Source organism: Tursiops truncatus, chromosome 3, assembly GCF_011762595.2.
Source record: "Tursiops truncatus isolate mTurTru1 chromosome 3, mTurTru1.mat.Y, whole genome shotgun sequence".
In the NCBI taxonomy this organism is placed as follows: domain Eukaryota; kingdom Metazoa; phylum Chordata; class Mammalia; order Artiodactyla; family Delphinidae; genus Tursiops; species Tursiops truncatus.
Genome location: NC_047036.1, coordinates 169,679,812 through 169,741,505, shown reverse-complemented (window position 1 = coordinate 169,741,505; position 61,694 = coordinate 169,679,812). Strand labels below are relative to the sequence as shown.

Here is a 61,694-nt window from a genome sequence, read left to right as displayed (position 1 = left end):
CACCTTGGTGGCTTGGCCGCCCCTTCTCTCCAGGGTCCAGCTCTTTGCATTGGAGGTTGGCACAGGGGTGTGGGGTCGGTGACAGGCCCCCTGAGGTCCTCATGCCCTTACGTGGTCCTTTCGAGTCACCCCTGGGTGCTGGTCAGGCTCGGAGCTGAGGTCACTAGGCCGAGGTGAAGTAGCTGGTGAGGGCCGCCGCTGGCCCCGAGCCTCACGTCCACCCTCCCTCCTGATCACCCCCACGTTGCCACCCTGGGGCCCCTCCTTCTGGGAGGAGGGAGTCACCTGGCGCCTCCAGACACCCCTGGACTGAGCCTTCTTAGAGCGCTGACTGCCGGTACTGGCACAGCCGTGTGCCTGGCTCCCCGGGGGTGCCGGACCCCTGGGCCGGCAGAGGCAGGTGCTGGTGGACGATCCTGCGCCAACAGGCTGGAGCGCCGCCTTCCTCCCCTCCCCCGCCCGCTGGGCCTCCTAGCAACTATCTGCAGGGCGGGTGGGTGGCGAGGCCGGGAGGGCCCACGCCTGTTTTTCAGCCGCTCCCTGTGACCTCTGCCTGCCCCTGTGCTGCCGGACTGGCTTCCGGGCCTCCCGTCTGCAGGAATCTGGCCTGGCCCCTTCTGCTGTTAGGCCCCTGGGTATCTCCCTGGGGCTCTCCCGGAGTTCCTTCTCTGCCAGATGGCCCTCCTGCTGGAGACCTGCTTCCCCTTGTCCCAAGGCCCGGAGAGAGGCAGTGACTTGACCCAGGTCCTCCAGCATCAGAGCTGGAGCCACTGCTGTTTGTACAGGGCCCCCACGCCCACCTGAAGCCCTGGCCACCTGGACCCCCAGGATTCGGGGAGCTAAATGAGAGCAAACTCTTAGAGAAACACGGTGGGGCCTCAGAGCCTCAGCCTTAAAGCCTCAGCCTCGTGCTTTGCCGGGGGCTGCCAGTCCTCACGCTGGATCCGCAGAAACTGGAGGAACCCCAGCTGCCTTCGTTCCCTTGTTAGGATCCCACGCACCCCGCCCCAGTCCCGGGGGCTGTCAGGTGACCTTGAGCAGGCCCCTTCCTGCTCAAGGGCTGTTTCCTTAGCTGGACACCGCGGCCTGTGAGGGGCTCCATCCTGGTGTGTCTGAGGGTACATGGGACAGTGCGGCTGTGGCCGGGCGAGGGAGCGGCCCGGTGCTCACGCGGGAGACCGCAGGTGCCTTTCCCGTGATACCCCGGAGCCGGGTCCCAGCGGTGCGGAGCTGGAAGCAGACGAGCGAGGGGGTCGGACCAGGAGAGAGGCGCAGATCTGGGGGACGGGGCGCATTGTGGGCACATCAGGAGCAGAGGTGTGGTGGCGGGAATCGTCTCGGGCCGGGAGGTGCAGTGGGGATGAGCGGACAGTGAGAGGCAAGGAGGGCAGTGGTGCCCCATTACACAGAGGGGAGACTGAGACCAGGAAGCCATGGGAAAGCAGGCAGGGCCGCCTGGCTGGGAGCCCCGCTCTGGGAAGCCGCTGACTCACTCCCTCCCACTGGCTGCCCTGCGCCTTTGATCCCTGCGCCGGGGCACGGCAGGGGCGCGGGCGGTCAGCCATGCTGTGGTGCTGGCCCCATCCTGCAGGTGAGCAAACCGAGGCTCAAAACGTGGCCTGGTGCCCCACGGCGACTCAGGCCTGGCCTGGGAGGCGGCACCCCCTCCCCTGCCTGCGTCTGGCCTCTTCCCATACCACACCCCCTCCCCAGAGGCCCCGAGGGCCCTGGGCTGGGGGTGAAAGGTCCATTTCCTTGTGGTCAGGCAGAGCCAGGCTTTCTGCTCCGCAGCGTGCGGACGTGGAGACTGGGGCACTCTGGGTGCAGCTGCCCCGCAGGGCTGGGGCCTGAGCTCTGTCCTCTCCTCTCCTGCAGGGGCAGAATCCTTTCGAACTGGCCTTCTCCCTAGACCAGGCCCACCACGGGGAGCCTGACTTCGTCCTGGAGTGCCCGGCCCGCCCTGGTGAGGGGCTGGAGGGGAGGGCGAGCCTCTGGCGGTGGCAGAGGGCTGGGCCACCTCCTGAGCCAGGCGGGCCTCACCTCTAGCTCCCCCTGCACAGATATGCCTGCAAGCCAGCCCATCGACATCCCCGATGCCAAGAAAAGGAGCAAGAAGAAGAAGAGGTGCCGGGCCACCGACAGCTTTTCAGGCAGGTTCGAAGGTGAGTGGGGCCGGCGGGGGCAGCGGCGTCGGGGAGATGGGCCGGCCCAGGGTGGCTCTCACCGGCCCCCTGCTCCGCAGACGTCTACCAGCTGCAGGAGGACGTGCTTGGGGAGGGTGCCCACGCCCGTGTGCAGACCTGCGTCAACCTCATCACCAGCCAGGAGTATGCCGTCAAGGTGAGACAGGCCCCAGCACCTGGGCGGCCCCCTCGCCCCTCACCAGCCGTGCCTGGGATCTGGCACCCTCCAGGGGTGGCAAAAGGAGGGGAGCTGGCATTTGAGCTGCCGGACTGGCAGGCGGGGAAAGCCAGTGTCTAAAAATGGCCTCAAGGCTGGTGACTCAGGCCACACCTGGGAATCCAGGTCAGCCTGGGCTGAGCCCCCAAGTCCGGGTGAGAAGTGACAAGGGGTGGCCCCGCTGCACAGGTGGCCAAGGACCTGGTGCCAGAGGGACCGCCGAGAACTGGGGGCTTCAGTCAGAGCTGATGCTCACCTGCTGGGTCACTCGGGCCAGGCCCCTGTCCCCAGGGATGACGAATGCTTCCCTGTACTGGTTACAAACATTGAAAGGCAATGCCTTATTCGGGGGCCTTGGGGGAGCTGGGCATCAGGGGAGACCAGGGAAGGCCTGCAAGAGCCTCCTGCAAGCCCTGGGCCGCCTCTGACCCAGTGTGCGCCTGCGCAGCCTGCGTTGCCTGGCCGGGCGTCAGACCCTGCGTTCCAAAAAGCCTTCCAGGCTTCCCTCGTGACCCTGCATCTGGGCTGGGTGGGGTAACGGGAGGCTGGCTGCCCAGGAAGGAGGGCCAGGTGCACAGTGGCAAGCGGGCTGGCCCGGAAGCCTCAGGCCCTGGTGGAAGCGTGGTGACCAGGGTGGCTGTGGTCCCCACCCCCTGGGAGCGACCGGGTTGGGTGTGTGATGGTGCCATAGGACTGCACACCTAGCAGGCATCAAGCACATTCTGCACGGTCAGTGTCCTCCTTCCTAAGGCCCCTGCTGGGCAGCCTGGCTTCTGTCACTCTGACGGACAGGGAAACCAAGGCTCAGAGGGTTGGGTTAGTTGTACCGTGTGTGACCCCTCAGAAGGCCGTCCCCTCTCAAGAGGGACCGCTGTCTCCTCCGTGGAGTGGGGGGCCCTAGCCACATTCCCAAGGGATGGAATGAGGTTCAGGTAACTCCAGGAGGGCACGGCTGTTGGCATTATCTCAAGGAGCCCTGGCATCTGGTGGTTCTGCCCCTCTGTGAGGCAGGTGTATTTGTCACTAGACAGGTCGGACAGTGCTTAGGGTGGTGGCCGAGCCCCAGTGACCAGTGGATGTGCGTGCCCGCCTGCTGCTGGAGCCTGGCCAGTGGAGCACACCACGTCCCCTCCCCCAGGCTGCTGGTGGGCCGGGAGCCCTGGGCACAGTGGTGACCCAGGCCGCCCACCCACCTGGTGAGAGGGGGCCCTAGGTCCAACCTGGGAAGAGGTTCCCAGGAGGTGTGTGCGGCCTGGCTTTGCTGGGAAAGAGCTGGCACGCACTTCTTTTTTTTTTTTGGCACGCGCTTTTTGACCTCCCCTCTCTGGGAGCGAAGCGGCTCACCCCAGGCGGTGGGCCCAGAACCCTCCTGTCCTTAGAGCTCCTGGGTGCCAGAGGGGGGTGGGCGCAGAGGCGTGGGCTGGTTTCCTGAGGCTCTGGGGTCCTGGGCGGCTGTGCCCACTGACCTGGCCTGAAACAGACTTGGGCTTACGGGGCTGGGGCATCTGTCCAGACTGGTTCCCAGGCAAATGGGATGTCTTGGCTGGCAGCCAGGCGCCCCTAGGCCCCTCCAGTCCCCTGGGTGGTGTGTGAGCCAGCACAGTGGCCCCCAGTCTCCTGGTCAGGGAGAGCAGGCCGCTAGGCTAAGGAACCTGCTGCCCTGAAGGAGTATCTTGCAGGGGCTCCAGGCCCCAAATACACCCCAAGGCTTGTGGCAGTCAGGGGCGGAGAGCTACCGGCTCCTGTCCCGCTCGCCCCTCCTGTGATGCCTCTGGGGAAACACATTGCCCCCAGTTTGTTCTGACACCACAGTATTGACTTTCAGTAAATTCTGGGCCCCCATAGGATAGCTCCGCTTTCCAGAACTTGAAAATCTAAGCTCTGACGAGCTTCACGCGTGACACAGGAGAAGTTTCTGACAGGGGAAGTTTCTGGCAGGGGAGGGGGGGCGGGTCTCAGGCTGTAGGGGGTCTGGCTGACCCAGTTGGTGTCTGTGTGTGTGTCCTCCCCCCGCTGACATTTCAGATCATTGAGAAGCAGCCGGGCCACATTCGGAGCAGGGTTTTCCGGGAGGTGGAGATGTTGTATCAGTGCCAGGGACACAGGTAATGTGGCCTCTACCCTCACAGCACTGGGCCCCGAGCCACCTACCCTCACAGCACTGGCCCCAGCCACCTACCCTCACAGCACTGGGCCCCGAGCCACCTACCCTCACAGCACTGGGCCCCGAGCCACCTACCCTCACAGCACTGGCCCCAGCCACCTACCCTCACAGCACTGGCCCCAGCCACCTACCCTCACAGCACTGGCCCCAGCCACCTACCCTCACAGCACTGGGCCCGAGCCACCTACCCTCACAGCACTGGGCCCCAGCCATCTTTCAGTGGCTGAATGGGCCCGAGTGCCTCATCACCCCCAGCAAGCACTTAGTGAGCACCCACAATGTGCCAGGCCCTGTGCTGGGCATTGTGGGTGGGCCCAGTGGCAGGCAGGCTGACAGTCCGAGGTGGGCAAGGCGGAAGCAGGCCCGTGGCCCCGGGCGCAGCCTTCCTGTGGGTAGGTGGGGTGGAGAAGGCGGGCCCCTGCTGGGCAGTTCTGTGGCTGCCCACAGGCCTGAGGAAGCCTCACTCCTCCCCCACCTCCCTGCCCCCACCCCAGGAACGTTCTAGAGCTGATTGAGTTCTTTGAGGAAGACGACCGTTTCTACCTGGTGTTTGAGAAGATGCGGGGCGGTACGTGGGGCCTGGCAGGCTTTTCCATCTGATCTTAATGGGCCGGGGGTTTAGGGCCACCAGGGAGAACCTTTCAGGGGGGCCTGCACATCAGAGGGGCCTTGTGGGGTCCACACGCCAGCTCAGGTTGGAGGACTCTGGACCCGAGGAGGCCGGAGTAGGGGCTTCCCTGCCAGGGTGGGGTGGGTGCTGGCCGTTGGGCAGTGGAGGTGACCCCTGTGTGTTCTGCTCCATGGCCTGGCCCAGGCTCCATCCTGAGCCACATACACAAGCGGCGGCACTTTAACGAACTGGAGGCCAGCGTGGTGGTGCAGGATGTGGCCAGCGCCCTGGACTTCCTGCACAACAAAGGTGAGTGGCCACTCTGCCTGCCCCAGGGGTCCCTGGGTATCTAGCCTTGCGCCCAGCCCACCTGCCCAGGACTCCTGGAAGATGTGTCCACCCACCCATGGACCCCTGACCTGCCCTCGTGGTTCTTGGTTCTTCCTGCAGGCATCGCCCACAGGGACCTAAAGCCGGAAAACATCCTCTGTGAGCACCCCAACCAGGTGAGGGGCACCGGGGGGTGGCCTTTCCTGCGGGCCAGGGCCCCCAGGGTCGGGACGCCACCCTCACAGCCCCTTCTGACCCTGCCCAGGTGTCCCCCGTGAAGATCTGTGACTTTGATCTGGGCAGTGGCATCAAACTCAACGGGGACTGCTCCCCCATCTCCACCCCGGAGCTGCTCACCCCGGTGAGGGCCTGCGGGGTCAGGGCGCCCCGAGTGGGGTGCGGGGGGCAGGGGTAGCTGGCAGGGGCGGAAAGGGCGGGAATGGCCCCCGAATCCGGTGCCAGGCTACAGTTGCATAACCTCGAGGTGCGGAGCCTGCTTGGCGGCTCGGGCCTCGGAACTCTGGCTTCCGCTTAGCAACAGCCGCTGATTGGCCGGGCAGAGCGGCTGGGCGGGGCCGTGGTCGGGCGCGGTGAGGCTGGGCGGGCTCCCGGCACCTGTTGATTGGGCGGGGGGGGGGGGGTTTGGGGGCGTGGCCGAATCCCTCAGCAGCCTGTGATTGGCCGGCAGGGCGAAGGCGGGGCTGGCTCCCTCAGCAACCTGTGATTGGTCGGTCAGGGCTGTCTGGCTTTGGGCTCCGTGAAGTCCCTGTCGGGGCGCCCCCCTATCCCCCCTCCGCGGGCCCTGACTCCCCCGCTCCCGCCCGCAGTGCGGCTCCGCCGAGTACATGGCCCCGGAGGTGGTGGAGGCCTTCAGCGAGGAGGCAAGCATCTATGACAAGCGCTGCGACCTCTGGAGCCTGGGCGTCATCCTTTACATCCTGCTCAGCGGCTACCCGCCCTTCGTGGGCCACTGCGGCAGCGACTGCGGCTGGGACCGCGGCGAGGCCTGCCCGGCCTGCCAGGTGCGAGTGGGGTCCTGCCGTGCACCCCTCCCCCGAGCACCGCGTCTGGCCTGCCTCGGCATACACACACACACACACACACACACACACACACGTGCACTCTCACCCCTGCCTGCCCAGTGCACCCCAAGGCTTGGTCCATGCACACACCTACCCCCCACCCTGGAGGAGCTGGCCTGTGAACCCCCCTGAGCACCCCTAAGGGCCTGGCCTCCAACCACTGACAACATCCACAGGCCACTGCCGACCTGACCTTTCTGGGTTTCTAGAGGCTTGTTGGGTTCCCCAGCCCAACAGGAGAAAGCAGTCAGGGGTCAGGAAGTTGAGGTGGGGCAAGGCCTATGGTTTGAGGTGGCCAGGTTCCAGCCTTCTACCCACCATGTGAGGCTCAGGCTTCATGGCCTGATCCCCCCAGAGCCTGGCCGTCCAGAGCCACCCTTCAGTAAATCGGGCCCCACTTGAGCAGAGCCCACCAAGTGCCTCCCCGAGTCCACTCTCTGGCCCAGCCTCCCAGCCACCGCCAGTTGGGTGGGTCCCTGCCCTCCTTGGCCTGCCAGATCCCCTGGCCTTGCCAGCTGAGCTCAGGGCACTTTCCCCGACCCTAAGCCTGGGCCCAGGTCACATGCAGCTGGTGGAGGCTGGGGACCCTGACAGAACTTGTCACTCATCGGTGCTCCTCTGGGTCCAGGCCTGCCAGGCGTCTGCGACGTGGCCTCAGCCCTTGCTGGCTGCAGCTCACCCCACCTTCCATGTTCCCTCCAGAACATGCTGTTTGAGAGCATCCAGGAGGGCAAGTACGAGTTTCCGGAGAAGGACTGGGCCCACATTTCCTTTGCTGCCAAAGACCTCATCTCCAAGCTCCTCGTCCGTGACGCCAAGCAGAGGCTGAGTGCTGCCCAAGTCCTGCAGCACCCCTGGGTGCAGGGGGTGAGTGGGAGCACCAGGGAGGCCTGGGGGGCGGCTGGCCTCCAGCCTCTGCCACTGGGCTGGGGTGACTCAGAGCACAAGGGTACGACAGCCCTAGGTGGCTCAGCATCGAGACCCCCCAGAGCTGGCAAGGGCGCAGCAGGGAGGCCCCCACTGCCTGCTGGCCAGGTTGAGTTGGGACTGCAGGAGCTGCTTCTCAGTGAGTCACCAGGCCCTGTGTCCTGGAGGCGCAGGGGCCTCTTCTCACCTGGAACAGAGTGTCAAGCTGAGGTCAGCCAGGTGGCAGGCGGGGGCCTGCCACCCCCCGTCCAAGGCTCTGTCCCCACCAAGCTGAGAAGAGCTTGCTGTTTCTTCTGCCCAGTTGCTGTCCTGGCGGTGCAGATGCCTAGGCCAACAGTGCAGGGGGCTTAACAAAAATACAAGTTGGCACTGTGGGGAGCAAAGACTGGGGCCCCACTGTCAAGGCAGATGGGCTGTTGGAGCGGGCTCCCAACCCCTGCTGGGAACTGGGGCAGCTTTGGTGAGAGGCAGGCCCCGCCCATCACGCGGTCTGGCAACGTCCACCACGCTCGCCCGGCTCGGGCCGCGCCCCTCCCCCCAGCCTGGCTCGGTTCCCGGGCAGGTGCACCGCCTTAACCCCCCGTACTGTCGCAGCCAGCTGGGCGCCCCGAGGCGGGCGGGCTCTACTCTCCAGCCTCACCTCTCCTGTCTCCTTGCAGTGCGCCCCGGAGAACACCCTGCCCACGCCCATGGTCCTGCAGAGGTGAGGCCCGTGTGGGATCTCAGGCTCCGAGCGGGGAGCCCCGGGTCCAGGAGGGGGCGCTAAATGTTAAGATGTTTAAAGAAGACTACACGATCCTCTTTCAGTCTTGGCGGGGGAAGCCGTCCAAGCGCTTGGGTGTCCTTGTACCGGGTGATGAGTTTGTGACCCCACCGCGAATTCCAGTCCGCCGGCCCCTCCCGCCCCCTGCGGAGTCTGGGGCTTCCTGGGGCGTGCAGCCCCTCCCCCAGGGCACTGCACAGACCCCGGGGGTCCCGAGGGAAGCAGGGGGGACGGGCCGGCGGCTACCTCCCCCTCCTTGCTGACCCCCCACCCTGTCCCCAGGAACAGCTGCGCCAAAGACCTCACGTCGTTCGCGGCCGAGGCCATTGCCATGAACCGGCAGCTGGCCCAGCGCGAGGAGGACGCGGCCGAGGAGGCGGGGCAGGAGCAGCCCGTGGTCATCCGAGCTACCTCACGCTGCTTGCAGCTGTCCCCGCCCTCCCAGTCCAAGTTGGCCCAGCGGCGGCAGCGAGCCAGCCTGTCCGCGGCCCCCGTGGTCCTGGTGGGAGACCACGCGTGATCCTCTCCTTCCCTTTGTACATAGGCCGCCCCTCACCCCGTCAAGTCTAAAGATTTTTTTAAGCTATTGCCCGCGGGTGACCAGCGGGCTGCCCTCCCCCGGCTGGATTCCGAGGCGCTAAGCTCAGCTCGGGGGTCTTTTTATATAAGGTTTTTGCTGTTGGGTTTTTTTTCCTGTTCCCCTCCTTTTGTTTTGTTTTTTTTCCCTTTCAATGGTGTTAAACGCAGAGCAGGCGCTCGGGGAGGAGAGCGGAGGGCCTGTGGCTGGGTGGGGCCCTCCCGCCGCCCCGGCCCGGGATGCGCCGGGTACTGTGAAGGCCGCTCCCCGCCGCCCGCGTGACTCAGGAGAGGAGGGCGTGGCGTCTCCCCGAGCCGGCGGGACCTCGCCGCCCCCCTCCCCGGCCCTCACAGTGTTTTCAGGGACGGGTCGACCCCCACCCACCTTCCCTCGACGAGACGGTAGCTCCTTCCCTCCCCTCAGTCACCCGGGCGGGCCGGGGGCTTCTCACGTCTCCCCTGTCAAAGGGCGGGGCCTGGGGGCAGGCGGGGTGGCGCCGCCCGCTGGAGCCCCCGCCGACTGACAATCGGGGCTCCCTCGAACCTTGACCTTAAGCTGCGGCTGCCCGGGGCCCCTCCCCTGGCCTCTCCACTGGGGAGTGCCCACCCGCGAATGGGGGCGCCAGAGGAAGCGCGAGGAGCCGGACAGGCCCCCGTCAGCCGAAGTGGGGGTCCCGCGGACCCCCGACCCGGGCACCCGAGTGCCCCTTCTCAGGGCTCAGTCTGACCACGGCCACGTCCTGCCCGGCCGCCCCTCGGGTCTGGCGTGGAAGCTCTCTCAGCCCCGTCCCCGGGGTCTCGCGGGACCCCCCCAGGGCGGCGTCTCTGTTCCGCCCACCTTCAGGAAAAGGCCGCAGCTGCCGCGCCCCTTCCGCCCGCGCCTGAGTCAGACGTCGCGTGACCCGCCGGGCTGGGGAGACTCTGACGCCCTTCGTCCTCGGGTGGGCGACTCTATGCAATTCACAGGCTTCCTTTTCCACGTGCACACGGGCTTCTGCCGGGGTTGGGGGCGCGGGCAGCCGCCCAGACCGCCCTCCGGCTCCTAGGTGTTCGTCCTGTCTCGTTAGTTTTCCAGAACATCAGCTGACTTCCCTTCCCTGTTCTTGACGAATACTTGAATGTGGGGGGGGGGGGGCGGGCCTCGAGGCGTGGGGGGCTCGAGTGCCGTCTCTGCGGTCCCCCGAGTCTCGGAGATTGTCGCCGTCCTTGGTGGCTGGTGGGGGGCCACCGCCCCGTCCCGCCCGCCCGCCGATCTGTGGACTGGCCTTTCCAAAGACTCCGGGGGTGGGGAGGCCACCCCCCATCATTTCTCGCCCATCAGTGATTCCACGTTTTGCAACCGAGGATTCTGCCTTTTTGTAAAAAAGAAACAAATGGACTCTCGCCCGCTGCAGGCGCCATGGCCATTTTACTCCGGAAAGCTGAGCTGTGAGCAGCTTTTTTTTTTTTTTCCTCAAAGGTGGGACAGCCACTTCCTCCCCCACCCCTGTCACAACGACAGTGCGGCCCGGAGGACTGGTCAGAACCGTTACTGTGAACGAGCCTGGCGCTGGGGGGAAGGGGGCACAGCAGTGTTTCAACGTTAAGATGTGTAAAAAAGACAAAAAAAACTCAAATTTTTTTTAAGTGGGGGAAAAACGTCCAAGCACTTTAACTCCACTGTACCAGGTGAACTGATACAGCTCAGAAGTTTTCCTTTACACCAACTGTCAACGCCGGTATTTTGTATTCTGTTTTGTAAGGATTTAATAAAAGTCATAAAAACTAGTTTGCGCGCCCGCACCCTGCTTTCTGTTGCCTTGCGACGAGCTGCTCAAACCTAGTGGCCCGAAGGCATTTTGATATTCCCGGTGATGCTGTGAGTCACCGATTCAGATGGGGCGCGGGTGGGCTTGGCTTCTCTCTGCTCCAGGACACCTGGGTCCTCGGCTGGGAAAGACTCATCTGCAGGTGTGGGCTGGGCTGGCACCAAGGCTGGCTCGGCTGGGAACGAGGGCCAGGTGCCCACACGTGGCCTCCTGCGTGGCTTGGGCTCCCTCGCAGCATGGCCGGTGGATCTGAGCGGCCTGTCCTCGGAAGCCTTCCTGCATCACCTCCCCACGTCTGAGCTTAGGTTGGGGTCAAGCGCACAGCTGTCCCAGATCCAGAGGGAGATGGGAAAACAGCTTTGTGTGGGGGAGGGGCGCCTTTGGACAGCGCAACCTAATTCGATAAAATCCGGTGTTCCAAACCTCCGCCTCATGGCTGGCCCGCTTCCCTCTCTAGACTCCATCCCCTCAGCCATGATTAAATTCTTGCTGTAGGCAGGGTTTTGCTGGACAGTCCAGGGCTGACTTCAGATCCTGGGGGGGCATGCGGGTGGAGAGGGAGGCGGTGGGTCAGGGAGGGCTCCCTGCAGGCAGGAGCCAAAAGGGGGTGGCAGTGGGGTCCAGTGGTTAAGGACTGCTGTGCTTGTCAGTTTCCTCAACTGACAATGGGGATCTGAGAGGAGCCAGGTGAGGAGGCCAGCAGGTAGTACAGCGAGAGGGACAAGAAAGAAGTAGATGTGGTCGTCTCTGCAGGGCCTGGGGTGGGGAGCAGGCAGTCCCAGGGAGGGCCAGTCCAGGTCAGCCCCCGGAGCCTTCTGTGTCTGGCTTCTCTCACTGAGCATCACGTCCTCGAGGTCCATCTGTGTTGCGGCGTGTGTCAGTGTCTCACTCCCTTACATGGCTGAGTGATTGGTCCATCATCTGGACCACACTGTGTTTATCCGTCACCCATCGATGGACACGGAGGTTCCCGCTCTTTTGAGTTGTGAGTCATGCTGTGAACATCAGTGTACGTTTGTCCGGTGGTTGTTTCATTGCCCCTGGGTGGACACCCGTAGGAAGAAAGTGAGCAGGGTACGGACCCCATCAGATGCCATTGTGGGAGGACTGTTCTTGCCACCAGGTGGAGTGTGGGCTTGGGGCCCAAAGGACCCCGAGAGCCATTGTCACCCTTGCAGCCAGTCCAGTGAGGGCTGACGGGCCTGGTGAGGGTGGAGGCCACAGAGCGCACAGATGCTGGGTGTCTGCCAGCGCCCCGGGACAGCCTGCATGTTGGCGGGGCGGCGAGAGGGGGGCTCTCCGGGCTGTCCAAAAGGCCTCCTGGCAAGGTGTATGCGCTAGGATCCCCTCTCCTGCCCAGGATCCCAGGCTCGCCAGGTGGCATCCTCCCCCACCTGGCCCTTCCAGAGGAACCTTCAGGCGCAGCTTGGAGCCTGGCCCTACCGCTGAGCGCCTGCTAGAGCCCTCCTCTCAAACCCCACAGTCCCCCTCCCAATTCCTCCAGGCCCCGCCCCGTCCCTTGCCTGGCCGGGTATATGTGGGGGGAATGGGGTGGGTGCCGCATGCCAAGCCACCGCCCTCCTAGGTGGCACCGAGCTCTGCCCACCCCCTCCAGGCCCCGCCGCTGACCTCTGCCTGCCCCGTGCCACCTGCCAAGTTGCAGCTGCCAGGCACAGCTTGTTCTCGGAGCTGCCGCTGTACATTTGATGTTTGCGGTTTCCTCTTGGCCGATCCCGCCCCTTCCACGTCCCCTGGAGGAGTGGCAGGAAAATCCCGGAGCCGGAGGAGCTGAAGCCTTTCCCAACTTGGCGACCGTGGCCACCTGTCTGCACCTCAGTAAACGGGGCTCACGGGCTCACGGCAGGTGCTTCAGCTGGTCCGGGGCATCCGCAAACTGGATCTGTCACCCAGAGATCACGGCGAATCACATGTGTGATTCGGGAGCTGCCCTCCACCCTGCCCCGCACACGCAAGAGGGCCACACATGCTGATGTACGGTGTTAAGAGTAGGGGAAACAGGGCGAGTATCTGGAAACTTTGTACTGTCTTCGCCGTTTTTCTGTGAACCTAATAGTGTCTTTTAAAAAAGAAATTTTATTTTAAAGAATAAAGTGAACTAAAAAAGACACAGACACAAAAGGCCACATAGTGTGTGATCCCACTTATGTGAAATGTCCGGAACAGGCAAATCCACAAAGACAGAGAGTGGATTGCTGGTTTTCGGGGGCTGTGGAGGGGTGGGGGGTGACTGCTGATGGGCACTGGTTTTCTTTTGGAGGGATGGAATGTTCCGGAACTAGAGGTGATGGTTACATAGCTCTGTGAATGTACTAAACACCCTGAAGTGTTCATTTTATTTATTTTTTCGCCATGCTGTGCGGCAGGCAGGATCCTAGTTCCCCGACCAAGGATGGAACCCGTGCCCCCTGCTTTGGGAGAGCAGAGTCTTAACCACTGGACCACCAGGGAAGTCCCTGAAGTGTTCATTTCAAATGGGTGAATTTCATGTTCTGTGAATTTCTCCTAAATAAGAATGAAAAAGATGATGGGACCGAGTCTGTGTTGAGTCTGGTACACAGTGAGTGCTCAATTAATGCATGGAGGAATGTTTTATCACCAGCACAGGTGTCTCCACCCCAGAGTGTAGGGATTTGTGCAGGTTTTGTTCCCGCCATTGTCACCAATCACCAGCCCAAGTCCTCCCCGTGGATCATATCCCATCTCACAACCTCTTTCACTGTTCCGTCTCAGGAAACTGCGGCCTGTCCTGGTCTTAGACTCACCCAGAAGGAGGAGAAACTGGTTTAAAGCGAAGCCTGATGAAATCAAGTCCGACGTGAGGAAGGACTTACCCCGTTGGTGGAAGCCTGCATGGGGTGAGCTGGCGAGGGAGGGAGGGCTGGCTTCTTGGGGGCGGGGAACCTGGGTGAAGAGCGTCACCTGCCAAGGCACCTCGCCTGCCTCTGGCATTTGGATGGGCATCTGGAGCCCATCGGCCCTGGGCCATCGTGTGCCGTGAACCCTCTCCGGTCCCCACACTGGGCTGTATTCATCCCCTCCGTCCAATGGGCATCACGCTCCCCGGCATATAGGGTTTGGGGTCTGTGGGCAACTTCGGGAAGACGCCGTGGGGTTTCTGTCACGTCTGCCAACTCCAGCTCTCCCCGGCCTCAGTTTCCCTTTTGTGACCTCCCGAGAGGCGGCAGAAACCTGGGACACCAACAAGAGGGGGCTTGTCCAGCGCTGCATCCTTGGCTCTGGAACCAAGGAGGCCTCCAGGGTCTGGGTCCCAGGATGCTGGTGCCAAAGGCCGTTGGGGAGAGCGTCTGGTGAACAAGTCCCCCAGCAGAGATTTGCAGACAAACAGGGACAAGAGCCTGTTGCCAGTGGGGCTTTTTTGTTTTGTTTTTTTGGCTGGTCCGCGGTATGCGGGATCTTAGTTCCCCAACCAGGGATTGAACCCGTGCCCCCTGCAGTGGAAGCGCAGCGTCTTAACCACTGGACCACCAGGGAAGTCCCCTGTTGCCAGCGTTTTATCTGCACATTCAAAGGGGCATCCACCCCGCAGGTGCAGGGGCCACATACAAGTTGTGGGTCGGAGCCCTGATGCCTCCCCAGCTGAGGTCATCAGCCCAGTGAGTCACCCCTGGCCACTTATCCCTTCACTGGGGGCCTGGTTGCAGGCACACGATGGTGAGAAGCCGGCTTGCCACCACTCCAGTCCTGGGCTAGGACCCTCCCCTGGGCGTGAAATTTAAGGGGGTGCCAAAAAACCTCCGTCATCCAGATAATGTTTTGTGCCGTGACAGCTGTAGATTCGTAGCAGTTGTAAGAAATAACATTTTCCCCAGTGGCAACATTTTTGCAAGTCTATTACTGTGTCACAAGCAGGATCCCGACATTGCTACAAGTTGACACTGTCTCTTGTATCCCCATGTGTGTGTGCCTTTCGTGGTACCAACCAACACTGCTCTGGGCTCAAAGCAAAATAGAACATGCTTTTCGGGTGACAAAACTCCACTCACCCCCTGTTCTCACTTGGAAATAGAAGGAATCAGACTGGACCGTGGAAGCCGGTGTCTTCTGATAGAACCGCCTGGAATGATGAACGTGTCCTCCATCTGTGCAGCCATCAGCCACATGTGGCTACTGAGCACGTGAAACGTGGCCAGTGCAGAGGAGGCGCAGAATGCTTCACTGATTTCACTTTCATTTATTTGCATTTTTGTGACCCAGTGGGGCTGCTGGCCCCATTGGAGAACGCGGGTCAAAAGGCCCGGTCTGTGCGTTACCTTGGGTTTCACCCCAGGTCCTTGGTTTATCCTGTCTGTTCATCCTGAGCCCCGGGCCTATGGTTGGCGCTCAATAAACGTTTGTGGTGGGACAGGTTGAGTGAGTGAGAGGTCTCTGGATGGGCAGTCCCTCCTGGCCTTCTAACCTCCTCCATGTGACTCTGGCCCCTCCACGTGAGACTGGGTTTGCCCTCACCTGGGCCTCATTACACCCATCTGCAAAATGGGTCAGGGCACCAGAGTTCCAGGAGATGGGGCTCCCCGCTGTCCTCCGCACCTTCACCCCTCGCCGGTGCAGAGCCTTGGGGTTTCACACCCTGTGACAGCCACCCAGGGGGATACAGTCCACAGCAGTGGGTGGCACCTGGGGGAAGGGCCACCGGGACCCCCACCCTAGCAAGAGATAGAAGCAGGGCTGCATCTGGGGCCGGGGGTGCTCTGGGCATCCCAACAAGGAGGAGGAGTCTCAGATGGGGAAACGGAGGTGCAGCCACGTAAGTCGCCTGCCTGTGGGTGCAGAGCTTTCGTGTCCTCAGTTGGAGCCGGTCCCGCCTCCTTCTTTCCCTCCTGTCTGCCTTCCTTCCTATCATAAAGGAAGGCACATGTTGCACCTGCTCTCTATCCAGAACCACTTTACGTCCCAGAACGAACATATATAAAATATATTTGTCCCGTGGGTTTAAAAAAATTCCTCAGTGAATAAGTGTTTTCATTTACAGTCTCCACACTGGAGGGTACACTGCACACACACTGGAGGGTTTTCCTGATGGCCAGTGGGGTGGGGGAGGTCCCTGCCCACAGAGGAATCGCCCTCCTGCTGCCCACAAGGCCAGTGGGCGTCCTTGGCGGGTGCGTCAGCTGATGTTGCCTGCACGCTTGCCTCTTTGGTGTGCTTGTCCCGTCTTGTTTGTTTTGCCTCCTCGGTTGGGTGGGTGCTGGTCTCTGGGGCCTCTCCTGGCTCAGGTAGGAGCTGGGGAGGGCGGGGCTTCTCCCTGTGAAGAAGTTAGGCACCCAGAACCTTCTGGAAGGGGGGAGGAAGTGAGGAGCTGGAGTCAGGGAAGTGGTGGAGGTTGAAGGAACTCAGGTGGCTGAGCCCCAGACCTCCTGCTGCTCCAGGATCTCTCTGTCTCTCTCTGTCTCTCTCTGTCTCTCTTTTTTTCCTTTTGGTCGAGGCACGTGGGATCTTAGCTCCCCGACCAGGGATCAAACTGGTGGCCCCTGCAGTGGGAGTGCAGAGTCCTAACCACTGGACCACCAGGGATGTCCCAGGAGGTAGAAGATCTATTTAAAAACCCTACCCTGAGGTCATTCGGGAGGAACTGCCAATCTTGGTTGCCTGTCCTGTTCATTCCCTTCCTTTTTATTTATTTACTTAATTAAAAATTTTGTTTGTTATTCAATTCTAGTTGATTTACCATGTTGTGTTAATTTCTGCGGTACAGCAAAGTGATTGTTATGTACATATATACCCACTCTTTTTTCATATTCTTTTCCATTATCGTGTATCATAGGATACTGGATATAGTTCCCTGTGCTCTACAGTAGGACCTTGTTGTTTATCCCTTCTATATATACTAGCTTGCATCTGCTAATCCCAGACTCCCAATCCTTCCCTCCCCCACCCCCTCCCCCTTGGCAACCACAAGTCTATTCTCTATGTCTGTGAGTCTGTTTTTACTTTGTAGATAAGTTCATTTGTGTCATACTTTAGATCCCACATATAAGTGATATCGTATGATATTTGTCTTTCTCTTTCTGACTTGCTTCACTTAGTATGATAATCTCTAGGTCCGTCCATGTTGCTGCAAATGGCATTCTTTCATTCTTTTTTAATGGCTGAGTAGTATTCCACTGTATATGTGTACCGAGTCTTCTTTATCCATTCATCTGTCAGTGGACACTTAGGTTGCTTCCCTGTCTTGGTTATTGTGAATAGTGCTGCCATGAACATTGGGGTTCATGTATCTTTTTGGATTAGAGTTTGGTCCAGATATATGCCCAGGAATGGGATTGCTGGGTCATATGGTAGCTCTATCTTTCGTTTTCCATTCCCTTCCTTTTTGATGGTCACCAGGCCTGCAGGTTGGCCCCCCATGATCGTGCTGTCGAATACTCATGCTTTGTGTAGCCCTCACCCACGTGGAATAGGATGGACCAGGCGACCAATGGGATACTAAGGAAATGACGGGGTGTGACTTCTCTCACTGTCTCTGGGATCACTCATCTGGGGGAAGCCGGCCACCATGTTGTGAGGATGCTCAAGCAGCGCTATGGAGAGGCCTACGTGGAGAAGGGCTGAGACTCCTGCCAACAGCCCATGTCGCCTTGCCCTTTGCTCCTGATCTGACTTCCTGCAGAGGCTAAGCCCCTCGTCCTGCACAATGCCACTTCTGGCAGCTCCAGTGCCTTTAGCTCTTTTCCTGAACCCCTGAATTTCTTACAAGTGGGAAATCAGAGTCAAAGGCTTGATGGAGTCAGGGTAACATTCTTGGCTTGAATACTTCCTAGGTGGCACTTGCATCCCCTCAGGCAGGATCTGGTGACTCCGTGTGCTACAGTTTATCCTTGGACTAGAGTGACATGAGGGACTTCCCTGGTGGTCCAGTGGGTAAGACTCCTCACTCCCAATGCAGGGGGCCTGGGTTTGATTTCTGGTCAGGGAACTAGATCCCGCATGCATTCCACAACTTAGAGTCCGCATGCCACAACTAAGAAGGCCACGTGCTGCAAGGAAGTTCCCACATGGCACAATAAATAAAATAAGACCCGGCTCAGCCAAAATACATACATACATACACACACACACACACACACACACACACACACACACACACATACATACATACATGAAATATTTTAAAAATAAATAAATGATAAAATAACTTTTAAAAAATCGAGTGTCACAAGTCACATGGATAAAACTCTTGGGACGAGCTTCTAGCACATAGAGTGGCTTGATTTCCCCTTTTGTGACTCACCTGGTTATCTCAACACTGCTGATCACCACTGCTGGAACCAAGAATTTCATTAAGAGCTCCAAACTCCTGGCTGGTCTCAGTTGAAATTGTCTCTTCCTTTCCCCAAATCCAGTCACATCCTCAATTTATGATGTAACAAGGGCCGCGCTGTCCCTGTGGGTGAATCTTCTGCGCTTTGGCAAACCCCATAGTCTGATGGGGTGTGAGACTTTAAATGGCCCAGAAATTAAACCCAGGCCGAGCACCTGGCACGGGCTGGGCCGCATCTGTTTGCGGTCACTGACCCATTTGTAAGGGGGTCCCCTCCTGGGCCAGGATGTCAAGGAGAGGCTAGGCTGGCTTCTCAGAAGTGTTTCCACCTTAGACACCAGCTAACTTAGGCCAAGTAGAAGCAGGAAGCATCAACCCACAACTGACCTCGTTGTGTGGGGGAGGAAAATGTTTCCCTCTACCCTCTTAAGTTCATAACTGCAAATTAAACTGGCAAAGGATATTTTAACAGGAGACAAAGCGTACAAATGTATTAATTTTTTTTTTTTAATTTTTAATTTTACATGCTTGGGGCGTCACAGAAAGAAGTGAATCCCCAAAGGAACAGTGAGATTTGAGAGCTCATAGGCCTTCGTAATAGAGGAAAGGGAGAGGAGAAAGGCCACTTATGGGAGAGCAAACGAATGTTAGGAGAGATAAATGGGCCTTTGGAGAATAGGTGAGAGATATGATAGTTTGTGACAAAGTCTGTCCGGTAGCTGACTTGTCTTCTCTGAAAAGAGAAAATGAGTTGATTCCGGGCAGGGATTTATGACAGTATGAGGCTCTGTGTTTAGGTAGATAACAGATTTCAAGAACTCAGATGCTTTCAGCTCAGAGAAATTCTTACACCAGAGCGGCACATTTGGGGATGGCTGATCCACATCTCCAGTTGGCTCCTCCCAAATTTTCTGCTGCCTCTCCAAAATTTTTCTTCAATATCAGGCATTTTTGGTGTGAATGATATCCCTGAGGGACAGCCCCAGTGTCCAAGAGTCAGGGAGGTGGGGAAGGAAATGATCTCCCCCCTTGCTTGCCAATGATGGTTTCCTAAAAATTGCTGAAGCTCCAGGATGAATGAAAACTCCTGGGATTGGCTATGTTAACAGCGCCCTCTAGAGGCCACCACCAGCTTAGACAGGGCTGGGGGTGGTTCAGGGAGCCCTGGGTGTGAACCTCAAAAACCCTCTCCAAGAATTTCTGCGAGGGACTCAGGTGTTTGATCAGCAAACAGGAAGTATATCAACATGGTGGGGCGGAAGGGCTTGGCGCCATTCTCTGGTCACCCCCGCGTCTGGGCGGGCTCAACTTTCTGCATTCACAGCTAATCTCTGTGTCTTTGAAAAGATGCCAGAACGGATGGTAGAAATGTAATAGTTTTATGCCAGCTGAACTTAACTGAGGTATAGTTTACTAATGGTGACCTGCACAGATCCTAAGTGTACTTCGATGGGTCTAGGCAAGTGTGGGAACCCATGTCACCCACACCCCATCGAGACCTGGAACATTCCGGCATCCTAAAAAGTCCCCTCCACTCCCGCAGACACCCGTCTTCCTGATTTCTAGCACCGTAGGAATGACGCCTGTTCCGGAACTTCATCCAGTTGGTCCCCCGCGGGATGTCTTCAGCACCTGCCTAAAGAGCTGTGACTTTGCAAAGGTACGACGTAAGGTAAGAAAGTTTGTATTCAGAGAAATTTAAAACATTAAAAAAAAAAGATTTTTTTTTTCCTTTGGAGATGGAGCAATCTGCTCTCTCTTTTTTTTTTTTTTTTAATTAATTGGTTTATTTATTTATTTTTGGCTGCATTCCGTCTCTGTTGCTGTGCGTGGGCTCTCTCTAGTTGAGGCGAGCGGGGCCTACTCTTCATTGCGGTGCACGGGCTTCTCATTGCTGTGGCCTCTCTTTGCTGCGGAGCACAGGCTCCAGGCACACGGGCCTCAGCAGCTGTGGCTCGGGGGCTCTAGTTGTGGCACATGGGCCCAGCCGCTCCGCAGCACGTGGGATCCTCCCGGACCAGGGCTCAAACCTGTGTCCCCTGCATTGGCAGGCAGACTCCCAACCACTGTGCCACCAGGGAAGTCCCAAAAAATCTTTTTTGACGTGGACCATTTTTTTTTAAGTCTTTATTGAATTTGTTACAATATTGTTTCTGCTTTGTGTTTTGGTTTTTTGGCCAGGAGGCCTGTGGGATCTTAGCTCCCTAACCAGGGATCGAACCCACACCCCCTGCATTGGAAGGCAAAGTCTTAACCACTGCACTGCCAAGGAAGTCCCTTAAGACATTTTTTTTACTTGAAACATAAACATCTTTATGGATAGATGTGTTGGTCTCTTCCCCGCAGACATGGAAGGGTGAAATGTGTACAAAATAACTAAAGATCTTGTAACTTATTCCTCAAAAGTAATTTAACCACCTTGACCACCTATGGGTCCTAAAAATGGTGATTTGAAATAGCATTATGGTCAATTCACCAGTTTTTGCATTTCATCCTGATTTGTTTAGAAAAGATCATTTTTTTTTTTTTTTTTTGCCTGCGCTGGGTCTTCGTTTTTCGTTATGGGCTTCTCTCTAGCTGTGGCGTGTGGGTCTAGTTGCCCTGCGGCATGTGGGATCTTACTTCCCCGACAAGGGCACCTGCATCCGCTGCATTGGATGACGGGTTCTTAACCACTGGACCACCACGGAAATCCCTAGAAAAGATCATCTTGCCAACAGGAAAGGAGATGTTCTGATCAAAATCATGAGCTTGACCTTTTCTAGGCTCTGACATTTCAAAGAGGGCAGGATGGCATTCCCTTTCTCCATCCAAAGGTGATGTTTTAAAAGTTTATATTTACACATTTAAAATGGTTTCAAATCTAGGGGCTTTTATTAAAAGGCTTTCAGTTTAACATAAAGAATATGGCATATTAAAATTGAACATTTATTTCTCACATTTCAGAATGTTTCCTTATGTGTTACTAAAAGAAATGTGTCTCAGGATTTTGGTGGTTCTTTTTGTTTGATTTTTAGTTAATTAATTAAATTTATTTTTGGCTGCGTTGGGTCTTTGTTGCTGCACGCGGGCTTTCTCTAGTTGGGTATCTAGAGTAGCGGGGGCTACTCTTTGTTGCGGTGCGCAGGCTTCTCATTGCAGTGGCTTCTCTTGTTGCGGAGCACGGACTCTAGGCGGGCGGGCTTCAGCAGTTGTGGCTCGCGGGCTCTAGAGCGCAGGCTCAGTAGTTGTGGCTCATGGGCTTAGTTGCTCCGCGGCATGTGGGATCTTCCCGGACCAGGAATCAAACCCGTGTCCCCTGCATTGGCAGGCGGATTCTTAACCACTGTGTCACCAGGGAAGTCCAGGATTTTAAGTTTTGATTCATCTTTTTAGCAATAGGGCAGTTACAACAAAATGGAACCTTGGGGGGCTTCCCTGCGCTACTGAGCCTGTGCTCTAGAGCCTGTGAGCCACAACTACTGAAGCCCGCATGCCTAGAGCCTGTGCTCCGCAACAAGAGAAGTCACCGCAATGAGAAGCCCGCGCACCGCAACAAAGAGTAGCCCCTGCTCGCCACAACTAGAGAAAGCCCGCGTGCAGCAACAAAAACCCAAGGCAGCCAAAAATAAATAAATTTATTACAAAACAAAAAATGGAACTTGGGGATCAAGCATCACCAATTTTACTTCCTGCAAAGGTTTGCATTTTTTGCATTGATGTTGAAATGGCTAAAGCTTTCTGAATTCTCTACCTTTGCTTTAATAAAAACCCTACCAGTTGGTGAACTACTATTCCAGAGAATGGAAAATAAAATATGACTATGGCTTTATGCCAAAATTTGTTATACTCTGACTTACTGATGTCTTTTAAAACATCATGTGTGCAAACCTTTTTATTGTGAATTGTAATGCATTTTCAGAAAAGTGCATGCAATGCCGATGAATAATCTAACAAGTTATTATAAAGCCAACACATGATCACGGCCAGGACCTTAGGAGTCCTCCCCACCCCACCCCCCTTGCAACCACAGGGCGTCATCTGGACCCTGTCCTCCCTTCCCACAGTGTAGCCAGTAACTTGAATTTTATGATTATTACTTTCTCGCTTTGTGTATGGTTTGACCACAGAAATGTGGAGCCAAATAAATTTAGTTTTGCCTCTTTTAAAACTTTACATAAGGGACAGTGTATTGCCTGCATTCTTTTCTGTCTGGTTTCTTTCAATTAATATTCATCCAGGTTATCCCGTGTAGCTGAGTGCATTCACTTTCAGGACTATACGTATTCCATTGTGTGACTATATCATCAAATTATTTCCTATTTGACTTGAGTTATTTTCAGGCTTGGGCTTTTACCCGCCCTCAAAAATTGTGGCTATGGCTATGTCTGGCTATATACGTGTGTGTGTTTCACTAGCGTGTATACCTAGGAGTGGGATTGCCAGGGTGTAGTGTTTGTGAATCTGCAGACTCATGGCTAATGGTAAACTCTTTCCCGAAGTTGTTGGACTGATTTATACTGCCACCCACCACGAGGATGCGACAGTTCCCATTGCCTTGCATCTCTGCCAAAACTTACCAGCACGCCTGAATTTTTATTTCCCAACCAGTTGGGTCTGTAGTGTTGCCTCATTGTAGTTTTGATTTTTATGTTTATTTAGTTACTGATTTATGGCCATGCCACGTGGCTTGCGGGGATCTTAGTTCCCCTACCCGTGATCAAACCCATGCCCCCTGCAGTGGAAGTGCAGAGTCCTAACCACTGGGCTGCCAGGGAACTCCCTTACTGCAGTTTTAATTTCCATTTCTCTATTTACTAATAAGGTTGAACATCTTTTCATGATTCATTGGCCATTTGGATTTCCCCTTTTGTGAATCATTTCGTTAGGTATAGCCCGGTTTTCAACTCGGCTGCCTGATTTTCTCTCAATGATTCCTAGGGTGTCTTTTAAATAGTTTTTTTTTTTTTTTTTTTCCCCACACACACTGCAGCCCCGGCATTGGAAGCACACAGCCCTAACTGATCTCGGGTGGCCTCGGCCTGCAGTGGCTTGAAGCAGGATTTCAGTTCCCAGCCAGAAATGGAAGTCAGGTCGCAGCAGTGAGAGCGCTAAATCCCGGCCACTAGACCAGTGGCCAGTGACAAGGCCCTGGCCCTTTGGTTTTACAGAAATTAATTCCCACAGAGACGTGGAAAGTAGTGAAACAAGGAAAGTGTTTATTAGGAGGAAAAACAGTATGTGTGGATAAACACATGGCTGGGCTCAAAGAGAGAGCTGCGCCCTCATGGTAGTTTGAATCACTTACATGGGGCATTTCTTCCAGGTTTCCTTTGGCCAATCACCTTGCTTTGCCTGGTTCTGAGTCCGTATTTGGTATACCTCAGGGTCCTTCCCTGTGGGCCTGTGCATCTCTCAGCCAAGATGGATTCTAGTGAAGAGGCCTGTGGGTAGTTGACATCACTTACTATGGGGTGACGCCCCCTCTCTTTTGACCTCCAAGGAGCCTTTCTGCACATGTGTAGTCAGGAGGGTCTCCTTGACTTCGAGAATGAGGAATATGTGCTCTTTTATCTCTTATCTGGGCAGGGCCCAGCCTCCTCTCTGTCCACAGGGGAGAAACTCCAGCTGCTCAGACTGGGGCCCATCTATCTCCTGCCTCATAACCACTGGACCACCAGGGAAGTCCCTGAACAGTTCTTAATGTTAATGTAACCCAATGTTTCATTCTTTTCCTTTATTGTTATGTGACCTCTTTCAGAAATCAATCCTTGGGAATTCCTTGGTAGTCCAGTGGTTAGGACTCGGTGCTCTCCCTGCTGAGGGCCTGGGTCTGATCCCTTGTCGGGGAACTAAAGATACCACAAGCCTTGCAGCAAGGCCAAAAAGAAAAATCCTTACCACAAGGTTATAAAAGTATTATTTTGTATCACCTTCTAAAATGTTATTGTTTCATCTTTCACATTAGGTCTGCAGTCCTCCCCAAATTGGCTTTGTGTTTGGTGTGAGGTAGGGGTCACATTTTGTGTATTTTCCATAGTGATATCCAGTTGTCGCAGCGTATTTATTGAAGAGATTGTCCTTTCTGTACTGCTCTGCATTACCACCTCTATCATAAATCAACCCTCTGGATGTGGATACGGTCTGTCTTGGGCTCCTAATCTACCCATTTGTCAATCCTTCAGCCCCTTTCTTACTGACTACTGTATAGCTGTTTAAGAAGTCTCAATAGCTATCTGAGACAGTATTGTGTGTGATGAGAATCCCGCATATACAATGGCTTAGTTCTCCATCAACAATGAACCAAAGGGGGACTCGCCTGGCGGTCCAGTTGTTAGGACTCTGTGCTTCCACTTCAGGGGGCCCAGGTTCGATCACTGGTTGGGGAACTAAAATCCTGCAAGCCATGTAGCACTGCTAAAAAAAAAAAAAAGAACCTAAGTGTCTCAATACCGTTGGTAATCTTTGCCTGAATCAATAATTTCATGAAGAGCTGAAAACTCTTGGAGATTTCATCTGCTTCACCAGAAGCCCTCCAACTTCAGAATGAGTGTGATGCTGTCAGGTGGGGCCAGAGCAGGCAGTGTGCATTTGCGTCTTAACTTACCCATGTACAGGGACTTCCCTGGCGGTGCATTGGTTAGGACTTGGTGCTTCCACTTCAGGGGGTGTGGGTTTGATCCCTGGTTGGGGAAGTTCCTGCAAGCTGCCTGGTGCAGCCCAAAAAAAAAAAAAAAATTACCCATGTACAATTTTCATTGCATTGCAGGTGGGTGGTCATAGGGTCTCTTCATGAAGCCTTCAGACATTGAATGGCTTATATTGTTTTCCTTCTGTCTCATAAAGCAAACTACTTAGAGCTGACCTCCCTGACCCTCCAATAGCCAAATGCCATTATTAAGGAAGACCTGATGGCTGTAAGCTACCAAGTAAGAAGTGTCAGGAGTCAGGATACCTTTTTTATTTTTGGCCGTGCCTTGTGGCATGTAGAATCTTAGTTCCCCAACCAGGGATCAAACCTGCTCCCCCTGCATTGGAAGTATGGAGTCTTAACCACTGGACTGCCAGGGAAGTCCTGATAGAACACCTTCTGACTAAACATGAACTTAAACAACTGGACCAAAGGACTTCGGTGTATTGTACAATGACCACAAATTCCCCCCATCCCAATATGCACGCCCCTTTGCAATGGAACTCCTAGCCAGAGGGGGAGTCAGTTTCTCCACCCATTTAAATCGATGCATGGCCACGTGACTTGCTTTGACCTATAGAATTCGGCAGAAGTGAGGTGTGGAAGTTCGACCACCATGATGTCAGGAAGCCAGTGTAGCTTTTTGGAGATTGGGAGACTCCATGCAGAACTGAGGCCTCCCAGCCAACAACCAGCACCAATTGCCCAATATGCCAGTGGAGCCATCTTGGACCTTGCAGCAGACTGAACCCTCCAGGTGTCTGTGGTCTCATAAATCAGCCAAGGTGAGATCAACAGAGGAAATGCCCCCTAACCCGCCGAATGGAAAAAAAAAACAAAATTCGAGTTTTTTCCCAACAACATTTGGTTGTGAAAAATTTCAAATGTGTATCAAAGTTTAAATAAGTTTACAGTGAACACCCACATTCCTAACACATCACTTCTACCATTCCCATCTAATTAAATCTGTCATCTCCCCATCCCTTTGTTCATGCGTCACTTCATCTTGTTTTTCGTTGTTGTTGTTTTTTGGTTTTTTTAATTTCTTTTTTTTTTTTTTTTTTTTTTTTTTTGCGGTAAGTGGGCCTCTCACTGTTGTGGCCTCTCCCGTTGCGGAGCACAGGCTCCGGACGCACAGGCTCAGCGGCCATGGCTCACGGCCCCAGCCGCTCCATGGCATGTGGGATCCTCCGGGACGGGGGCACGAACCCATGTACGCTGCATTTGCAGACGAACTCTTAACCACTGCGCCACCAGGGAAGCCCTGTTTTTTGGTTTTTTACTTCATCTCATTTTTGATGCATTTCACAGTTGCAGACATCAGCCCACTACTCCTTGAACAGTTTGGTGTGCATATCATTAGCATATGACTAACAAGAGTCCAATATTTGTTTATATTTTTTCTTTTGAAGTAAAATGGACAATGACTTGCCTAAGTCTTAAATATGCTTTTGCTGAGTTTTTTTTTTTTTTAAGTCTTTATTGAATTTGTTAAGATGTTGCTTCTGTTTTATGTTTTGGTTTTTTGGCCTCGAGGCATGTGGGATCTTAGCTCCCCAACCAGGGCTCGAACCTGCACCCCTTGCATTGGAAGGCGAAGTCTTAACCACTGGACCACCAGGGAAGTCCCCTTTTGCTGAGTTTTGACAGATGCACACATCTGTGCAACTTGAACTTCTATTAAGATCTACAACATGTTTGCCATGGCCCAGGTTGAATCCCTGGTAGGGGAACAGAGATACAAAACAAAACATTGTATCAAGTATTATACATAATCTAGAAATAATATATGTATCATTTGTGCATAGGTTGTATGCAAATACTATGCGATTTTATATGAGGGACTTAAGCAGCTCCGGATTTTAGTACGTGCAACAGTCCTGGAACCAGTCTCCCCAGGATACTGTAGGATACCTGTAAATAACTACACAGTTATTATCAGGGATTATCAAAACAGATGCAAGAACAAAGTCACTTCCCTGTCTGTCATTAGCGGGAGGTGTTCAGAGGTGGCCACCAGGGCCAGTTGCAGCAGTTACATGCCTGTAGCCATGAGTAACAGAGAACACAACTCTGCTTGCTTAACTCCATAAAGACGTTTATCAGTTTACAGAACAAATAGCTGTAAGCTAGGGCAGCCTCCAGGCTCGGGATGCTAGGGGCGTACCCACCCCTGCAGGCTTTTCCTCTGATCTCATTGGCCAGGACTGGTCATATGCCTGGTCCCTTAACCAATCCGTGAGTGAGTCATTCACACTCATCCTGATAGCTTCTGTGATCTTAGATCTTAATTTCCAACCTGCAGTTATCTTAGGTATTGTTGATCTTACTGTCATGGCCTGGATTTATATTTTATATTGCCAGATAAAACAAGACATTACTCTAGTTATATATAATAGGATCTTCGGAGACTCACATGGTTCACAAAACGATAAAAGAGTAAAATTATAATTTGGGTGAGGCACTAATAGAGCAGGAATCTGCACATGTTTTCTGTAGAGGGCCAGAGAGTAAATATTTTCGGCTGTGCTGGCCATAATGTCTCTGTGGCAACTACTCAAATCCATGTAAGCCGGGAAGCAGCTGTACGTAATGTGTAAATGAGTGGGTGTGGCTGTGTACCAGTAAAGCTTTATTTACAACCACAGGTGGTGGGCGGGGTCTGGCCCGCAGGCAGGCCGAAGTTGCTGAGGGCAGGTGTTCTGCAGCATTGTTAGAACTAAATGAGAGCAACAGGATCTTCCAATCTTTGAAATTTATTATTTCTACCTGACCACTGAAGTCGTTTTTAATCAGTTTTCCACCACAAATTTGTGGGCAGTAATTAGAGAGGGGTCCCAATATCCAAAAGGCAGTCATCGGTACTTTTCCCCACCCCAAGGAATAAGGGTTCTTTGGAGAATAGCTGGTTTTATGTTTCAGGGCAGGTAAGATGCAGTATGGGCCTAGTAGATCTTGTTGCCAGAAAGAAGGGATGCCTAAGTTCTGGGTGTGTTGAAGGTACACCGGAGCCCACTTAAAGGTATCCCATGGCAATAATGATTAGTTAATGACCAATTCATGAAACTACTCAAGTCTGAATGCCATGAATTCATAATTATCCTCAAAAGACAAGAATCAGGATTTTTGTTCTTTATCAAGCTGCTAGTTCTATATCCCTAGCCCGAGTTTATTTGGGTGAACCATGTTTTAGCATCCCTACCTAAAAAGGCTGACATCTTCTTACCAAATGATATATATTTAGGGTGATCCCAACTATATAAAAAGATTCTCCTCTTAAACAATAAAAAAAGATAATAAATACAGTATTAACATTGGTTATTTTTGGATAGTAATATGATAGATGATATTCATGTTCTTTTCCTGAATTTTTTCTGGCATTTCCAAGTTCCCGCCTTTATTTTGTATATATTACTTTTAGAGTGAAAAAGAAAAATCTTTGAAAAAAATTTATCTCCAGGGACTTCCCTGGCGGTCCAGTGGTTAAGACTCTGTGCTTCTACTGCAGGGGGCACAGGTTCGATCCCTGGTCGGGGATCCCTCATGCCATGTGGTGAGGCCAAAAAAAAAAAAAAGAAAGTATAAAAAAAATTTTTTTTTAAATACTTTCTTGAAAAGAGAAGCAAATATTAAAAAACAAAAACAAAAACACTACTATCTCCGGGTTCAGGATGTCTTTTCCCATGGTTATAACGTTGTATGGTTTGGTCTTTGGGAAATTTCTCACCCCAAAGAGCAGAGGATGGCAAGTGAGATTTTGTAAAACCCAGAGCCCAAGGCTGAGGATGGGAGTACATCCTATGAGGCGGGGCTGAAAGACGTCGAGCTAAGAGGGCTGGGAAAATCTGTGCAGCTGGGTCCTCGGCCCTGGGGGTAAATGTGGTCCCCAGGTGAGGGGGTTTGGCTTTCAGTTGAGGGAAGTACTGGTAGGGCTTTACGCATTGGCTCCCAGAGAACTGGCTTAAGTTGGGAGGAGCCTAGATTCTAAAAAGAGTAAGGAAGGTTAGGTAGCTGGGGCTGGGGCTCGTCAGAGAGAGGGCTGGGCAGTTCTAGACGGCAGTGGAGGAGAAGTGGGACCTGGGCCGCAGTGCAAAATGAAAACACGCGGCCCCTTGTCGAAAAATTATTATGAATTTCACAATGGTGACAGCAGAGCATTCAATCAAGTGCAGGGGCTGAACGCCTGTGAAGCCGGCCTCTGTGGGGACCCAGGAAAAGGGAGTCGCTTCAAGGTCTGCTTTGGAGGTAAGAATTGGCCAGGATTATGGCAGAGACTGGACACTGAGGCAGAATGTCTTGCCTGTGGCTCTCCTGGGTGTCCATGGGCCACAGCCCACACGCAGAAATCCCTTCTCCATGGGATGGACCGGGTCCAAGACCCCTGGGGGTCTCCCAGCCACTTATTAGATGCTAAATTATCACAGGTGTTACTCAAGTCCCATGCTCAGATGGGGGGCGGCGGAGGGCCCCTCACCCCTCCCTCTCTACCCAGCCCCTGACTTCTGGGACTTTAAAGAGGTTACCCAACCCCTATTCATCTTCCTGACTCTAAGTCACTGGTCAGCATCCCTTCCTTCAGAAAGCCCTCCGGGCTGCCCCCTGAACTTGTACCCCTGTTACATCCCCTAGGCTGCATCTCCAGGTTGCAACCCCCAAGTTGCTCAAGGGACCCCATTTTATGCCCTCCTAGCTCCCTGTGCCTCATCTTCAAGGCATTCTGTCACTCTGACACTGTGGGTGCGGTTAGCCATTTAAGGCTTCCAGCTCTGCCGGCGCTGGGCAGCCGAGACCTGGCCCAGAGGAGGGCTCCATATATCTGTTGAGTCTGAGAGGCACAGAGCATCCTCCCTGCATTCAGTGGCAGCCTGCCCGGGCCTCAGCTTCCCCTGCCACACACTCGGTGGTGTCCCGTCCACTGGGCAGGCAGACCGACTGGGGATGGGGTCTGGGATCCCAGGTCTGGGGTTTGGACTCTGGCGTTGGGTCTGGCTTTGGGATTGGGGGTCCTGGGTCTGAGATTGGGATCTGGGTTTCAGGGACTGGAGCTGGGGTCTGATTTGGGGTCTGGGGCCGGGGATCTGAGTTCTGGAGCCCCAGGTCTGGAATCTGAGGTCTGGAGTTTGGGATCCAGTGCCTGAGTTCTGAGGCCTGAGGTCTGGGATATAGGGACTGGGGTCCCAGGTCTGGGGCTGCTGGGATGGAGGATCTAGGATTTGGGGCTGGCGATCCTGAATTCGAGGTCAGGGTCTTGAGGTGTGGGGTCGCAATTTCTGGGTCTGGGGTCTAGTGTCTGAAGTAGGGGGTCTGGGCTCTTGTACCTGGGTTCCGGCGTATGGGGTCCACGGTCTGGGGTCGGGGTCTGACGTGAAGGATCTAGAATCCGGGGGTCCGGGGTCTGAGGTTAAAGATCTAGAATCTGGGGGTCAGGGTCTGAGGTCCAGGATCTGGGGGTCCGGGTCTGAAGTAAAGGATATAGAGTCCGGGGTCCGGGTCCCGGGTGTGAAGTACGAGATCTAGCACTTGGGGTCCCATGTCTGAGGTCTGCGGCCTGGGGTCCAGGCCCACGGTCGGAGGTACGAGGTCCGTTGCCCCCGCGTGCCCCTGCCCCGCCCCCTCCCTCCTCCTAGCCCCTCCCCGGCCCCCTCCCTTCTCCTCCCTGCTCTCCAAGTCCCCCACATCCTCCCCCTCCCCTCTCCCCCTCTCCCCCTTCTCTGCCCCCTCCTTTCGCCTCCCTCCCCTCCCCCTCCCAGGCCCTCCCCCCGCCCGCCCCGCCCCGCCCCCGCCCCGCCGGGCGCCGCACCGACAAGATGGCGGCGGGTGGGAGCGGCGGGCGCGCGTCGTGCCCGCCGGGGGTCGGCCCGGGCGCGGGGGGCGGCCCCGGGCCCAGCGCCAATGCCGCCCCGGCCCCCGGCAACGCAGCCGCCGCCGCTGCCGCAGCCGCCCCGGCCCCCGCCGCCCCCGGGCCGCCCCCGCCGGTGTCGGTGTCGGGGCCGGGGCCGGGCGCGCAGGCCGCTGCGGGCGGGGAGCGGGCGGCCGAGGAGCCGGGGGCGGGGGCGCTGCTGCGCGAGCCCGTCTACAACTGGCAGGCCACCAAGCCCACGGTGAAGGAGCGCTTCGCCTTCCTCTTCAACAACGAGGTGCTCTGCGACGTGCACTTCCTGGTGGGCAAGGGGCTCGGCGCGCAGCGCATCCCGGCGCACAGGTGGGCCGCCGTCCCGGGACCCGCCGCCCCCGGGGACCCAGCATCCCCGGGCCCAGACCCCGCCAGCCCCCGGGACTCAGCCATCCCTGAGATCCCGCCACCCCTCCCCCCCGCCGGGGATACCCGCCATCCCCGGGGACCTAGTCATCCCCCAGGACCCGCCCTTCTTGGAACCCCTGCCGTTCCCGGGACCCCACCACCCTCAGGACCCCGTCGTCCCAGGACCCAACCCGTTATTCTTGGAACCCCTGCTGGTCTCAGGGACCTGCCCTCACCCCGGGACACCCACCATCCCTGGGACTCTGCTGTTTCCAGTAATCACCATCCCCGGGCCCTAGCACCCCTAGGCCCTGTGACCCTGCCAGGCCCCCTTCCACTCGTACTTCCAGATACTGGCCGTATTCTGGTCCTGCGACCCCTGCTCCTCCACTCTCATCAGCGTCTCCTGGCTCTGTGACCCCTGACCCTGCCACCTTGGCCAGGATCTCCCAGACCCAGTGACCTCTTCCACCCGCAGCATCCCTGTGACCCCTCAGCCCCTGCCAGGCTCCCCAGACCCTGCAACCCCCAGCCTGGCCAGCCCGAGGACCCCCAGACAGTACCATCTCCCTCCATTTCCTCCTTCCTGCCCCAGTGACCTCCTCCCCCAAGTGCCCCATCCTTCTGGGGCTGAGACCCCCAGAGCCCCACCAGACTCCCACCTTGTGAACCCAGGACCCCCAGTGACTCCCAGCTCTGCAGTCACCCAGCTCTACGACGCCCCATCCCACAGGCCTCCTTTCGAAAGGCGGGGGGGTGTTGGTCCAGGCCCCATCCCTCTGCCAGTCTCCAGGGTGCAGCACCCAGACTCCTGGGTAGGGTGGGAGTGATGTCAGACAGCGTCCTGCCCACTGCTGGTTCCTCTGCCCCTGCTCGCTGGGGGGTGCTGGGGAGGGTTCTGTCTGGGGAGGGGGGCTGCAGGGGTTCTCACCACTCTGCCTGGAGTGTCCCCCAACCTGCTGTGAGGGTCCTCCCCACCTTTCTGACGTGTGGCCTTTATTTAACTTGTGCCTTCGAGATTCCTCTTTCTGGCTTTTTTTGGTTATTTATATACAACTGGGTCTAGATTCCTGTCCAAGGAAGCTTCCAGGCCCGTGATGCGGTCCCCAGTACCTCCGTGCCCTGTGTGTGTGTGTTGTGGCCCTCCCACCTCTCCCGCAAGCTGTGAGTAGGGGGCCAGTTGATGTGTCACCTGTGAGCCCCCAGCCTCCGTCATGCCTTTCTTGTCCCACATTCCTGCTGTGTGGACCTCCCAGATCGAAGGTTCTGGTTCTTTGTCTTTTCAGCCTTTGGGTTGTTATTTCATATGCATTGTTGACATTTTACCTGTAGCTATCAGGTAGATGACTGTACCGTGAGTGACCCTGGGTTCTGCTGAGCCTCAGTCCCCCCCCACCTCCCCACCCCCCAGGACCTGGGACTGACCACTCAGACACCTCCTTCCCAGGGCCACAGGGAGGGTGGACCCTGTGACCCAACCAGGTCCTTATCACAGTGGCCTGGGGCTCATCCTCCATATAGGCTGGCTTACAATGCAGGTGGGGATGTGACCCAACGCATACAGGAAACACCTCGCAGCCTCACTGATGGAACACAGACAGGAGTGGGGAAAATTCCTAATACCGTGCGCCATGCTCCCGGGCTGGACCTAACTCCCGCCTCTGTCCCAGGTGGGCTGGATCTGGGGACTTGCTTGTAAAGAGTAGATTGGAATCCCGCCTTGGGGGAACCCGGCAGATGCCACCTCAGCCAGGTGGTCAAGGTCGACCTCAGGGTGATGTCCTGGGGGTGTCAGGGTCCCCCTAGAAGGAATCAATGAGAAGGGCACCTCACCTCAGTGTGCTCCACCCCAAACCCTTAACCCCAGTGTAGTGGGTTGAATGGTGGCCCCCGACAAGGTGTGTCCACATCCTGACACCCAGAACCTGTGAACGGGACCTTATTTGGAAAAAGGGTCTTTGTAGATGTGATTAAGAGTTTCAAGAAGAGATCATCCTGGATTATCTGAACGGGCCCTAAATCCAACAAGGATCCTTATGAGAGACAGAGGAGAGACCGAGAGAAGACGGCCATGTGACAACAGAGGCAGAGATGGGAAGGACACACGGCCGCAAGCCCAGGACACCTGGGACCCCAGAAGCTGGAAGAGGCAAGAGGGGGACCCTCCCCGGGACCCTCCGGGGGCAGCACAGCCCTGGGACACACTGACCTTGGACATGCGGCCTCCAGAATGTGAGAGAGGAAATTCCTGTTCTTTCAAGTCACCCAATTTGCAGTAATTTGTTAGAGCAGCCCCAGGAAACCAGTACACCTGGTCCTATCGGAGAAAATACCAGATAAACCCAGCTTGGGGCCATGCTGCAGGACGCCAGCCAGTCCTGGGAGGAGCCTGAGGACACAAGTGAAAGCCACGTGGCATCCTGGATGCGGGCCTGGGGCGGAGAGCATCCTGAGCTGGTGACTGGGGAGCAGGGCCGAGCCGGGGAGGGGCTCGTGCTAACTTTGAGGAAGGCCATGGGGTCTGGACCCACCATTTCCCAGGACCCAGGCTTGGGGTGGTCTCAGGCTGGGGCCATGAATTCTGGGTACGGGGTGACCCGGGGCGTGGGACACAGGAGGGCCTGGCATGAGTGATGGCACCCGGACAAGTTCGTACCTCACTCGGAGCCTCCCCCTGCCCCACGCCCCCAGTCGCCTTAGCCCCACCCCCTCGCCCTGCACGGCGTTTTGACAGCTTTCTCCTCCTAACTTTCTCTGCGACTGCCGTCATTGGCTTCCTGTGAGCAGGATTTTTTTTTTTTTTTTTTTTTTTTTTTTTTTTTTTTGTCTGAGTCACAGCTTGTGGGATCTTAGTTCCCCAACCAGGGATTGAACCCCGGCACCTGGCAGTGGAAGCGCGGAGTCCCCGCCACTGGACCGCCCCAGGGTTTTGCTTCTCTCCCTCCTGCTAGGCCCAGGAAAATGCCTGGCACGGCAGGTGCTCAGGAAACCTGTGAGTCCACTGTCTGCGCTCGCGGGGCTCCCTCTGAGGAAATACCGAGCGTCTTCAGGGTAGCACTGTGCACAAATCGGATGGTCCCACGTTAATATCTAAAATACCTTTATTCATCTATCATGGAAAACTTAGCAGTGCAGAGAAGTCCCAGAAGTGGAGCAGTCTGTGTCTGGGGTCCCTTCTCCTTCATCGATCTGTGTGTGCTTAGCCCAGTAACACGTTTTTTGATGACTGTGGGTTTATGGTGGGTTTTGAGAACTGCGTGGCTGTTCTTCCCAGTTTTACTCCTTGTCAAGACTTTTTTCAGCTCGTCTCACACACTTAACTCTTCCAGAATCAATCATCCATCCGTCTGTCCCTCCCTGCATCCAACAGTCATTGAAACAGTGCTGACAGAAGACATCTCTTTCCCTGTGGGACTTACCTTCAGGTAAATTTGCACCAGCAAAGTTTTGTAAAGAGCCAGATAGTATATAGTATCAGCAGGCCACACGGCCTCTGTCCCAACTGCTTAATTCTGGCATAGCAACACAAATGCATTAAGACAGAAATGAATGGGTGTGGCTGTGTGCCAATAAAACTTTATTTACAAAAACAAGCGGTGGGCCAGATTGAGTCCCAGGGCTGAGTTGACCAGCCTCTGCCTCAGTGGTTCCTTATGATCTTTAGAATCAATTTATCAAATGCTAAAGGAATTGCCTGGAGGAATTGGTCTTTGCAGAGATACAGGTTGGGAGAGCTGACAATTTAGAATACAAAATATATCTGGGAACGTGTTTATCCAGGGCATTTTTGTGAAACCTTAGGGAAGTTTTGTAGTTTATTCAAATAGGTCTTGCACGTATATTGCTAAGTTTCTGGTTAGTTTTTGTTTGTTTTTTCTCTGTTGTGAGTAATTTCTCCATTGTATTTTTTCTAGTTGGTTCTTGCTGGGAAGCTGTAGATTTTTTGCGCATTTATTTTTGTCTATTTGAACGATTTCTTTCTGAACACTTCCTAGCATTAATAATTGCTCCACTGATTCTGTGGTGTGGCACTGTCCAGTAGACTTTTCTGTGATGTTGGGATTGCTCTAGATCTATGCGCTCCAGTCCTGGCCACTAATCACTTGTGGCTGCTGAGCACTTGAATTGTGGCTCTTGCAACTGAGGAACTGAATCCTTTTTTTTGGTTTTGTTTTTTCGGACACACTGCGTGGCTTGTGGGGTCTTAGTTCCCCAACCAGTGGTTGAACCTGCGCCCTCGGCAGTGAAGGCGAAGAGTCCTAACCACTGGACCACCAGGGAATTCCCAAACTGAATCTTTTATTTACCTTAATTTTAATTTAGATTTAAATAAGCCCTGAATTTAGAGTTTTAAGTGAGACAGTCACGTTATGGGCAATTAATTTCTCATTCTCTCTCATATTTCTGCCTCATTTTTTCTGTTCTGATTGCATTTCTGACCACCAGGGGCATTGTTCCGTAACAGAGGTGTTTTTCACAGTTCAATGTGATCGTTGATACTGGTTTCTGACAAATCCTTTTTAATACAGTAACAAGTTTCTTTCCATCCCCTGTTCACTAAGAGTTTCCATGAAGTGTGGGCATGGGATGTTATCGAGTGCTTTTAATGGATTTTGGTTTGTTTGATCTGACAACTGGCCATGTAGAAAATTATGCATTTGTGTGACAACTGCCACAGCCCAGTTTGGGAGCACTTCTGTCACCCCCAGAAGCCCCTTTCCCCACTCCCACCCTGATCCCTGGGCAATCACTGACCTCCTTCTTTCTCTCTAGTTTTGCTGTTTGCAGAAATTTCATAGAATTGAATGATAGAATGTGTAGGCTTTGGTCTGGCTTCTTTCGCTGAGTGTGCTGTTTATAAGGTCCACCCACACCGTTGTATCGGCAGTTCATTTCTTTGTGTTGCTAAAGCAACTCACGTTACTGCTGAATTCCATTGCATGGATGGACCATGCCTTGTCCACTCACCAGTCGATGGGCATATGGGTTATATGGGTTATTTCCAGCTTTTCATTACGAGGAATCATACTGCCATGAACATTCCACATTCGTGTGGAAATATGCCTGTGGAAGAACTGCTCCTTTTCTCTTGGGTGAATACCTAGGGGTCGCATGTTGCAATTACAGGGTAATGTGACATTTTAAGACACTGCCAAACTGGTTTCCAAAGTGGCCGCCCCATTCCCCACCCCCCACTGGTGCCCGAGGGTTCCAGAGTGTCTTTGGCCTCATAGGTGAGTTGGGAAATATTCCCTCCCCCTCCCCTTTCTGGAAGAGTTTGCATGGGGTTGGTATTATTTCTTCTGCGAATGGGCTTTTCTGTGTGGGAAGATTTTTAAAAATATTTATTTATTTATTTGGTCTCGCCAGGTCTTCGTTGCAGCAGGCGGGCTCCTTAGTTGCGGCTTGAGGGCTCCTCAGTTGCGGCAGGTGGGCTCCTTAGTTGTGGCATGCATGTGGGATCTAGTTCCCTGATCAGGGATTGAACCCGGTCCCCCTGCATTGGGAGCGCAGAGTCCTATCCACTGCACCACCAGGGAAGTCCCAGTGGGAAGATTTTTTTTTTTTTTAATTGGCTGCTTTGGGTCTTTGTTGCTGTGCACAGGCTTTCTCTAGTTGCGGCGAGGTGGGGCTGCTCTTCGTTGCAGTGCGTGGGCTTCTTGTGTCGGCTTCTCTTTGTTGCAGAGCACAGGCTCTAGGCACGTGGGCTGCAGTAGTTGTGGCACGCGGGCTCAGTAGTTGGGGCGCACAGGCTTAGTTGCTCCGTGGCATGTGGGATCTTCCCGGACCAGGGCTCGAACCCGTGTCCCCTGCATTGGCAGGCAGTTTCTTAACCACTGCGCCACCAGGGAAGTTCCGGAAGATTATTAATGAGTAGTTCACTTACTTGTTATGTGTTTGTTTAGATTTTCTCTTCACCAGTGAGTGTTGGCAGGAAGTCTTTCCAGGAAGTCGTCCATTTCCTCTAAGTTGTCTTAAGTTGTTGGCATAAAGTTGTTTCAAAGTTCTTTTAGCACCTATAGGGTCTGTAGTAATGTTGCCTTTTTCATTCCTGATTTTGGTAACCTGTGTTTTTTTCTCTTGGTCAGTCTAGCTAAAGTTCTAGCAATTGTTGATTTCCCCGCCCCCCACCCCCAAAGAGTGACCTTTAGGTTTCATTGTATTGTCTCTATTTTCCCATTCCCAGTTTCATTAATTCCTCCTCTCACTTTTATTATATTCTTCATTCTTTGGGCTTGATTTGCTCTTCCTTTTCTAGATTCTTGAGATGGAAGCTTACCTTGCTGATTTAATTTTTTAAATTAATTAATTATTTTTTGGTCATGCCACACATGGCTTGCGAGATCTTAGTTCCTCAACCAGGGATTGAACCCAGGCCCCGGCAGTGAAAGTGCCAAGTCCTAACCACTGAACCACCAGGGAATTACTGGAAGCTCACCTTGCTGATTTTAGATCTTTATTTAATACATATATAATGTTTACTTCTAAGCACTGTTTTAGCTGCATCCCTTACATTTTGATGCGCCGTGTTTGCATTTTTGTTCCAGTTAAGATCTTTTCTAATTTCCCTTGTGTTCCTTCTCTGACCCATGGGTTACTTAGAAGGGTTGTTTCATTTCCAAATATTTGGGGATTTCTCAGAGGTCTTTCTGTTGTTGGTACGGAGTTTAATTCCTCTCTTTGGAGAACATGCTTTGACTGCTTTCAGTGCCTCTGAGTATCTTTGTTTGGCCTTGCATGTGGTCTGTCCTGGAGAATGTGCCATTGCGCCTAAGAGCGTGCATTCTGCCGTCGTTGGCTGAGGGTTCCGTAAAGGTCGCTTGGCAGCACTGTTCAGTCTTCTGTATTCTTGCCGATTTTGTCTGGCCGTTCTGTCAGTTGTGGAGAGTGAGGCATCAGAACCTCCAACGATAATTGTTGGATTGCCTCTTTCTCCTTTAACAGTCAGTTTCTGCTTCGTGTAGTTTGGGACTCTGTTGTGTATTCATTTGTACTGTTACCTGTCCCCATGTACTGACCCTCTGTTCACATGAAACGTCCATTGTTCAGTAATATTCCTCATCTTCACGTCTGTCTTTTTTTTTTTTTTTTTTCACGTCTGTCTTGTCTGATATCTGTGTAGCCACTCCAGCTCTCTGGTGGTTTCCGAATGCAAGGTATGTCTTTCCCCACCTTTCTCCTTTCATTCCCTTTGTGTGTTTGAATGTAAAACTTCTGAGCCCGTGACATCCATCTGTCCCATCTCTGGTGACGTGAGCCTTGGTCATGGGGTAGATTTCTCCACTGGATGTCACCACCGTCTCCTTGTAAATCACCCTTCCCGAGGGATACTTTGGGACTGTACAGACATCCCATTTCCCCCTCCTGCTTTGCCCGCTGGTGTATGGTGGTTCCTGCTGGAAAGAGTTATTTACTCTAGCACCTGCCATATGGTGATTTCCTATTTCCGTAACTCCCTCTGCATTTGTTAACTGGGGTTCTAAAGGGAAGAGCTGTCCCTTCTCCCTTACTCATCCATTTCTTCAGTTATATATTTATTTCATCATGGACTCATGGATATTGATTTTATCCTGGGGGTCATCATCCGACACGAACATTATTTTGTTGTTCGTATCGTCCCAGATTTGGCTCCTGTGTCTGTTCAACATTTCCCTGTCATGTTGGAGCGTGTTTTTACTTTCTGGCGCCACAAGATACTCCAAGCTCGTCTTGTCCTTCCCCTGCCCCAGCCCTGCAGTCAGCCATTTCTCCAAGGAGCTCTGGTTCGTTTTAGTGGAAAATGGTATTTAGAAACCAAGACTTGGGTGCTGGGTGTGCCCGCTGCTGCTGGGGTGTTGTTGTTTAGAGACCTTTTTAGCAGGTAGGGTGAGGAAATGTACCAACACACACATATCTCTGTTTATTTGTGTCTCTCCACCCGTCTGTCCATCTGTCCATCCATCCACCATCCAGCTACCTGTCTAAAAGCCACGAGATCATCTTGATCGCTCTGATTTCGGTTCAGCCCTCCAGAATTTATTCCAGCCCCCCGCCCTTATCTATAACTGTTTTCTCCCACGATGAGGACCCTGGCTCTCATTCTGCACACGTCTACTTGGTAGCACAAACCTAGATATGTAGAGTAGTTTCAGAGCTGCTAACCCTCTCCTGTGAAAAATACTTTTACTAAGTAAAGCACAGTATTTGTATGCAGTTCTTTTGGCCTTTAACCTGTTTCCCAAAGCTACTTAGCTGGCCTCTTCTTCCCTGCCCCTTCAGGGTAGTATGTCATTCTTTCTTTTTTTTAAAATTTTTAAATTGTGGTAAAATACACATACCATAAAGCTCACCCTCTTTACCCTTTTTAAGCGCACAGCTCAGTGGCATTAAGCACATTCACATTGTTTGCAATGATCCCCACCATCATCTCCAGAACTTTCTCATCTTCCCAAACTGAAGCTCTGTCCCCATGAAACACTGACTCCCCCTCCCCCAGCCCCCAGCCCCCAACCCCTGGCCCCACCATCTACTTCCTGTCTCTGTGGATCTGACTCCCCCAGGGACCTCCTGTGAGTGGAATCAGACAGTGTGTGTCCTTCTGTGTCTGGCTTGTCTCACTGAGCATCACGTCCCCAAGGTCCATCCACTCTGTGACATGTGTCGGAATTTCCTTCTTCTTAAGGTAACTAACATTCCTTGTATGTATGGAGGGACCACACTGTGTTCATCCGGCATCTGTCCATTGATATTGGACAGATGCCTTTGGCTGTCTGTGAATCGTGTCTCTGTGAGCACTTGTGCACAGGTTTTATGTGGACGTGTGTGTTCGTTTCTCTCGGGTACGCAACTTAGGAGTGGAACTGCCGGGTCAGACGGTAACTCCACGTTGAACCCTCCAATGAACCCACTGGCCTGTCATCCAGCGCTGCTGCACCCTTTATGTCCCCACCCGCCCTGCACGAGGGCTCTGATCTCTCCACATCCGCAGCAACTCTGGTCATTGTCCGGATTTTCTATCCTAGCTGGCGTTTCCTAGTGGGGGTGAGGTGGTGTCTCATGGTGGCTTTGATTTGCCGTGTTCACCGTCATGTTTTTGAGGATGGATGGATAAGGGAGGGTAGAAGACTCCTGGTGGGAGGCGAGCGAGGGGCCGGCGGGTGAGGCTGTGGGTGGGGGAGCCTTGGAGATGTTCAGCCCGCCTTCGACCCAGTGGCCTTGCCAGCCCTGGGGTTTGTCGCCACGTCCGCCGAGGGCACTGAGGGTGCATACAGCCTGGCATCCGGGGCTCTGCACAGACACACAGGCCCAGTTGGGCCTCCTCTTACTTCCTGCCAGTGAATCGTTGGGGAAAGTTTTCCCCGCGGGAGATCAAGATGCTTTGTTTAATCTAGAAAGAAAGGAGGAACCGGAAGACACTTTATTTATGGAGAGTGTGCGTGGGGAAGTGCAGTGAGGCTCCAGGGGCCCAGCTGCGGTGGTGAATGAGCGGGGCTTCGAGGACGCGGTGGGGCAGCACAGGGCATGAGCACCGCCGCTGGATGGGCAAAGCCGCACAGATCTGTCCTCTCTCAGTTCCGGGATCCAGAAGCCCAAGGTCAGGGTACTGCAGGGCCGCGCCCCCTCCAGAGGCTCCTGGGAGGGTCCTTCCCGCCTCCTCCGGCTTCTGGGGCTCCAGGCTCTGCCTCCGGCAATATGTAACCTCTCCCTGTGTGTCTGGGTCCACATTTCCCTTTTATAAGTCATTGGATTAGGGCCAGCCCGGATTTGGGTGGCCTCATCTTAATAAATGGCATGTGCAAAGACCCCGTTTCCAAACAGGGTACCATCCTGACGTTCCAGATGGACATGACTTTGGAGACACTGTTCACCCCACTACACTCACACTCGGTTTCCCACCTGGCCCCCATCGCTGGTCTGGCCTTTGGGGTGCCGTAGAGCCCCGGGCCAGACTGGGGACCAGACAAGGGCCTGGCGGGGCCGGGAGCACCAGTCCACGACGGAGGAGCGGGTGGGAGGCAGTTCTTTTTGTGGAGAGTAGGGGGCCGCCCGGGTGGGGCTCGCTGGGAGCGGTGGGAACGTCCCCCGGGCACTGGGCAGAGGCCGGGAATCGGGCTGTGGCTGCCGACTCCAGCGGTTCCGCGAGGGGGTGGCCTCTCAGAGCCCTGCGTGCGTCACCGTGGGGACCCCGGGAGGGGCTGCGATGTGGGGCCTTGCAGACCCAGAGGACAGGGGCTCTGCAGGGCCGCCCCGGGGTAGGCTGCTGTGGGGCGGGCCCTGGGGACCGCGGGTGCACAGCACAGTGGGCACATGATGCCAGGCAGAACCTGCAGGCCCCCATGGCCACCCATGTCTGGATGCTCCCTTGGCCTCCACGCCCTTCCCCACGGGCTCAGCCCGATTCAGGTGACCCCCCCAGGCCTTTCCTGACTGCGCCCTCACAGCCCTGCGTTCTCCTTCCTGCCCCACTGTCAGGCTGTCCACGCCGTGGACCCGTGGCTGCCTTCCTCCAACAAGGCCAGGGTCTCAGTGCCCACAGCCCCAGCACGGGGGCCGTGTGTGTAGAGCGAGGAGGGAGTGATGAAGGAGCGGGTGAATGAGGGAGGCAGGGAGTGGTTGAGTGAGTCACTGAAAGAATGAATGAAAGGATGAGGTGAATGACGAATGAATGAGGGAGTGAATGAATGAATGAATCAGTGGGTGAGCCAATCAGTGAGTGAAGGAATGAGTGAGTGAATGAATGACGGAGGGAGGGAGTGGTTGAGTGAATGAATGATCGGGTGAATCCGTGAGTGAATGAGCAAATGAGCGAGTGAATGAATGACGGAGGGAGGGAATGACGGAGGGAGGGAGTGAATGAGTTGCGTGGGGAGGGCATGAGCTCTCTGCCATAAGCCATTCAGCCCCTGGGGAGACGATTTCGCTTCTCCGGCCTCTGTTGCCACCGATCCACACGTGCTGCCTTCTCAGTCCTCAGGGCCTTCCTAACGGAAGCATCCAGGGCAGGATGCTCTGGGCACAGCATCTGCTGCAGGTGCTGGCTGGGGTGTCACTGCTGCAGGGACACTCGCCTTCCACGTCCCGGGGCCCCGACAGCCCCCCGGGCTCGGGCGGTGGGGACCGCTGGGCCTCGCGAAGGGTAACCGGGTCTTCTCTGACACACCAGGTTCGTGCTGGCCGTGGGCAGCGCCGTCTTTGATGCCATGTTCAACGGGGGAATGGCCACCACGTCCACCGAGATCGAGCTGCCGGACGTGGAGCCCGCTGCCTTCCTGGCACTGCTCAAGTAAGATTTTCCAGGTCCTTCATGCCCTGGGGGGAGGGACAGACACACCTGATGTTTAAAAAAAATAGAGCCCTGGTGACATTGCCTCCAGAGCCCCCAGCTCCCTGGAGATTTCTAGAACTCACCTCCTCAGTGAGGGGTGGGCTCTGGACGCCCCCCCCATTTTCATTTTTGTATCTTTAATATCAGGATGTAATTTGCATACCATACAACTCACCCGTGTGAAGTGTACAATTCAATGACATTTAGTATGTTTACAGAGTGTGCAACCATCACCTCTAATTCCAGAACATTCCATCACCCCCAAAGGAATGGCATCCCCCTCCCCCAGCTCCTGACAACCAGGAACCCACTCTCTGTCCCTGTGGATCTGCCTGTTCTGGACGTTTCCCATCAGTGGGATCACACCCTGTGTGTCCTTCTGCATCTGCTGCTCTCACTGAGCATCGCGGTTCCAGGTCCACCCACGCTGCAGCGTGTGTGAGTCCCTAAGTTTTCATCCTTTCAAGAGTTTTTGAAGAAATAGCCTGAGGCAAGAATTTTAAATTCCACCTATATTTTTTCTTCCTGGGTTTCAAATTTTTTCTCAAGGACTTTAAAACAAATATAGTGGATGTTGGGGGTGGGAGTGCCGCCCACAGATTGCAACTCCACCGAGGAGGAGGCCGGCGAGCTCTGTGGAACTCCCATACACCTCCCTGCTCCGCGGAGCACCGTCTTCCCCTGTCCGGAAACCCTGGTGTAAATGGTCTGGGTGGCTTGAAAGGTTATCCCGAACAGTCAAGACAGCTCTTCAGATGGGGAGCTTATTTTTTTTCCCCTTCTGATTATAAAAATGGCATTGGCTCACAGAAAAAAAGGGAGAGAGAGAGAAAAAGGGAGGGTGAGAAGAAAAGAAGAGAAAAGAAAGCATAAGGAAGAAAATGGAGTGAACCTGCCTCTCAGCACCACGGGGGCGGGGCCCACGGGCGGGGCGGGGCTGGTTGCTCCCATTCATATCGGGTCCCATTCATATCACGTGCTCAGAGCGCCCCTCCCCACCCACTGTGTCGTCATCTCCTTTTTTCCTCTGGTGTCTGCAGGGTGTAAACTGGTTCCCTTCAGCTCCATCTAACAGTGTTGAATCCTGTGGGCTGATCACAGCACTTTGTGGAATAATCTCACTCCTCTGTCTTTAGGCAACTTTTCAGATGGTCCCTCAGACCAGGGGCCGCAGGCTGCCCCGGGGTGGGTGGGAGGGTAGGGGCTCTGTCTCCACAGCTCCCCGCCGACATTGCAAAAGCAGCCTGGAAGGATTTGTAAACTGTGGGCAGGACTGTGGGCCAAGGAAACTTTATGTACAAAATAGGGGACAAAAGCACGGTGAGATATCACTTCACACCCACCAGGGTGGCTATTATTAAAAAACAAACAAACAAAACGACTTGTCTCGAGGAGGTGGAGAAATTGGGACCCTCGTGTGCTTCTGGTGGGAATGTGAAATGAGGCAGCCACTGTGGAAACAGTGGACGATCCTCAAAAGCTAAACATAGAATCACTATGTGCTCCAGCAACCCCATTCCTGGGTACATCCCCCAAAGAAGGGAGAGGTGGGGGCTCGAAGAGAGATTTGCACACCCGTGTTCACAGCAGCTTGATTCACAACAGCCAAAAGGTGGGAACACCCCAAGTGTCCATGAACAGTTGAGGGATGAACGAGGTGTGATCCATCCACACACCGGAATATTACTCAGCCTTCAAAAGGATTCTGGAATTCAGTAACACATTAAAAGGATCATACACCATGATCAAATGGGATTTATTCCAGGGCTGCAAGGATTTTTCAGTATCTGCAAATCAATCAGCGTGATACACCACATCAAGAGGTTGAAGAATAAAAACCATACGATCATCTCAATAGATGGCAGGAAAAGCTTTTGACGAAATTCAGCACCCGTTTATGTCATAAAGGATTCTGGCAACTTCTCTGGCGGTGCAGTGGTTAAGAATCCACCTGCCAATGCAGGGGACACGGGGACACACAGAGCAACTAGGCCCGTGCGCCACAACTACTGAGCCTGCGCTCTAGAGCCCACGAGCCACAACTACTGAGCCCATGTGTCACAACTACTGAAGCCCGTGCACCTAGAGCCCGTGCTCTGCAACAAGAGAAGCCACTGCAATGAGAAGCCCGTGCACTGTAACAAAGAATAGCCCCCGCTGGCCGCAACTAGAGAAACCCCATGCACAGTAATGAAGACCCAACGCAGCCAAAAATAAATAAATTAATTAAAATTAAAAAAAAAAGGATTCTGACGCTTGCTCCAACAAGGATGGACCTTGAGGACATGATGCTTATTGAAATAAGCCAGATGAAAAAGGACAAATACAGTGTGAACCTACTCACAGGAGGTCCTAGAGGAGTCACTTCCATAGAGACAGGAAGTAGATGGTGGGGCCGGGGGCTGGGGGAGGGGGAGTCGGGACAGAATTTCAGTTTGGGAAGATGAGAAAGTTCTGGAGATGGATAGTGGGGATGGTTGCACAGCAATATGAACGTACCTAATGCTACTGATAAAAATGGTTAAAATGGTAAATTTTATGTTATATGTATTTTACCATAATTTTTAAAAATGTAAAAGTCATATCTATAAAAAAAAATCAAGACCCCAAACAGGTGATGGGTTGCAGTAAGCCAAACCCTGCCTTAGTCTAAGCTTGGTGAGATGTGGGGTGGAAGGCTGTTCTCTCCTTCTCCCGCTCCATCCCTGTGTCTCTCTGTCTCTATCTCTCTCCCCATATCAGCTTGCGTTTTGGTAACCAAGCTGCCCCCCCGAGAGGGTGGACACTATCTCCACTGGCATGTGAAGGGCTCCCCCATCTCCCCGCACGTGTCTCGGCCTGTCCCATTACCAGGTCCCCCTCCGCACTGCTGCCATGGGTGGCCGTCCTGCCCCTGACCCCGCCGGCCGCTGCTGTTCGGGCTTCCTGTGCATTCTCAGGGGAGTGAGTCCCAGGAGAGGGGGGCCCCTTCCAGGAACGTGCTCTTTGGGCGGCTCCCGGTTGGGCTCCTCTACCCCGCCCCCAATCCCGTGTCCATGGTGCCCGTGGACGGACACTCGGGTGGTTTCGCGTGGATCGCGCTGCTGTGAACACGCGTCATTTCTCCTGGACGCAGAGGGGTGAGCTGTGCGCCCAGGGCCGCCTCTGAGGCGCTCCCACCAGATGGACCAGGGTTGTGATTTCTCACCATCTCCCCGTGGTTTTGTAATCGACCCTGACTTCTGACCCACATGTAGAGTCGGCCCGATGGCGAGTGGTCAACACATTCGGTATCTGCGATTCCGGCCGGCATTTCTGGTCCCGTTAGTGGTCGGGCATGGCAGTCGGCTGTGGCGGGGTCGGGGCGGGGGGGGGTGGTGGTGGTGCGGAAGCCTCTCCGCGTCCCGGAGCAAATCCCGTGCTGCCCACGGAGGAGCCGGACAGAGGCCTACCTGCTGTGTAGACTCGTTTCCAGGGTTTGCCTGTGGGCACTCCTTTTCCCGGGTAACTGCCTTTGCGGGGTCACATCCACAGGTCAGAGGGCGACCGATGCTAATTCGGTTGGTTCCTCGGGCCAGGCCGGTGGGTGGGGCTGGGCGGCTGTCCTCATGCCGCCGTCCGCTCCCCCCCCCCCCCCCAACCCCGCTCCAGGTTTCTCTACTCGGACGAGGTTCAGATCGGGCCTGAGACGGTCATGACCACGCTGTACACCGCCAAGAAGTACGCGGTGCCCGCGCTCGAGGCCCACTGCGTGGAGTTCCTGAAGAAGAACCTGCGGGCGGACAACGCGTTCATGCTGCTGACGCAGGTACGGGACGGGGGGGTGCAGGTGTGCAGGTGCGGGGCGAGGCCACAGGGGGCGGGGCGAGCAGGGCTGCGGGGCGGGGCGAGGGCGCGGGACCCGCTGGGGAGCATGCGCAAGGATGCAGGTGCCTGGGTGCGAGTAAGGACGCCGGGGCAGGGGAGGACGGATGGGGGAATTTCGGAGTTTAGGCACCGCTTAACTCTTGCGCCCGGGTGAGTGTCTCCCTCACTTCATCTTGCCCTTGTCCCTGCCCCTGGTGGCACCGCGGTGTTTCCCTGGTCGCCTCTCGTGCAGTGCACCTTGTTGGCAGGCCGGCCTCACAACAGTCATTTACTAAAGGATTCCCGTTGGCGTTTTGGTGTCCTTGTGCAGAGCTCAGGTGTGGGGGGAAAGGCGTTCCGTACTAGGTTTCTTGGAGGGGGACCCTTTGGGGTTGTCCGGTCTGACGGTCTGTGGCGGTCCTGGACCACTGTGGGGGCTGGGAACCTGGCGGGACGGGGCAGAGCCCGAGTGTCATCGTGGCTCCACAGACCCCTCGCTGAGATGGCACCTGGGCCTTGGCCCCGTCTGCTGAGTCGCTCTCAAGGGCCAGAGCCTGGACGGTCGGGTGGGGGCCGGCTGCTCCCGGCCATTTGCTGAGAGCTGCAGCCACGTGGGGTGTCCTAGCCTCCTAGCCAGGCCCTAGGCAGAGACTGATGCACAGGGGTGTGGGCGTCGAGCTGCCCCACAGGTTCTCCGTCCCCGGCCCCCGCCCCGTGTGCGAGTTCTCGGTCAGAAGCACAGCGCTGCTGCGTCCCACGGGTCCTCTCAGCCGTCTCCCCCGGGCTCCTGCCTGCTGCAAGGGGCGACTGGGCCCGCCTCCAGCCTGAACCTCTAGGCGCCCCAGCTTTTGAGGTGTAGGCCTGACCCCCGCCCCAGGCAGTGGTTACTGAGAGTCTGTGAACCTCAAGAAAGAAGATCCCTCTGGACCCTCGGCCCAGGATTTGAAATCTGTGCCCGGGACTTGAAATCTGTGCCCAGTCTGGAGCCAGGGTCCATCTGGCTGGGTGTTGACAGGCTCTCTCCCCCGCAGGCGAGGCTTTTCGACGAACCACAGCTCGCTAGCCTGTGCCTGGAAAACATCGACAAGAACACGGCCGACGCCATCACTGCAGAGGGCTTCACAGACATCGACCTGGGTAAGGCCACAGGGCCGGGGAGGGCTCGGTGGTCACATGCGTCCCACCGAGGCCCCGCCGCCTGCCCCACTTTGCTGCTGCACGGGCCGTGGACAGCCTGGCCGCGAGCCGGTCAGAGGTCATCCCCGAGGCCATGGAGGCCGGCGCTCGCTGATGGCCCCTCCCCTGCAGACACGCTGGTGGCCGTGCTGGAGCGGGACACCCTGGGCATCCGCGAGGTGCGCTTGTTCAACGCTGTCGTCCGCTGGTCTGAGGCTGAGTGTCAGCGGCAGCAGCTGCAGGTGACGCCTGAGAACAAGCGGAAGGTTCTGGGCAAGGCGTTGGCCCTCATCCGCTTCCCGCTGATGACCATCGAGGAGTTTGCTGCAGGTAACGGTCACGGGGCGCCGAGGGAACGCTCAGGAGGGGTGTGACCCCAGGGACCCTGCTGCGTGTGACTCAGTCCCATGACCCTCGGCCCGGCCACAGCGGGTCAGGTGCTGGCCGTGTCCATGCGGGAGCCTGGACTGGCTCAAGTGGGTGAAGATGGAATGACCCCCAGATGCCGACCCTCCCGCGTCCCAGCCTCTCCCACCCCCACGTCTCGGGTGTCCACACGCACGTGTCTGAATGTACCAGGCCCCTGAGGGTCCCGTCTGGGGCTCAGGTCCTGGGAGCTGGGCTCTGGTGCCCACGTCCTTGACGAGCCCCATGAAAGGGTGGGCAGTGTCTGGGACTGTGGGCCGCTGCTGCCGGGCCTGGGCTTGGGCCCAGGTGGGGTTGGCCCTGACCCTGCCTCTCGCGCTGGGGCACACTCGGGTCTTGGGGATGTGCAGCAGCGGCAGTGGTGGCCAGCTTGGCGACCCCTCCCCTGGGCCTGGGCCTCCCCTTCATGTCATTCTCATGGCCGGTGCCGACCACGGTCCTGGAGCCAAACTGGCCTGGAAGGTTCTGGACGGGGCTCCGTGATGCAGCCCCGTGGCGGGTGCACCGCTGTCCTGCCTCTCCCCGGTCCGTGCTGCCCCTGCTCCCACCCAGGCTTAGGGTTGCCAGATTTAGCAACAAGAGCAAACAATTTTTTTAGTGTAAGTGTGTCCCGTGCAGCAGCTGGGAGACGCTTATCCTAGAGATCAGCCCTCTTTGATCTGAAATCAAGGCTTGACTGGGTGTCCTGCATTTTATCTGGCGGTCCACGGTGTTCCCTCAGTGCTGGGGCGAAGCCTCAGAGGCTGTCTCCACACTGGGGGTCACTCATCCGTCAGATACTTAGCACCTCCTGGGTACCTGGCCTTGGCAGTACAGCAGTGACCGAGGCAGCCTGGGCACTGCAGACATGGGGCCGGGTCCTACTCTGTGGGCGGCCGTCCTGGGCACTGTGGGGTGTGGAGCAGCCTCCCTGGTCCCACCCCCTCGATGCCAGGAGCACCCCTAGTCATTTTTCTTTAACAGTATGAGGGCTTTATTTTTTTATGTTTGTTTATTTATTTTTGGCTGCGTTGGGTCTTCGTTGTTGCGCGCTGGCTTTCTCTAGTTGCGGCGAGCGGGGCTCCTCTTCCTTATGGGCACAGGCTTCTCAGTGCGGTGGCTTCTCTTGTTGTGGAGCACGGGCTCTACGCGCGTGGGCTTCAGTAGTTGTGGCTTGCGGGCTCAGTAGTTGTGGCTCTTGGGCTCTAGAGCGCAGGCTCAGTAGTTCTGGCTCACGGGCTTAGTTGCTCCGCGGCATGTGGGATCTTCCTGGACCAGGGCTCGAACCCGTGTCCCCTGCATCGGCAGGCAGACTCTCAACCACTGCGCCACCAGGGAAGCCTGCACCCCAGTCTTGATCACAGATGTCCTCAAACATTGCCCAGTGTCCCCTGGGGGGCAGGATGCCCCGGGTGAGAGCCCCGAGCTATAGTGTTGAGTTGTCTTGGCCTAAGACATCTGCGTGAGCCTTGCTGGACCCCTCTCCAGCCCCGTTTGCACCCCCGAAACCACTCTCCTCATAGGCCACCTGGCCGCCAAATCATCCGGGGTCTCAGGTCTCCTAGAAGCGCCACCCCTCACCCTTGGCCCCCTTGCCACTCTCCCATGATGGGCCTCCAGGCCAGAACAGCCCACCACCCCTCAGCTTGCAAGTGCCTGGGATGAGTGTGTGTGTGTCCAGGGCTTGTGTGCTGGGCCTCTGGCCTTGTCCCTCTGCAGCATGGCCTGCGAGGCTTCAGCTCTTTGTCACTCAGTGTGTTGTAGAGAATTCTCCTGCTTCTTATGTTCCACTTGAAATTACAAGAATGTAGAAGTTTGAAAAAAAACTCCCCCAAAGACTCCCCTGGCTCAGTGTGTCACAACTGAGGTCTGATGTATTTTTCTTTCTGTATTCTCTATGCAGAGATGTAAAAAAAAAATGGTTATCTGTATTCACTTTTATTTATTCATTCATTCATTCATTCATTTTTGGTTGTGTTGGGTCTTTGTTGCTGTGTGTGGCTTTTCTCTAGTGCTGAGCGGGGGCTACTCTTGGTTGTGGCGCAGGTTTCTCATTGCGGTGGCTTCTCTTGCTGCGGAGCACGGGCTCTAGGCGCGTGGGCTTCAGTAGTTGTGGCATGCGGGCTCAGTAGTTGTGGCTCGCGAGCTCTAGAGCGCAGGCTCAGTAGTTGTGGCGCACGGGCTTAGTTGCTCCGCGGCATGTGGGATCTTCCCAGACCAGGGCTCGAACCCGTGTTCCCCGCATTGGCAAGCAATTCTTAACCAGTGCACCCCCGGGGAAGCCCTGTGTTCACTTTTGTATCTTAACTTGCTCTTGTGATCCATGGAGCTCTCTTGCCCTGTTGCTCAGACCTGTGTGCCTGTGAGCTGTTGGGGCAGTGGGCCGGGTTGTGGCTGACCTGCGCAGAAATGAGCTCAAAGCGGGTGAATGAGTGATTCTTGTAAAGCAAGGGTGGTGCCGTAAGGCCTGCGTCAGGCACCCTGTCCCGGTGCAGGTGGTGGGCAGAGGCGTGTACAATCCTTCCGCACCACCTGTCTGCCCCACGCGCTGCCCCGTCACCAGCTCATGGCTACATCCAGGCCCCCACCTCCAGACTCCTCTCCAACTCTGGGCCTCTCTTGGGGGCTGGCATCCCCCCTGTCTGTGTAGGTGCCCGGGGTGGACGGGCAGGGCGGCGGGTGCTCCGTGGAACAGCGGTGGTCCCCTGGGGTGGTCCCAGTGGAGGTGGGGAGGCCTGGGGCAGTGAGGGGGATTTTGCCCGATTAGCCAGCAACTCAGAGCATTGGCCCCATGTCTGCTTCGGGCCCTTCCCCAAACGTGGCAGAAGGGCCATCCCCCCGCGGGGGTGGTTGGACTGGTGATGTTCTGCAGAAGAAAGATGCTGAGGAGTTGAGAGGCTGGGTGCCATGCTTTCCAGCGTCTTCTGCGTGCTTGGGGTCTGCCCAGCCTTCCCTACCCGCCCCTGTGCCCTCAGGGCCCGCACAGTCGGGCATCCTGGTGGACCGCGAGGTGGTCAGCCTCTTCCTGCACTTCACCGTCAACCCCAAGCCACGCGTGGACTTCATTGACCGTCCACGCTGCTGCCTCCGCGGGAAGGAGTGCAGCGTCAACCGCTTCCAGCAGGTGGAGAGCCGCTGGGGCTACAGCGGCACGAGCGACCGCATCAGGTAGGTGCGGGCCGGGCGCAGGGCCGGGAGGCGCGGGCAGCGAGCACAGCGGCGGGGGGGTTGGGGGGCTGGGGTCCTCCGTGGGGAGGGGCGGGCACTGGACGGTCGAGCTAGCTCAGCATCTCCCTCCTCTGACGGGTTCAGGTTCTCGGTCAACAAGCGCATCTTCGTGGTTGGCTTCGGGCTCTATGGCTCAATCCACGGCCCCACCGATTACCAAGTGAACATCCAGGTACCGCTTGCCTCCAGGCCCTGCCCCTCCACATCCCACTGCGTCCCTCTCAGTCGAGGGTCTGCTTGTGTTTCCCCCAAGGTGGCACGAGTGTTCTGGAGTCTGGGGGACCCAGGACCATGCCTCCCCACTCCTGCCACTGGCCTGCTTCGCGCAGGTCACGGGTCGGACCCCCCCGCTGCAGGGCCTGGAGGTGGGGCTCAGCCCTGGGCTCCAGGCTCCTGGGGGTTCTGCGGGTGGGCACAGGGGCCGGGGCGCCAGAGTTAGCTGTGCCTGGCTCCTGGCCCACAGATCATCCACACAGACAGCAACACGGTCCTGGGCCAGAACGACACAGGCTTCAGCTGTGACGGCTCCGCCAGCACCTTCCGAGTCATGTTCAAGGAGCCGGTGGAGGTGCTGCCCAATGTCAACTACACGGCCTGCGCCACGCTCAAGGTGTGCCCGACCCCAACCCTAGCCGCGCCCCTGCCGCCCCACCCCACCCAGGACCGAGACCCCAGCCCTGATCCCTGAGCCGAACCCGAGACCCTGACCCTGGTCCCTGAGCCGTACCCGGGACCCCGACCCCTAGCTTGATCCTGACCCCTGAGCCAAACCCGGGACTCTGACCCCGAACCTGACCCCTGAGCCGTACCTGGGACCCCGACTTGGACCCTGCCTCCCAGTCCATTGCCCACCTCTGACAACGTGGGGCTAGGAGCGCGCAACCCTGCGTCGCAGCCATGGAGGGCCTGCTGCCTGCGCCGGGTCAGGATCCTGCGCCCTGTCCAACGCAGCACATCCATCCTGACCCGCCGGGCCCCACCCCGCAGGGCCCGGACTCCCACTACGGCACCAAGGGCCTGCGCAAGGTCACCCACGAGTCGCCCACGACTGGGGCCAAGACGTGCTTCACCTTCTGCTACGCGGCCGGGAACAACAATGGCACGTCCGTGGAGGACGGGCAGATCCCTGAGGTCATCTTCTACACCTAGGCTGTCCCATCCCACGCCACACCCGCTGCTCCCCCTGCCTCGGTCCCGGGCGCCAGGAGGGCTCCTCTGTTCCGAGGTGGCGGATGGGCAGGGCAGTGGGAGACAACCCCTCAGGACTTGGGGGGCAGGGCCGGCCTGACCCTGCCCTGAGCCGAGGGTCCGCCCGCTGCCCCTGCAGCTCAGGGTTGCCTGACCAGCTGCCCGACCATAGGATTCGTGTAGGGTGTTGCCTCGTGTTTGTTTCAGCTGCACGTGGCAATGCATCTTGGATTCCCGTTTCTCTGGTAGGAGACCACGTACGGGGGCCCCTAGCGGGCCTGGGTCCTGCATTCCTCTGTTCTGTTCACTGGGGACACTCAGACCACCGTGACCCACCCCTAGGATGCGGGCTCAAGCCCTCCCGAGGTCCTGCGGGCCAGCTTCCTGCCAGCCCCAGGCCCAGCCCGTGGGCCCAGTGAAGGACCATCCCTGTCCAGCCCTCCTGGACGGCCCCTCCCAGCCCCTGCAGCTGTGGACACGGGCGGCAGACCCTGTCTGCCTGGGAAGGGCGAGGCTGCGGGCCACACGCAGGGGCCGCATCCCAGCTGGCCCACCTGCACATCCTGTAGCCCCACTCCCGGCCCCCAGCGAGCACTCTGCACGGAGGTGCTGGAGGGCACAGCCCCTCCCTGACCCCCAGGTACTGTCCCCTCCCCACCCCCATGCTTCCACCTGGAGCCTGTGTCCTCCCCGAAGCCATGGAAGGTGTGTCCTCACACCACACCCCAAAATGTTTTTTTTTAAATAAAGGAAAGAAACTTACCGGCCCTGACCCACGTGCTGCTTCCCAGCAGAATGGGCCCCTGGCAGCTGGAGACCTGGCCCTTCTCACTGCATCTGTTTCCCCACCGTTAGAGGGGCCAGCTGGGCTAGGGGGCCCACAGGAGGGGCCATCTCCTGACACAGACTTCTCACCTTCGGGGCGTCCAAATCACGCGGGGCTCCACGTGGGCTGCGGACCCTCCCCGGACCCTCTGTCCTCTGCACAAAACCCTGGGGCTCCCGTTGTGCCCCTGCTGTGCAGCGATCAGGGACCCTGGGCAGGGTGGGCAGAGCCACCAGCAGGTGATGGCCACGCAGTGGGGCTGTGCCCTGGTGCAGCCCTGGGAGCCTCCTGGCACTTTCTGAGGATGTCAGCAGGGCCCCCACTGCAGTGAGCCATGCAGGGATCTTGTCAGCTCTGCCCTCTGGACCTGGGGCTGCACCCCAGAGCGGCCCTGCTGGCTCTGCACCAGGGGAGTCCCCTTGCATTCACACCCCACCCCTGGCCCCTCCTTCTGTGCAGTGAGGACTCTTGGGTGCAAGTAACAGTTTACACCCGAGGTGGCCCAAAGGAGGATGTGGCATCTTACTGTTCCAAGGCAGGGACGATCCAGACCCAGGACTGGGCTGGCTGCCGAGATCCACTGTGGCCCTCAGGCTGTGTCACCTCCTGAGACCAGCCACACTGCAGGCAGACCCCAGCTGAGGGATCCACGGGGTGGGGGGCCAGGCCTTCCACTGTAGCCCCCAGAGCAGTCTGTCCTGGAGGCCACTGCAGTTCAGGGCTGCCGCCTCAGGACAGGATGACAAATGGTGTCAGATGAGGGCACAGCTGGGGCACCCATGGCAGGTGGGCATGAGTAGGAGCAAAGCCTGGCAACAAGATGCAACAAGATGGTGGGGTTGTCAGAATAGCCCCCGAGACATCTGCGTCCCACTCCCAAGACGTGTAGCTATGTAGGGTCACAGTGACCTGCCAAAAGGAACGTGCAACTCACCCTCTGGAGAGACGGACAGTATAAGCCTCTACCAGCTGTCATGACAATGTCCTACGGCAACTCAAAAATTACAAAGCAAGAGAGAAAACGGAAACCGATCCACATGTACTTCAGAAATGGGAGTTATCACATACCTCAGCATAATAAAGGCCATATTAGGCAAACCTACAGCTAACATCATACTTACGGGTGAAAAGCTAAAAGCGATTCCTCTAAGATCAGGAACAAGAAAAGGACTCCCATTCTTAGTTTTATTCAACATAGTTTTGGAATTCCTAGCTACAACAATCAAAAGAAGAAATAAAAGGGATCCAAATTGGAAAAGGAAACTTGTCACTATTTTCAGATGACATGATATTATACACACAAAATCCTCAAAATGCTACCAGAAAACTACTAGAGTTCACCAATGAATTTGGTAAAGTCACAGGATACAAAACTAATATACAGAAATTTGTTGCATTTCTATACACTAACAATGAAATATAAGAAAAATTATGGAAACCCATTGCATCAAAAAAAGTAAAATACCTAAGAATAAACCTACCTAAGGAGGCAAAAGACCTGTACGCAGAAAACTATGAGATGCTGATGAAAGAAATTGAAGATGACACAAACATATGGAAAGATATACCATGTTCCTAGATTGGAAGAATCAATATTGTTAAAATGACCGTACTACCCAAGGCAATCTACAGATTCAATGCAATCTCTATCAAATTACCAATGGCATTTTTCACAGAACTAGAACAAAAAAAATTTTAATTCATATGGAAACACAATCCCAAATAGCCAGAACAATCTTGAGAAAGAAAGAAAGAGCTGAAGTCAGAACACACTCCATGACTTCAGACTGTATTACAAAGCTACAGTCATCAAAACAGTATGGTACTGGCACAAAAACACACATATAGAGCACTGGAACAGCATAGAAAGCCCAGAAATAAACCCACGCACTCACTGTCAGTCTATGAGACAAGGATATACAGTGGAGAAAAGACAGTCTCTTCACTAAGTGGTGCTGGGAAGACTAGAGAGCTAAATCTAAAAGAATGAAATTAGAACATTCTCTAACATCATATACAAAATAAACTAAAAATGGATTAAACACCTAAATATAAGACCAGATGCTATGAAACCCCTACAGGAAAACATATACAGAACACTCTTTGACATGAATCACAGCAGTATCTTTTTGGATCCACCTCCTAGAGTAATGGAAACAAAAGCAAAAACAAACAAATGGGAGCTAATTAAACTTAAAAGCTTTAGCACAGCAAAAGAAACCATAAACAAAATGAAAGGACGACCTATGGACTGGGAGAAAATATTTGTAAACAATGTGACCTACAAGTGATTAATTTCCAAAATACACAAACAGCTCATGCAGGCTCAATATCAAAAAAACAACCCGGGGGCTTCCCTGGTGGCGCAGTGGTTGGGAGTCCGCCTGCCGATGCAGGGGACACGGGTTCGTGCCCCGGTCCGGGAGGATCCCACATGCCGCGGAGCGGCTGGGCCCATGAGCCATGGCCGCTGGGCCTGCGCGTCCGGAGCCTGTGCTCCGCAACGGGAGAGGCCACAACAGTGAGAGGCCCGCGTACCGCAAAAACAAACAAACAAAAAAAACAACCCGGGACTTCCCTGGTGGTCCAGTGGTTAAGACTCTGCACTCCCAAGGCAGAGGGTCTGAGTTCAATCCTTGGTCAGGGAACTAGATTCTGTATGCCACAACTACAGGATCCTGCATGCTGCAACTACAAAAAAAAGATCCCACACGCAGCAACAAAGATCCCACGTGCCACAACTAACACCTGGTGCAGCCAAATGAATAAATATTGAAAAATAAACAAAACCCACAACCCAATCAAAAATTGGGCAGAAGATCTAAACAGCCATTTCTCCAAAGAAGATATACAGATGGCCAACAGGCACATGAAAAGATGCTCAACATCACCAATTATTACAGAAATGCAAATCAAAACATTACAATGAGATACCACCTCACACCAGTCAGAATGGCCATCATCTAAAAGTCTACAAACAATAAATGCTGGAGAGGATGTGGAGAAAAGGGAACCCTCCTGCACTGTTGATGGGAATGTAAATTGGTACAGCCATTGTGGAGAACAGTATGGAGGTTCCTTAAAAAACTAAAAATAGAACTACCATATGATCCAGCAATCCCACTCCTGGGCATATATTTGGACAAAAGCATAATTCAAAAAGGTACATGCAGGGACTTTCCTGGTGGTCCAGTGGTTACGACTTTGCCTTCCAGTGTACGGGGTATGGGTTCAATCCCTGGTTGGGGAGCTAGGATCCCACATGCCTCAGGCCAAAAAACCAAAACAAAACAGAAACAATACTGTAACAAATTCAATAAAGACATTAAAAATGCACGTCAAAAAAAAAAAAAAGTACATGTAACCCCTATGCTCATAGCAGCACTATAATAGCTGACAATAGCCAAGACATGGAAACAACCTAAATGTCCATTGACAGATGAATGGATAAAGAAATGTTACATATATAAAATGGAATACTACTCAGCCATAAAAAAAGAATGAAATAATGCCATTTGCAGAAACATCAATGGACCTAGAGATTATCATACAAAGTAAATCAGAAAGAGAAAGACAAATATGATATCCACTATATGTGGAATCTAAAAAATAATACAAATGAACACATGTACAAAACAGACTCACAGACATAGAAAACAAACTTAGAGTTACCAAAGGGGAAAGGTCGGGGGAGGGGAGGGATAAATTGGGAGTATGGGATTAATATACACACAGTACTATGTCTAAAATAAACAACAAGGACTTACTTAGAGGAAACTATATTCAATATCCTGTAATAACCTATAATGGAAAAGAATCTGAAGAAGAACAGATATATAGGTAACTGGATCACTTCGCTGTATACCTGAAACTAACAGAACACGGTAAATCAACTATACTTCAAAAACAATAAAAGAAATTGGAGTTATCAGAGAGTTCATATATTCAAGACAGTAGAAAAATGGACAAAATAGATGTAATAGTAATTTCAACAAGCAGAACACTCTCTCATATAAATTGCAGCCATGTCTTTTTGGATTCACCTCCTAGAGTAATGAAAATAAAACCAAAAATAAACAAATGGGACCTAACTAAACTTAAAAGCTTTTGAACTGCAAAGGAAACCATAAACAAAACAAAAAGACAACCTAAGAAATGGGAAAAAAACATTTGCAAACGATGCGACCTACAAGGGATTAATCTCCAACATACACAAACAGCTCATGCAGCTCAGTATCAAAAAAACCAAAAAACCCAATCGAAAAATGGGCAGAAGATCTAAATAGGCATTTCTCCAGAGAAGATATACAGATGGTCAAAAAGCACATGAAAAGATGCTCAACGTCACTAACTGCTAGAGAAATGCAAATCAAAACTATAATACGAGGGGCTTCCCTGGTGGCGCAGCGGTTGAGAGTCCACCTGCCGATGCAGGAGATGTGGGTTCGTGCCCCGGTCCGGGAAGATCCCACATGCCGTGAAGTGGCTGGGCCCGTGAGCCATGGCCACTGAGCCTGCGCGTCCGGAGCCTGTGCTCCACAACGGGAGAGGCCACAACAGTGAGAGGCCCGCGTACATCTAAAAAAAAAAAAAAAAAAAAAAAAAAAAAACTATAATACGAGGTATTACCTCACATCAGTCAGAACAGCCATCATCAAAAAGTCTACAAACGGACTTCCCTGGTGGCGCAGTGGTTAAGAATCCGCCTGCCAATGCAGCGCACACGGGTTTGAACCCTGGTCCGGGAAGATCCCACATGCCGCGGAGCAACGAAGCCCATGCGCCACAACTACTGAGCCTGCACTCTACAGCCCGCAAGCCACAACTACTGAGCCTGCGCTCTAGGGCCCACGAGCCACAACTACTGAGTCCACGTGCCACAACTAATGAAGCCTGCACGCCTAGAGCCCATGCTCCGTGACAAGAGAAGCCACTGCAGTAAGAAGCCTGCACACCGCACTGAAGAGTAGCCCCCGCTCACCGTAACTAGAGAAAAAGCCCACGCACAGCAATGAAGACCCAACGCAGCCAAAAATAAAATTAATTAATTTTAAAAAAAGTCTACAAACAATAAATGCTGGGGAGGGTGTGGAGAAAAGGGAACCCTCCTACACTGTTAGTGGGAATGAAAATTGGTGCAGCCACTATGGACAACAGTATGGAGGTTCCTTAAAAAACTAAGAGAGCTACCATGTGATCCAGCAATCCCACACCTGGCCATATATGCAGAGAAAACCATAATTCAAAAAGATACATGCACCCCAATGTTCATAGCAGCACTATTCACAATAGGCAAGACACAGAAGCAACCTAAATGTCCACTGACAGATGAATATTTAAGAAGATGCAGTACATACATACAATGGAATAGTACTCAGCCGTAAAAAAAAATGAAATAATGCCATTTGCAGCAACATGGATGGACCGAGAGATTCTCATACTAAGTGAAGTCAGACAGAAAAGACTAATATCATATGATATCACTTATATGTGGAATCTAAAAAATGATACAAATGAACTTATTTACAAAACAGAAACAGACTCACAGACTTAGAAAACAAACTTATGGTTACCAAAGGGGAAAGGTGGGGGGAGGGATAAATTAGGAGGTTGGGATTAACATATACACACTACTAGACATAAAATAGATAACCAACAAGGACCTACTGTATAGCACAAGGAACTCTACTCAATAGTCTGTAATAACCGAAGTGGGAAAAGAATAGATATATGTATAACTGAGTCACTTTGCTGTACACCTAAAACACAACATTGTATATTAACTATACTCCAATGTAAAAAAAAATTAAATAAATAAGAAAAAAAATAACAAAATTCAACAGAGTTGGAACATATCTATATTTGACAGTCTAGCACTGAAAAATACAATATCTGTAATGAAAATATTGGCAGCTAGGAGCAACAGTAGACTGGACACAACAGAAGACAGGGCAATAAGAAATGTCCAATGTGAAGAAAAGTAAAAAGTAATAAGAATGGGAAAATGAAACAGATCATAAGGGATGTGGGACACAGTCAAAGGGCCTGACGTCTGTCAGTGGAGTCCCAAAGGAGGGGAAGAGGAAGAATGAAGAAGACTCCATGCAACGAAGACCCAATGCAGCCAAAAATAAATAAAATATTTAAAAAAATAATAATAATAAAAAAAAAAAAGACTCCACACTCCCAATGCAGTGGGCCCTTGTTCACTCCCTGGTCAGGGAACTAGATCCTGCATGCCACAACTAAAGATCCCATGTGCTGCAACTAAGACCCAGTGCAGCCAAATAAATAAATATTTTTTAAAATATATTAAAAAAAAGAACTGACAGGACAAAACTGAAAAACTGGCAAAACTATATTCATAGTTGGAGATGGACACCATCACACAGCTCTATAAATGACAGAAGAAATCAGGAAGGATCATTAAGATCGGAACAACATGAACAACATGAACAGCAGACTTGCCTAGTGGACATACACAGAACACTACTCCCAGCAACTGCAGAACACAGGTTTTTATCAAGTGCACAGGAAACAATGACCACAATAGGTAATATTATGTACCGTAATGCAGGTTTAAGAATAATTTACCTCCTGCAGAGCATGTTCTCTGGCTAAAGTGGAATCAAACTAGAATCAATCATAGGATAACAACAAGAAATCCCCAAGTGTTTGGTAATTAACTCCTTGACATAAACATAGGCTGAAACAGAAACCATATGGAAATTAAGAACGACTTTGAACTGAATGGTGGTGATTATAATACACCAAAATTTGAAGATCCTGCTAAAGCAGAATTGAGGGGAACACTTACACTTTATGCATAGGTTGGAAAAGAAGAAAGGTTTATTTTACTTATTTATTATCATTAATTTTTTGGCTGCACCACACAGCTTGCAGGATCTTAGTTCCCTGACCAGGGATTTCACCCGGGCCCCACAGTGAAAGCGCCAAGTCCTAACCACTGCACCGCCAGGGTATTCCCAAGAAGAGAGGTTTAAAATCCATGGTCTCAGGTTTCATCTTAAGACACCAGAGAATTAACGGCAAGTTCAACCCAAAACAGGAGAAACAACAAAATAATGAGGCCAAAACTGAAGCAGAAAACACGAAAAACATGAAATACAAACAAACCTTTGGTCCTTTGATAAAACAATAGCAAACGTTTCTGTTTGTTTTTAAAGAGAAAACACATGACTAACACCAAACGTGAGAAGCGGGGGCTTCCCTGGTGGCGCAGTGGTTAAGAATCCACCTGCCACTGCAGGGGACACAGGTTCAAGCCCTGGTCCGGGAAGATCCCACGTGCTGCGGAGCAACTAAGCCCATGCGCCACAACTACTGAGGCCTCGTGCCGCAACTACTGAAGCCTGCGTGCCCTAGAGCCCGTGCTCCACAACAAGAGAAGCCACCGCGATGAGAAGCCCACATACTGCAATGAAGAGCGGCCCCCGCTCACTGCAACTAAAGAAAGCCTGCACGCAGCAACGAAGACCCAACGCAAACAAAAATAAATAAATAATAAATAAATAAAAATAAAGTTCCCTTTATTAAAAAAAAAAAGAGAGAAGGGGAACACCACTACAGATCCTACAGACATGAAAGAGATAATAAAAGGGGTTCAATTTCTGGTTAGGATATAGACTGTTGTGGCAGACCATAACTTTAGGTGGTTAAAAATAAAACGAGAAAAGGAACAGATTCACTACAGAAATCTACAGAAATACAGAAACATAGATACAGCCGCAATGGAAAACAGCATGATGGTTCCTCAAACAATTCAAAATAGGATTCCCATATGACTCAGCAGTCCCACTTCTGGGTATATATCCAAAGGAAATGAAATCAGGTATCTTGAAGAGATATATGCACCCCCCATGTTCACAGCAGCATTATTCACAATAGCCAAGACATAGAAACAACCTAAGTGTCCCTTGATGGATGAACAGAAAATATGATATATACATTTTTTCTGGTATATTATAATCATAATATCATTCCCTTCAGGATCGTTCCTAGTCTGCACACAGTATAAATACATACGTATCTATTTATATACACAACATGTATAGATACATGTATCGCAAATCAAAACCACAATGAGTTACCACCTCACACCAGTCAGAATGGCCATCATTAAAAAGTCTACAAATAATAAATGCTGGAGAGGGTGTGGAGAAAAGGAAATCCTCCTACACTGTTAGTGGGAATGTAAATTGGTGCAGCCACTATGGAGAACAGGATGGAGGTTCCTCAGAAAACTAAAAATAGAACTACCATATGACGCAGCAATCCCACTACTGGGCATATATCCAGACAAAACGCTAATCTGAAAAGATACATGCACCCCAGTATTCACAGCAGCACTGTTTACAATAGCCAAGACACGGAAGCAACCTAAATGTCCATCGACAGAGGAATGGATAAAGAAGATGTGGTACCTATATACATGGAATACTACCTCAGCCATAAAAATGAAATAATGCCATTTGCCACAACATGGATGGACCTAGAGATTATCATACTAAATAAGTCAGACAAAGAAATACCATATGATATCACTTATATGTGGAATATAAAAAATACAAATGAACACATTTACAAAACAGAAACAGACTCACAGACACAGAAAACAAACTTACAGTTACCAAAGAGGATGGGAGGAAGGGATAGATTAGGAGTCTGGGATTAACAGAAACACACTACTATACATATAATAAGCAACAAGAACCTACGTATAGCCCTGAGACTATATTCAATATCTTGTAACAAGCTATAATGGAAAACAATCTGAAAAAGAACACACACACACACACATATATATACACACATATATATAAAATTTGATCACTTTGCTATATACCCGA

At 53.9% G+C, this 61,694-nt stretch overlaps 2 protein-coding genes and 1 long non-coding RNA gene across 7 annotated transcripts in view; 2 read left to right on the top strand and 1 right to left on the bottom strand.

The window, feature by feature from the left end:
* MKNK2 (MAPK interacting serine/threonine kinase 2) overlaps positions 1–10,619 on the top strand; it is a 12,727-nt gene extending 2,108 nt beyond the window's left edge. Inside the window, exons 3-14 of one of the 2 annotated variants that reach the window (XM_033854817.2) lie at positions 1,876–1,963; positions 2,061–2,162; positions 2,243–2,340; positions 4,426–4,505; positions 5,059–5,132; positions 5,379–5,483; positions 5,625–5,680; positions 5,770–5,865; positions 6,332–6,526; positions 7,289–7,453; positions 8,173–8,216; positions 8,565–10,619. In XM_033854817.2, coding sequence (XP_033710708.1) covers positions 1,876–1,963; positions 2,061–2,162; positions 2,243–2,340; positions 4,426–4,505; positions 5,059–5,132; positions 5,379–5,483; positions 5,625–5,680; positions 5,770–5,865; positions 6,332–6,526; positions 7,289–7,453; positions 8,173–8,216; positions 8,565–8,796 — 1,335 coding nt within the window. In that variant the 3' untranslated portion in view covers positions 8,797–10,619. Of the gene's footprint in view, positions 1–1,875; positions 1,964–2,060; positions 2,163–2,242; positions 2,341–4,425; positions 4,506–5,058; positions 5,133–5,378; positions 5,484–5,624; positions 5,681–5,769; positions 5,866–6,331; positions 6,527–7,288; positions 7,454–8,172; positions 8,217–8,558 lie in introns of both variants that reach the window. The other variant, XM_033854816.2, reaches the window with a different exon arrangement.
* LOC117311827 (uncharacterized) lies at positions 8,982–12,419 on the bottom strand. The gene is made up of 2 exons (XR_004526096.2): positions 12,290–12,419; positions 8,982–11,700 (listed from the first exon to the last, which is right to left on the bottom strand). It is a non-coding gene; the product is annotated as an uncharacterized lncRNA (long non-coding RNA).
* Positions 12,420–30,413: 17,994 nt separating this feature from the next.
* Positions 30,414–52,760, top strand: BTBD2 (BTB domain containing 2). 4 transcript variants are annotated; one of them, XM_033854813.2, is made up of 10 exons: positions 30,414–30,832; positions 34,201–34,296; positions 42,015–42,134; positions 45,807–45,963; positions 47,033–47,138; positions 47,310–47,507; positions 50,558–50,750; positions 50,895–50,982; positions 51,274–51,420; positions 51,798–52,760. In XM_033854813.2, exons 1-10 carry the CDS (start codon positions 30,438–30,440, stop codon positions 51,957–51,959), a joined length of 1,662 nt encoding a protein of 553 aa, XP_033710704.1. In that variant the 5' UTR covers positions 30,414–30,437; the 3' UTR covers positions 51,960–52,760. The 4 variants fall into 4 exon arrangements, with proteins under 4 accessions (XP_033710704.1, XP_033710703.1, XP_033710706.1 ...); XM_033854812.2 differs by having other exon boundaries at positions 50,501–50,750; XM_033854815.2 differs by lacking the exon at positions 34,201–34,296.
* The last annotated feature ends 8,934 nt before the right edge of the window (positions 52,761–61,694 follow it).

What these genes read in the sequence shown, in the direction of transcription:
- BTBD2 (XM_033854812.2), top strand. Translation starts at nt 30,438, where the DNA reads ATGGCGGCGGGTGGGAGCGGCGGGCGCGCGTCGTGCCCGCCGGGGGTC. An exon ending in CCTGTGGGACTTACCTTCAG is followed by an intron (nt 34,297 to 42,014) that starts GTAAATTTGCAC and finishes CTGACACACCAG; the next exon opens with GTTCGTGCTGGCCGTGGGCA. An exon ending in CGTTCATGCTGCTGACGCAG is followed by an intron (nt 45,964 to 47,032) that starts GTACGGGACGGG and finishes TCTCCCCCGCAG; the next exon opens with GCGAGGCTTTTCGACGAACC.